Genomic DNA, 69,197 nt, shown 5'->3' with positions numbered 1-69,197 from the left:
CTTAAGGATCAAGAAAATAAGAAGCGACAACGGGACGGAGTTCAAGAACTCTCAAATCGAAGGCTTTCTTGAGGAGGAGGGCATCAAGCATGAGTTTTCTTCTCCCTACACCCCACAACAAAATGGTGTAGTGGAAAGGAAGAATCGAACTCTATTGGACATGGCAAGAACCATGCTTGATGAGTACAAGACACCGGACCGGTTTTGGGCCGAAGCGGTCAACACCGCCTGCTACGCCATCAACCGGTTATATCTTCACCGAATCCTCAAGAAAACATCCTATGAACTCCTAACCGGTAAAAAGCCCAACATTTCATACTTTAGAGTTTTTGGTAGCAAATGCTTTATTCTTGTTAAAAGAGGTAGAAAATCTAAATTTGCTCCTAAAACTGTAGAAGGCTTTTTACTTGGTTATGACTCAAACACAAGGGCATATAGGGTCTTTAACAAGTCCACTGGACTAGTTGAAGTCTCATGTGACGTTGTGTTTGATGAAACTAACGGCTCTCAAGTAGAGCAAGTTGATCTTGATGAGATAGGTAATGAAGAGGCTCCGTGCATCGCGCTAAGAAACATGTCCATTGGGGATGTGTGTCCTAAGGAATCCGAAGAGCCTCCAAATGCACAAGATCAACCGTCCTCCTCCACGCAAGCATCTCCACCAACTCAAAATGAGGATGAGGCTCAAGTTGATGAAGGACAAAATCAAGAAGATGAGCCACCTCAAGATAATGGCAATGATCAAGGGGGAGATACAAATGATCAAGAAAAGGAGGATGAGGAAGAACCAAGACCGCCACACCCAAGAGTCCACCAAGCAATCCAACGAGATCACCCCATCGACACCATCCTCGGCGACATCCATAAGGGGGTAACTACTCGATCTCGTGTTGCACATTTTTGTGAACATTACTCTTTTGTTTCCTCTATTGAGCCACACAGGGTAGAGGAAGCACTCCAAGATTCGGATTGGGTGGTGGCGATGCAAGAGGAGCTCAACAACTTCACGAGAAATGAGGTATGGCATTTAGTTCCACGTCCTAACCAAAATGTTGTAGGAACCAAATGGGTCTTCCGCAACAAGCAAGACGAGCATGGTGTGGTGACAAGGAACAAAGCTCGACTTGTGGCCAAAGGATACTCCCAAGTCGAAGGTTTGGATTTTGGTGAAACCTATGCACCCGTAGCTAGGCTTGAGTCAATTCGCATATTATTGGCCTATGCTACTTACCATGGCTTTAAGCTTTATCAAATGGACGTGAAAAGTGCTTTCCTCAATGGACCAATCAAGGAAGAGGTCTATGTTGAGCAACCTCCCGGCTTTGAAGACAGTGAGTATCCTAACCATGTCTATAAGCTCTCTAAGGCGCTTTATGGGCTCAAGCAAGCCCCAAGAGCATGGTATGTGATAGTCGCCTAGAGGGGGGGTGAATAGGGCGAAACTGAAATTTACAAATATAAACACAACTACAAGCCGGGGTTAGCGTTAGTAATAATAAACGAGTCCGCAAGAGAGGGCGCAAAACAAATCCCAAGCGAATAAGCAAGTGAGACACGGAGATTTGTTTTACCGAGGTTCGGTTCTTGCAAACCTACTCCCCGTTGAGGAGGCCACAAAGGCCGGGTCTCTTTCAACCCTTCCCTCTCTCAAACGGTCCCTCGGACCGAGTGAGCTTCTCTTCCAAATCAAAACCGGGAACAAAACTTCCCCGCAAGGGCCACCACACAATTGGTGCCTCTTGCCTTGATTACAATGGAGTTTTGATCACAAGAACAAGTGAGAAAGAAAAGAAGCAATCCAAGCGCAAGAGCTCAAATGAACACGGCAAATCACTCTCACTAGTCACTAGGGTTTTGTGTGGAATTGGAGAGGATTTGATCTCTTTGATTGTGTCTAGAATTGAATGCCTAGCTCTTGTAAGTGGTTGAGAAGTGGAAAACTTGGATGCAATGAATGGTGGGGTGGTTGGGGTATTTATAGCTCCAACCACCAAACTTGACCGTTGGCTGGAGGCTTCTGCTCGATGGCGCACCGGACAGTCCGGTGCACACCGGACAGTCCGGTGCCCCTGCCACGTCATCACTGCCGTTGGATTCTAGCCGTTGGAGCTTCTGACTTGTGGGCCCGCCTGGGTGTCCGGTGCACACCGGACATGTACTGTTTGATGTCCGGTGCACCGGTATGGGCAAGTCTGACGTCTGCGCGCGCTGCGCGCGCAATTAATGCACCGCAGGGAGCCGTTGGCGCCGCAGGGAGCCGTTGCTCCGCTGGCACACCGGACAGTCCGGTGCACACCGGACAGTCCGGTGAATTTTAGCGGAGCGGCTGCCGCGCGAACCCGAGGCTGGCGAGTTCAGGAGGCCGAGCTTCCTTGGAGCACCGGACATGTCCGGTGCACACCGGACAGTCCGGTGAATTATAGCGCGCCGGCTTCCAAGAATTCCTGAGAGTGAAGAGTTTGAGTCTGAGTCCCCTGGTGCACCGGACAGGTACTGTTTACTGTCCGGTGGCACACCGGACAGTCCGGTGCGCCAGACCAGGGGTGCCCTCGGTTGCCCCTTTGCTCCTTTATTGAATCCAAAACTTGGTCTTTTTATTGGCTGAGTGTGAACCTTTTACACCTGTATAATCTATACACTTGGGCAAGCTAGTTAGTCCAAAGATTTGTGTTGGGCAATTCAACCACCAAAATTATTTAGGAACTAGGTGTAAGCCTAATTCCCTTTCAATCTCCCCCTTTTTGGTGATTGATGCCAACACAAACCAAAGCAAATAGAGATGTGCATAATTGAACTAGTTTGCATAATGTAAGTGTAAAGGTTGCTTGGAATTGAGCCAATATAACTACTTACAAGATATGCATGGAATGTTTCTTTCTTATGTAACATTTTGGACCACGTTTGCACCACGAGTTTTGTTTTTGCAAATTCTTTTGTAAATCCTTTTCAAAGTTCTTTTGCAAATAGTCAAAGGTAAATGAATAAGAGTTTGTAGAGCATTTTCAAGATTTGAAATTTTCTCCCCCTGTTTCAAATGCTTTTCCTTTGACTAAACAAAACTCCCCCTAAAAGAGATCCACCTCTTAGTGTTCAAGAGGGTTTTGATATACCATTTTTGAAATACTACTTTCTCCCCCTTTTGAACACAATAGGATACCAAATGATAAATACTTTTGGAAAGCACTAAGTTTTTGAATTTGGTGGTGGTGGTGCGGTCCTTTTGCTTTGGGCTCCTTTCTCCCCCTTTTTGGCATGAATCGCCAAAAACGGAATCATTAGAGCCCTCGGAGTAGGTTCTTCCTCTTTGGTCATAAATGAATGAGTTAAGATTATACCAAAGACGAAGTTCGGTCCTTTTGCTTTTGAGCTTTTACTCTCTCCCCCAAGGATGAAGTCCTTTTCTTTGATGCTCATTTCTCCCCCAAAGAAGAGAGAGTTGCTCGGAGTGATGGCGAAGTATGAGTTACGGAGTGGAAGCCTTTTTCTTCGCCGAAGACTCCAATTCCCTTTCAATATACCTATGACTTGGTTTGAAATAGACTTGAAAACACATTAGTCATAGCATACAAAAGAGATATGATCAAAGGTATTCAAGTGAGCTATGTGTGCAAGCTAGCAAAAGAAATTTCTAGAATCAAGAATATTGAGCTCATGCCTAAGTCTGGTAAAAGATTGTTCATCAAGTGGCTTGGTAAAAATATCGGCTAATTGATCTTTAGTGTTAATGTAAGAAATCTCGATATCTCCCTTTTGTTGGTGATCCCTAAGAAAATGATACCGAATGGCTATGTGCTTAGTGCGGCTATGCTCGACGGGATTGTCGGCCATTTTGATTGCACTCTCATTATCACATAGCAAAGGGACTTTGGTTAATTTGTAACCGTAGTCCCGCAGGGTTTGCCTCATCCAAAGCAATTGCGCGCAACAATGTCCTGCGGCAATGTACTCGGCTTCGGCGGTGGAAAGAGCGACCGAATTTTGCTTCTTTGAAGCCCAAGACACCAAGGATCTTCCCAAGAACTGGCAAGTCCCCGATGTGCTCTTCCTATTAATTTTGCACCCCGCCCAATCGGCATCCGAATAACCAATCAAATCAAATGTGGATCCCCGAGGGTACCAAAGCCCAAACTTAGGTGTATAAGCCAAATATCTCAAGATTCGTTTTACGGCCGTAAGGTGTGATTCCTTAGGGTCGGATTGGAATCTTGCACACATGCATACGGAAAGCATAATGTCCGGTCGAGATGCACATAAATAAAGCAATGAACCAATCATCGACCGATATACCTTTTGATCTACGGACTTACCTCCCGTGTCGAGGTCGAGATGCCCATTAGTTCCCATGGGTGTCTTGATGGGTTTGGCATCCTTCATCCCAAACTTGGTTAGAATGTCTTGAGTGTACTTAGTTTGGCTAATGAAGGTGCCCTCTTGGAGTTGCTTGACTTGGAATCCCAGAAAATACTTCAACTCCCCCATCATTGACATCTCGAATTTCTGTGTCATGATCCTACTAAACTCTTCACATGTAGACTCGTTAGTAGACCCAAATATAATATCATCAACATAAATTTGGCATACAAACAAGTCATTTTTAAGAATTTTAGTAAAGAGTGTAGGATCGGCTTTTCCGACTTTGAAGCCATTAGCAATAAGGAAATCTCTAAGGCATTCATACCATGCTCTTGGGGCTTGCTTGAGCCCATAAAGCGCCTTAGAGAGCCTATAAACATGGTTAGGATACTCACTGTCTTCAAAGCCGGGAGGTTGCTCAACATAGACCTCTTCCTTGATCGGTCCGTTGAGGAAGGCACTTTTCACGTCCATTTGATAAAGCTTAAAGCCATGGTAAGTAGCATAGGCTAATAATATGCGAATTGACTCAAGCCTAGCTACGGGTGCATAGGTTTCACCGAAATCCAAACCTTCGACTTGTGAATACCCTTTGGCCATGAGTCGAGCTTTGTTCCTTGTCACCACACCATGCTCATCTTGCTTGTTGCGGAAGACCCATTTGGTTCCTACAACATTTTGATTAGGACGTGGAACTAAATGCCATACCTCATTTCTAGTGAAGTTGTTGAGCTCCTCTTGCATCGCCACCACCCAATCCGAATCTTGAAGTGCTTCCTCTACCCTATGTGGCTCAATAGAGGAAACAAACGAGTAATGTTCACAAAAATGAGCAACACGAGATCTAGTGGTTACCCCCTTATGAATGTCGCCGAGGATGGTGTTGACGGGGTGATCTCGTTGGATTGCTTGGTGGACTCTTGGGTGTGGCGGTCTTGGTTCTTCCTCATCCTCCTTTTCTTGGTTATTTTCATCTCCCCCTTGATCATTGCCATTGTCTTGAGGTGGCTCATCTTCTTGATTTTGCCCTTCATCATCTTGAGCCTCATCCTCATTTTGGGTTGGTGGAGATGCTTGCATGGAGGAGGATGGTTGATCTTGTGCATTTGGAGGCTCTTCGGATTCCTTAGGACACACATCCCCAATGGACATGTTCCTTAGCGCTATGCATGGAGCCTGTTCATCACCTATCTCATCAAGATCAACTTGCTCTTCTTGAGAGCCGTTAGTTTCATCAAACACAACGTCACATGAGACTTCAACTAGTCCAGTGGACTTGTTAAAGACCCTATATGCCCTTGTGTTTGAGTCATAACCAAGTAAAAAGCCTTCTACAGTTTTAGGAGCAAATTTAGATTTTCTACCTCTTTTAACAAGAATAAAGCATTTGCTACCAAAAACTCTAAAGTATGAAATGTTGGGCTTTTTACCGATTAGGAGTTCATAGGATGTCTTCTTGAGGATTCGGTGGAGATATAACCGATTGATGGCGTAGCAGGCGGTGTTGACCGCTTCGGCCCAAAACCGGTCCGGTGTCTTGTACTCATCAAGCATGGTTCTTGCCATGTCCAAAAGAGTTCGATTCTTCCTCTCCACTACACCATTTTGTTGAGGTGTGTAGGGAGAAGAGAACTCATGCTTGATGCCCTCCTCCTCAAGGAAACCTTCAATTTGAGAGTTCTTGAACTCCGTCCCATTGTCGCTTCTTATTTTCTTGATCCTTAAGCCGAACTCATTTTGAGCCCGTCTCAAGAATCCTTTTAAAGTCTCTTGGGTTTGAGATTTTTCCTGTAAAAAGAATACCCAAGTGAAGCGAGAATAATCATCCACTATTACAAGACAGTACTTACTCCCGCCGATGCTTATGTAAGCAATCGGGCCGAATAGATCCATGTGGAGTAGCTCAAGCGGCCTGTCGGTCGTCATGATGTTCTTGTGTGGATGATGGACTCCAACTTGCTTCCCTGCCTGGCATGCGCTACAAATCCTGTCTTTCTCAAAATGAACATTTGTTAATCCTAAAATGTGCTCTCCCTTTAAAAGCTTATGAAGATTCTTCATCCCGACATGGGCTAGTCGGCGATGCCAGAGCCAACCCATGTTAGTCTTAGCAATTAAGCAAGTGTCGAGTTCAGCTCTATCAAAATCTACCAAGTATAGCTGACCTTCTAACACTCCCTTAAATGCTATTGAATCATCACTTCTTCTAAAGACAGTGACACCTATATCAGTGAATAGACAGTTGTAGCCCATTTGACATAATTGGGAAACAGAAAGCAAGTTGTAATCTAATGAATCAACAAGGAAAACATTAGAAATGGAATGGTCAGGAGATATAACAATTTTACCCAATCCTTTGACCAAACCTTGATTTCCATCCCCGAATGTGATAGCTCGTTGGGGATCTTTGTTTTTCTTATATGAGGAGAACATCCTTTTCTCCCCGGTCATGTGGTTTGTGCACCCGCTGTCGAGTATCCAACTTGAGCCTCCGGATGCATAAACCTACAAAACAATTTTAGTTCTTGACTTTAGGTACCCAAACGGTTTTGGGTCCTTTGGCATTAGAAACAAGAACTTTGGGTACCCAAACACAAGTCCTTGACCCCTTGTGCTTGCCCCCAACATATTTGGCAACTACTTTGCCGGATTTGTTAGTCAACACATAAGAAGCATCAAAAGTTTTAAATGAAATAGCATGATCATTTGATGCATTAGGAGTTTTCTTTTTAGGCAACTTGGCACGGGTTGGTTGCTTAGAGCTAGATGTCTCACCCCTATACATAAAAGCATGGTTAGAGCCAGAGTGAGACTTCCTAGAGTGAATTCTCCTAATTTTGCTCTCGGGATAACCGGCAGGGTACAAAATGTAACCCTCGTTATCCTGAGGCATGGGAGCCTTGCCCTTAACAAAGTTAGACAAATTTTTAGGAGGGGCATTAAGTTTGACATTGTCTCCCTTTTGGAAGCCAATGCCATCCTTAATGCCAGGGCGTCTCCCATTATAAAGCATGCTACGAGCAAATTTAAATTTCTCATTCTCTAGGTTGTGCTCGGCAATTTTAGCATCTAGTTTTGCTATATGATCATTTTGTTGTTTAATTAAGGCCATATGATCATGAATAGCATCAATATCAACATTTCTACATCTAGTACAAATAGATACATGCTCAACAATAGATGTAGAGGGTTTGCAAGATTTAAGTTCTACAACCTTAGCATGCAACATTTCATTCTTAGTTCTAAGGTCGGAAATGGTAGTATTGCAAACATCAAAATCTTTAGCCTTAGCAATTAAATTTTCATTCTTTAATCTAAGGCTAGCAAGAGATGCATTCAATTCATCAATCTTAGCAAGCAAGTCAATGTTATTATCTCTAAGATTGGGAATTGAAACATTACAAACATGTGAATCAACCTTAGCATTTAAAATAGCATTTTCATTTCTAAGGTTGTCAATCATCTCACGACAAGTGCTTAGCTCACTAGACAATTTTTCACATTTTTCTACTTCTAGAGCATAAGCCTTTTTAACCTTAACATGTTTCTTGTTTTCTTTAATTAGACAATCCTCTTGGGAGTCCAAAAGGTCGTCCTTTTCATGAATAGCACTAACTAATTCATTTAACTTTTCTTTTTGAGCTATGTTAAGGTTGGCAAAAAGGGAACGCAAATTATCCTCCTCATCACTAGCATTATCATCACTAGAAGATTCATATTTAGTGGAGGAGTTAGATTTAACCTTCTTCTTTTTGCCGTCCTTTGCCATGAGGCACTTGTGGCCGACGTTTGGGAAGAGGAGTCCCTTGGTGACGGCGATGTTGGCGGCGTCCTCGTCGTCGGAGGAGTCGCTAGAGCTTTCGTCGGAATCCCATTCCCGACAAACATGGGCATCGCCGCCCTTCTTCTTGTAGTACCTTTTCTTCTCCTTTCTTCTCCCCTTCTTGTCGTCGCCTCGGTCACTGTCACTAGACATAGGACATTTAGCAATGAAATGACCGGGCTTACCACATTTGTAGCAAATCTTCTTGGAGCGGGACTTGTAGTCTTTCCCCCTCCTTTGTTTGAGGATTTGGCGGAAGCTCTTGATGACGAGCGCCATCTCCTCATTGTCAAGCTTGGAGGCGTCTATTGGTTGTCGGCTTGGTGTAGACTCCTCCTTCTTTTCTTCCGTCGCCTTGAATGCAACGGGTTGAGCTTCGGATGGCTCGCCAAGCTCGTTGATTTTCCTCGAGCCTTCTATCATGCACTCAAAACTTACAAAATGCCCGATAACTTCCTCGGGGGTCATTTTAGTATATCTAGGATTACCACGAATCAATTGAACTTGAGTGGGATTTAGAAAAATGAGAGATCTTAAAATAACATTTACCACTTCGTGGTCGTCCCACTTCTTGCTCCCGAGGTTGCGTACTTGGTTCACCAAGGTCTTGAGCCGGTTGTACATGTGTTGTGGCTCCTCCCCTTTTTGAAGCCGGAACCGACCGAGCTCCCCCTCGATCGTTTCCCGCTTGGTGATCTTGGTGAGCTCATCTCCCTCGTGCGCAGTTTTGAGCACATCCCAAACCTCCTTGGCGCTCTTCAATCCTTGCACTTTGTTATACTCTTCTTTGCTTAAAGAGGCGAGGAGTATCGTCGTTGCTTGAGAGTTGAAGTGCTCGATTTGGGCCACCTCATCCTCATCATAGTTTTCATCCCCTACGGATGGTACCTGCGCACCAAACTCAACAACATCCCATATGCTTTTGTGGAGCGAGATTAGATGAAATCGCATTAAATCGCTCCACCTAGCGTAATCTTCACCATCAAAAGTTGGTGGTTTGCCTAGTGGGACGGAAAGTAAAGGTGTATGTTTGGAAATGCGAGGGTAGCGTAGGGGGATCTTACTATACTTCTTGCGCTCTTGGCGCTTAGAAGTGACGGAGGGCGCATCGGAGTCGGAGGTAGAAGTTGATGAAGTGTCGGTCTCGTAGTAGACCACCTTCCTCATCCTCTTGTGCTTGTCGCCTTTCCGATGCGGCTTGTGGGAAGAAGATTTTTCCTTCTTCTCTTTGTGGTGAGAAGAAGATTTCTTCTCCTTCCCTTTGTTGGAGGAGCTCTTCTTCTTCTCCCTCCTTTTGGTGCGGGACTCTTCCGATGAAGTGCTCCCGTAGCTTGTAGTGGGCTTTTCGCCGGTCTCCATCTCCTTCTTGGCGTGATCTCCCGACATCACTTCGAGCGGTTAGGCTCTAATGAAGCACCGGGCTCTGATACCAATTGATAGTCGCCTAGAGGGGGGGTGAATAGGGCGAAACTGAAATTTACAAATATAAACACAACTACAAGCCGGGGTTAGCGTTAGTAATAATAAACGAGTCCGCAAGAGAGGGCGCAAAACAAATCCCAAGCGAATAAGCAAGTGAGACACGGAGATTTGTTTTACCGAGGTTCGGTTCTTGCAAACCTACTCCCCGTTGAGGAGGCCACAAAGGCCGGGTCTCTTTCAACCCTTCCCTCTCTCAAACGGTCCCTCGGACCGAGTGAGCTTCTCTTCCAAATCAAAACCGGGAACAAAACTTCCCCGCAAGGGCCACCACACAATTGGTGCCTCTTGCCTTGATTACAATGGAGTTTTGATCACAAGAACAAGTGAGAAAGAAAAGAAGCAATCCAAGCGCAAGAGCTCAAATGAACACGGCAAATCACTCTCACTAGTCACTAGGGTTTTGTGTGGAATTGGAGAGGATTTGATCTCTTTGATTGTGTCTAGAATTGAATGCCTAGCTCTTGTAAGTGGTTGAGAAGTGGAAAACTTGGATGCAATGAATGGTGGGGTGGTTGGGGTATTTATAGCTCCAACCACCAAACTTGACCGTTGGCTGGAGGCTTCTGCTCGATGGCGCACCGGACAGTCCGGTGCACACCGGACAGTCCGGTGCCCCTGCCACGTCATCACTGCCGTTGGATTCTAGCCGTTGGAGCTTCTGACTTGTGGGCCCGCCTGGGTGTCCGGTGCACACCGGACATGTACTGTTTGATGTCCGGTGCACCGGTATGGGCAAGTCTGACGTCTGCGCGCGCTGCGCGCGCAATTAATGCACCGCAGGGAGCCGTTGGCGCCGCAGGGAGCCGTTGCTCCGCTGGCACACCGGACAGTCCGGTGCACACCGGACAGTCCGGTGAATTTTAGCGGAGCGGCTGCCGCGCGAACCCGAGGCTGGCGAGTTCAGGAGGCCGAGCTTCCTTGGAGCACCGGACATGTCCGGTGCACACCGGACAGTCCGGTGAATTATAGCGCGCCGGCTTCCAAGAATTCCTGAGAGTGAAGAGTTTGAGTCTGAGTCCCCTGGTGCACCGGACAGGTACTGTTTACTGTCCGGTGGCACACCGGACAGTCCGGTGCGCCAGACCAGGGGTGCCCTCGGTTGCCCCTTTGCTCCTTTATTGAATCCAAAACTTGGTCTTTTTATTGGCTGAGTGTGAACCTTTTACACCTGTATAATCTATACACTTGGGCAAGCTAGTTAGTCCAAAGATTTGTGTTGGGCAATTCAACCACCAAAATTATTTAGGAACTAGGTGTAAGCCTAATTCCCTTTCAGTATGAATGCCTTAGAGATTTCCTTATTGCTAATGGCTTCAAAGTCGGTAAAGCCGATCCTACACTCTTTACTAAAACTCTTGAAAATGACTTGTTTGTATGCCAAATTTATGTTGATGATATTATATTTGGGTCTACTAACGAGTCTACTTGTGAAGAGTTTAGTAGGATTATGACACAGAAATTCGAGATGTCTATGATGGGGGAGTTGAAATATTTTCTAGGATTCCAAGTCAAGCAACTCCAAGAGGGCACTTTCATTAGCCAAACGAAGTATACTCAAGATATTCTAAGCAAGTTTGGAATGAAGGATGCCAAGCCTATCAAGACACCCATGGGAACAAATGGGCATCTCGACCTCGACACGGGAGGTAAGTCCGTGGATCAAAAGGTATACCGGTCGATGATTGGTTCATTGCTTTATTTATGTGCATCTCGACCGGACATTATGCTTTCCGTTTGCATGTGTGCAAGATTCCAATCCGACCCTAAGGAATCCCACCTTACGGCCGTAAAACGAATCTTGAGATATTTGGCTTATACACCTAAGTTTGGGCTTTGGTACCCTCGGGGATCCACTTTTGATTTGATTGGTTATTCGGATGCTGATTGGGCGGGGTGTAAGATTAATAGGAAGAGCACATCGGGGACTTGCCAATTCTTGGGAAGATCCTTGGTGTCATGGGCTTCAAAGAAGCAAAATTCGGTCGCTCTTTCCACCGCCGAAGCCGAGTACATTGCCGCAGGCCATTGTTGCGCGCAATTGCTTTGGATGAGGCAAACCCTGCGGGACTACGGTTACAAATTAACCAAAGTCCCCTTGCTATGTGATAATGAGAGTGCAATCAAAATGGCTGACAATCCCGTCGAGCATAGCCGCACTAAGCACATAGCCATTCGGTATCATTTTCTTAGGGATCACCAACAAAAGGGAGATATCGAGATTTCTTATATTAACACTAAAGATCAATTAGCCGATATCTTTACCAAGCCTCTTGATGAACAAACTTTTACCAAACTTAGGCATGAGCTCAATATTCTTGATTCTAGAAATTTCTTTTGCTAGATTGCACACGTAGCTCATGTATATACCTTTGATCATATCTCTTTCATATGCTATGACTAATGTGTTTTTTTCAAGTGTATTTCAAACCAAGTCATAGGTGTATTGAAAGGAAATTGGAGTCTTCGGCGAAGACAAAGGCTTCCACTCCGTAACTCATCCTTCGCCATCGCTCCAAGAAAAGGACCTTGTCTTTGGGGGAGAGAGTAAGAGCCCAAAGCAAAAGGACCGGACTTCGTCTTTGGTATAATCTTAACTTATTTACTTATGACCAAAGGGGAAGATAGTACTTCGAAGGGCTCTAATGATTCCGTTTTTGGCGATTCATGCCAAAGGGGGAGAAATTATGAGCTATGAGCCCAAAGCAAAAGGACCGCACCACCACCAATTTCAAAAACTTAGTTTTTCAAAGAGTATTTTCAATTGGTATTCTATTATGTTCAAGAAGGGGGAGAAAGTAGTATTTCAAAAATGATATATCAAAACCCTCTTGAACACTAAGAGGTGGATCTCTTTTAGAGGGAGTTTTGTTTAGTCAAAGAAAAAGCATTTGTAACAGGGGGAGAAAATTTCAAATCTTGAAAATGCTTTGCAAACTCTTATTCATTTACCTTTGACCATTTGCAAAAGATCTTTGAAATGGATTTACAAAAGAATTTGCAAAAACAAAACATGTGGTGCAAAAGTGGTCCAAAATGTTAAAAATGAAAGAAACAATCCATGCATATCTTGTAAGTATTTATATTGGCTCAATTCCAAGCAACCTTTACACTTACATTATGCAAACTAGTTTAATTATGCACTTCTATATTTGCTTTGGTTTGTGTTGGCATCAATCACCAAAAAGGGGGAGATTGAAAGGGAATTAGGCTTACACCTAGTCCCTAATTAATTTTGGTGGTTGAATTGCCCAACACAAATAATTGGACTAACTAGTTTGCCCAAGTGTATAGATTATACAGGTGTAAAAGGTTCACACTCAGCCAATAAAAAGACCAAAGTTTTGGATTCAATAAAGGAGCAAAGGGGCAACCGAAGGCACCTCTGGTTTGGCGCACCGGACTGTCCGGTGCACCAGAGGACTCCAACGCGAACTCGCCACCTTCGGGAATCTCCAGAGGCACTCGCGCTATAATTCACCGGACTGTCCGGTGTACACCGGACAGTGTCCGGTGCGCCAAGGGAGGTCGGCCTCAGGAACTCGCCAGCTTCGGGAAACTCCAACGACTAGTCCACTATAATTCACCGGACTGTCCGGTGTGCACCGGACTGTCCGGTGCGACTCCGGAGCAACGGCTAACTCCGCGCCAACGGCTACCTGCAGAGCAATAAATGCGCGCGCAGCGCGCGCAGTTGTCAGGAGCGCCCATGCTGGCACACCGGACAGCAAACAGTACCTGTCCGGTGTGCACCGGACACCCAGGCGGGCCCACAAGTCAGAAGCTCCAACGGTCAGAATCCAACGGCAGTGATGACGTGGCAGGGGGCACCGGACTGTCCGGTGTGCACCGGACTGTCCGGTGCGCCATCGAGCAGACAGCCTCCCAACGGCCACATTTGGTGGTTGGGGCTATAAATACCCCAACCACCCCACCATTCATTCCATCCAAGTTTTCCACTTCTCAACTACTACAAGAGCTCTAGCATTCAATTCTAGACACACCAAAAGAGATCAAATCCTCTCCAATTCCACAAAAGGCTTTAGTGATTAGAGAGAGAGATTTGTCGTGTTATTTTTGAGCTCTTGCGCTTGGTTTTGCTTCTTTTCTTTCTCACTTGTTCTTGTGATCAAAACTCCATTGTAATCAAGGCAAGAGGCACCAATTGTGTGGTGGCCCTTGCGGGGAAGTTTTGTTCCCGGCTTTGATTTGAGAAGAGAAGCTCACTCGGTCCGAGGGACCGTTTGAGAGAGGGAAGGGTTGAAAGAGACCCGGCCTTTGTGGCCTCCTCAACGGGGAGTAGGTTTGCAAGAACCGAACCTCGGTAAAACAAATCTCCGTGTCTCACTTGTTCATTCGCTTGGGATTTGTTTTGCGGCCTCTCTCGCGGACTCGTTTTTATTTCTAACGCTAACCCGGCTTGTAGTTGTGTTTATATTTGAAAATTTCAGTTTCGCCCTATTCACCCCCCTCTAGGCGACTATCACATGTGCTTATGATGCTTTCAGCAACGTTACGCTCTTGGTGCATCAAGTCTATGTTGTGTGGCATGATCAAGGCTTTTGCATACGGAAGCTCCCATATTGATGAAATATGGGTCCAGTTATGGTCCTCCCCGTAGCCTTGGAACCTATCATTTTCTCCTTGCTTCAGACAAGCATGCCATGCCATTATCTGCGGTGCAGTTTGCCTCTTTGGTGGCCCATTTCTGATTTTGGCTCCACCTCTGAATGCAGTAAGCGAATTCCTGAAATCATGCTTGAATGGAGTCCAACGTCGATGAGCATCAAAGAATGAAACTTTCCCACCATGCTTCAATCTGAATGCATCTGTATCATTCATACATATGGGACAGCACAACCGACCATGGACACACCATCCAGACCAATCTCCATACGCCAACAGATCATGCACTGACCACAAATAAGCAGCGCGCATGGTAAACTCCTTTTCAGTATGGCTGTCATAAGCCTTCACACCTCTCCACAATTGTTTCAGCTCTTCAATTAAAGGGCGAACAAACATATTCAGCTTTGGCCCTGGATGCTCGGGGCCTGGGATGACTAGTGCAAGGAACATGAACTCTTCTTTATTGACCAACTCAGGAGGAAGATTATATGGCACAATGAAGACAAGCCAACACGAGTAAGGGCTTGCACTGGTATTGAAAGGTGTGAATCCGTCCGTCGATAGACCAAGCCGTACACTCCTAGGGTCGTTTGCAAATTCGGGATCAAACTCGTCAAATGCCTTCCACGCATCACCGTCCGACGGATGGACCATTATGTCTGGATCAGTGACGAGACGTACACCATTCTTTGGCCACGTCATATGCAGAGCTATTTCCTTGTTGAGGAACAACCTTGAAAGCCGAGGAATGATGGGCAACCGACGAAGTTGCTTAGCTGCGACCTTCGTAACTACCAATTCACCCTCATCATTTGTCACCTCGACATATCTAGAAGCTTCGCAATGCTTACAACGGTCCAGCTTGTCATCCTCCTCAAAGAATAGCATGCAACTGTTGGGACACACGTCGATCTTCTCATATGTCATCCCAAGACCAGCCAACATCTTCTTTGCGAAGTACATATTCTTTGGCAACTTATGATTCTCCGGGAGAACCTCGCCCATAAGTTGGACGATGTCGTTGTAAGCACTGTTTGAAATGTTGTGCTTCGACTTTATCGCCATTAGTCTTGTGAGAGTCCCAAGAACTGACATCTGAGTGTGCTCGTGCAGTCTCTCTTCTCCCGCGGCGAGTAGCCGGAAGAATTCTTGAGCATCGCGTGGAAGCTGCCCCGGCTCCTCAGCGTTCATTTCAACCTCCCTACCAAGATCATGCAACATATCGTCCATCCTATCATGATCGTCATCAAGCTCCACCTCCGCGTCAACGTGTCTAATAGACTCTCCATGCCGGTACCATACAAGGTAGTTCGGCATGAACCCACTTTTGCAAAGGTGTTTCTCCATTTCTTCCTTCTTCTGAGGCCACTTGTTCTCGCAGCGATTGCAAGGACACTTCACTAGACGACCAGTTGCATCTTTGAAAGCGTGCTCAAGAAAAGCCTTTGTTACACCCATCCATTCATTCGAATGTGCCCCATCCTTTCTCCACCCGTCATACATCACCCTCCGATCACCGTCCATTTCAAAGGCTAAACAAAAGTCAAAGAACATCAACGATCGTCCGTGGCTTAATTAGGTGAACTCCCTATTAGGTAAAGGCCCTAAACCCACCCAAGAGTGTAGGCTGATGCTTGTGATTTATGACGTGTAGCCTACGATTGCCGCGAAATTTCGGCAGCATAACCCCGCTGCTCTCCAAGCACACGCCTGAACATGGTGTGTTGGAGAACAACTGGGTTACACAACCGAAATTCTGCATCAATCGTAAGGCACATGTCACAAATCACAAGCATCGGCTTACACTCTCAGGCTGTCCAAAATACGTGGACAATTCCGGAACGACGAACCTCACAAGCCAATGTGACGTTCGTCGTTCCCGAACGGGTGACGCATACGGTTCGCTACGGTTAACGATTAAAACTGAGAATAATGTATACATGACAAATTACAAAAACAATGTATACCTGAGAATAATGTACGAGTCTAGCTAACGGTGGAGAAGGTCAAGTCGGAAGAACACCTATGTACAAAAAATATTATTGTTAATAAAAAATTCGGCAGCACCTCCCCTATAAAGTGATGTTTCTAAAACCTGCAAATAAACGACAACACGATGGTTGCCAACACAGAAAACTACACGATAGCTACATAATAAACAATATGCTGACCAGTATATGCTAAACAATATGTTGACCAGTATATGCTAAACAATATGCTACAAGTATATGCTAAACAATATGCTACAAGTATATGCTAACTATATACTCACTGACTTTCCTTCATCCAATATACTAACAATTTCCTAACTATATAATCACTATATAGTTAGTTTAACATAATGCTATATTAAACAATATACTTTACCATGTGCTAAGTAACTAAAAAAATTTAAAATTTTACCTGTCGGACTAGGAGGCGAGGCGGAGCTCGGTGCGGCTGCGGCGGGGGACGGCGGTGGAGAGAGCCGGTGCCCGAGGCTCTCGGGCCGAGGGCGGTGGTGGGGGCGAGGCTGCCGAGCAGTGGGGGCGCGTGTCGCCGGAGCTGCACGGGCAAGGCGGGCGCGCGGCGGGCGCGCAGCGGGCGCGATGGGGCAGAGGCGGTGATCGCCGGTGGGCAGAGGCGGGCGCGCGGAGGTGGGCTCGCAGCGGAGGGCGCGCAGCGGCGGGCGGGCGCGCAGCGGAGGGCGCGCAGCGGCGGCGCGGCAGGCGCTGCAGCGGCGAGGGAGGACGGGCGGGCGGGCGGCGTTGCAGCGGCGAGGGAGGACCCGACGGCGGCGCGGAGACGGAGAGCGGGCGGGCGGCGGCGCAAAGAAGAAGTGCGAGACGAGCGAGAGAGAGAAAGTGGGCTGAGGCCGATTAACGGACCACTATTTTCGTCGGCCTCACTGAGGCTGACGAAAATAGTGGTCAGTTAATGCCTTATTTTCGTCGGCCGGGAGAAGGCCGACGAAAATAATTGACTTATTTTCGTCGGTCTAGCTATGACCGACGAAAATACAGCTTATTTTCGTCGGCCCCGGGGCCCACGAAAATATATTTCCTATTTTCGTGGGTCGGCCGACGAAAATATGTACTGGCCCACGAAAATAAGCCAAATTTTCGTCGGTCCCGAGGGCCGACGAAAATAACTATGTAATTTCGTGGGCCGACCGACGAAAATAGCTAGGCCCACGAAACTGTAGTGTTTCCTCTTTCCGGCTGACAAAGATGTAAACGTCAATGCGATTTGGCTGATATGTGTGGAAATGCTATCATCGAACAAGATGCCATTTAGGACAATGTAACACGCAGCCCTATATGTAAAGAATTTTTTTTCCCCTATATAGCTACGTATAGGATATGCATTACGGTTACACCTGCTTGATTTGATTCTCCTACTGTCTGTAACTAGTGCTATTCGATTCCATTTCCAAGCACAGAGTAACTAGCTTCGACTGCAGTACTGTTATATATATATATCTGATCCCATTATCTCCCCTTTGTGTTTCCACCGAAGGCATGCTCGTTTAATCTCAATCTATGTGGTGGAGGATCGGAGGGGATTGAGCGGGTTCAGATCGATCTATAGCAAGTCAAAATCTCTTCTAATCGTATTCAATTGAACCACAGACGCCGTCTAGTTCCAAATTAAGGAAGGCTCATGTATGTGGCCAACTGGCCATGCATATATATATATGTGCGGCCATTGCACATATATCCAAGTGGCAGCTCTCTCTAGCATGGGAGATAATGCAAGGGCGCGGCATACACACATACACATATCTGCAAGATATTTGGAAGGCTCATGTGCTGTTGACCCGGCGACGAACTGACAGATCAGGTGGCCTGTACATGTCCGAAGCAAGAATTGACGGAATTGGCCGCTTTGTCTGAAGCATGGCACCGCTAGATCAATCGATGCTGACAGTTAACTGTTAGACTTTTTGTACCCAGCAATGTCGAATTTCAGGCTCATTCAGAACTCTAGAAGTTTAAGGCTCATTCAGAACTCTAGAAATCTCAGGCTCATTCAGGACTCGAAAAATTACAGGCTCATTGCAGTTTCTAACAGACGAGGCCTGAATGCCTGATGTGCACCTGTTGTAGCCTGCGACTGCAGTTGGGTGTCCAAGCTTCTTCTCCCTTCTCATTTTTTTTGGCCATGGATTGTGTTTTCTAACCTATGAATGGAAGTGTTAACGAACGTCATGTGCCTGATTTGTCTCTGCCACTTGCCGACAGCCGTACATGTCTTGTACAGCGACAGCGAGTCAGTGACGCGCGAGGCGGCCGAGAGATAAGGCCGGCGTTGCTGAGCCTGAGCGAGCCAAGCCCGGCCTATGGGCTAAAAGATGGCTGAGGTAAGCATCGCCCGGGCAGCCGGCAAGGCCCATACGGCCCGACGGCGCGTACCGTGTGTGCTACAGCCTGCCGGCCTTGGAGTCGAGTCGACTGGTCAGCGATCGGCTTCGATAGTAGCTGGATCTGGATGTCGTGGCCTCGTGGACAACCGATTTTTTTGTATTTGGATCTTTTTGATTTTTTTTTTCAAAATTGTTTCCGGTTATTTATAAAAATATATACCTGAAGACCGATCACAGAAGCCGTCATGGCAGTGGCCCCATATAGTTCGGTGCTTTGTTTAGTTAACGCCAAGCCAACTAACCTCTTTGACCTGATTTGACGCTGAGGTCTAGGCATTTAAACCCTAAACCCTAAATCAGTGTGCCACTAGTTATGTGACCAAATCGTTTTATTTTCTATTCGGAGGCCTCCGCTGGCCTAGGCCTATCACTGTGCACACTTTCTCGAGGTTCTTTCCCTTCTCTGTTTTATCTAGGTAGATTCCCCTCGTTCGTTCTATCCAGATAACGTCTTGTTCGGTTAATCCCGTTACTCATAGATTGGATGAGATTGAAAAAATTAAGAAAAAATTTAACTTGTTTGGGATTTAAATCCACCCAACCCCACTCAATCCACATGGATTGTGAGCTAAACAAACAAGCCCTAATTTAGGTTTTTATGGCGGTATGATATGTTTTTAGATGAAATTTTGAAATGTATGAATTAGTTTGATTTGGTTGCATGTTATGTGATATGCTATTTAGGTTTGATTTGTTAAGTTATGGTTAGTTTGCCGACGAGTTGGCAGTTGGGCATTTGGATTCATTTTTTAATGTTGGACAAAATATAATTGTTGCTTATTTGGTGTTATGTATAATGTTAACTGTCATCTACGTGTTGGTTATGATTTAGAGGCAATCTCAGTTGAAGGTTATTGGTCGAAGGGTTTATATTATTTTTGTAGATATGTTAGAAACCAAATATCTTCTTGATCCATACGACTTATACTGCTTCTACAATATTTTATCTATGTATTACACTTACATCTGTCTAAATAACTGGCTTTAATCCAAAGAAGCGAACAAACCCCACATTGACACATGGAGCTTGTGTTACGTGCAATGTGAACAGAGTGGTCCCACGATCAATCTCCACGTCATGTATGTATTCCATTATTTTTTATTTGTCGTGTTTTAGTTTAAAAACGGACTAGTGGATGAAAAATATTTCAGAACGGAGTTAGTACTTAGATTAGGCTCAACAACCACACAGGTGTCTTCTTTTGTTAGTCAGTAACCACCCCCATTATATTATGTTAGATATTTTAATCTTGATGACGCCCTTCCCTTTAGACTACGACCACCTCGGCTTCACATGTGCCTCCGGGTTTGTGGGTCGACGGACATGGTATACATGCGGAATGTTTGGATCCAAATCCGAAACAGAGCTGGGTGATCTTGCTTTTGCAGTTCAGATCCGCCTTTTTGCACCACCACCCGAGCTCCATGTGGATCCATCTTGGTTTCGATGCTTGTGCATCACGCACGCCATGGCCATTGGCACTCAGACTCAGATCCGTTTGCGCAAGTCACGTTCGGCATTCTTGTCTCCGTCTCAAGCCTGCACTGGGTTCGATGATCAGGAATCACGAGAGATCTATAGAGGGTAATATTTTTACTATTTAAAATTGAATAAAAAAGAAATTCATCTACTATGGATCTCTCGTGATCACCGGTCACCTAATCCGTCCTAATGCTTATATATAATCTAGATTTACGACTTATATTTGTAATAATAGTTAGAATAACTTATATCTAGTGATTATACACATTTTGATTATCACGCACCATTAAGTTTGCTAGTATTGGTGGACTCGGTTCGATTCCTCAGTGCTAATAATGCCTTTTGTTTTTTTAGTGACTTCTTTTCCAGTTGAGATCAGAGGCAGGTACAGGTATGTTTCTATTTATACATGTTGTCTTTAGATCAAAATATACTAGAAGAACATTAGATTTAATAAGCTGGCTTAGAGCGTGATCCGATTCACACCCCTGCAGCTGATGATATTTTTTTTCACGTGAGATTCCCGCTTTTGAAAACACAAAGTTTTTAATAAGGTGGTTTATAAAAACTATCAGCTTGTTCGTTATGTCTTGTTGTATATGGTTTCTATAATATTTTGTCTTTATAGATTATACCTGCAGCAGTCTAAATAGTTACAGCAACAACGACGTAGGGCAGTCGAACAAGTTTATGACTCAAATTATGGAAACTAGATTCTCAGTTTCTTAAAAACCAAGAAAATAACTTCACCTAGTTAACAACAGTTTATAAAAACTGAAATGGTTCTAAACACCATTCATCAATTTTTTTTATAAATTAGTTGATAGAAACTAGAGATAAAAGCTAGATTCCTAAAACTAGGTTGCTTCTAAATATGGCCTAAGTTAATTTATCACCTATGTTTACATTCGTGTTTGACTTTGTTATATCGCCTACGTATCTTTTAACGAAGTAGCTTCGACATCATTTTGTCTACGTGAGAGCTACACGTTGTTAACCATCTGATCTTAATGATGATGTGAGCACAGAACATCACATGGAGGGGTGTTAGTGCAAACATCCTCGGATATAGCTGCTGCCGCATTTCATGCTTGCATGCACACCACTTTGAGAAAAGAAAAATACTATATTCGTTCCGATTTATAATTCGTTTGGCTTTTTTATCTTAAATTTAACTGATATATCTTATTTATTTTTTTCATAATTATTATTAATTTTTGATGTGATATTGTTTAGCATAAACCGATCAAACATGACATAAGAATTTCAAACGACGGAGGGAGTACAAAAGATTAAATAAAGATAACCATTGCTCAGTCCTCTGGCCTCTCTTGCTGTCATGCACCACCGGTCAGCAGACCATCACCACAATTCACATCACATGATGTCCCACTACACCTCAAAAACCCTCCCATTTCACTGCTGGGCAACAGGGATGTAGGCGGCCCCGGCCCGGCCCGGCAGCGCGGCAGGCGGCGTGCGCGTGCCGCGTGCGCCCCACAAACACAAAGCCACCACCAACCCACCAGCCGAGCCGAGGCGCCCAACCGGGCGCGGGCGCGGGCGCGGGCGCGTCCATCCGCCCCCCGACTTCCCATTCCCACCGCGCGCACCCGCCAAATCAACCACCCCTTCGTCGCCCCCGTTCCGTCCCGTCCCGTTCCGGCAGGCAGCCACTCGCGAAGGCGAAGACGCAGGCGCCGAGCCGCCGACCCCACGGGCCCCCACCCCACTCCCGCCGCGCCTCTCCCTCCGCGTTTCCAGATCCCCCCGCTCGCCCGTGCCGCGGCATTGGCACCGGCACCCCGCCGAGCGCCCGCAATGCGAGCCTTCTAGCTTCCCGTAGCACGGACGGAATCGCGAGAGGCATGCATCCCAAGCCCGAGGGCGGCGAAGCCAACGGGGCCGCCGCGGAGGCGGGCTCCCCGCGGTCCGGCAACTTCCGGCAGCGGAGCATGCACGCCGCCCCCGCGGATCCGGAGGCGGCGCGCCGGGCGTTCGATGTCGAGAACCCCCCGCCTTGCTCCGCCGCCGCGGGCGGCGGGCTCCGGCCCAGCGAGTCCGTCACCAAGCTGGAGTCGCTGGAGCGCGCGGAGCGCGCCGCGCTGGCGCCCGCCGTCGTGCTCAGGACCGGGTTCTACATCCTGGTGTGGTACGCGTTCAGCACCTGCCTCACCCTGTGAGTGGCCTGGATCCCCACACTACTGCTTCTCCCGCTCCCGCCGCGGAGATGGCGGCTTGACTGCTTCGTTGCTGCGTGGTGGTGGTGGTGGCAGATATAACAAGACGCTGCTGGGGGACAAGCTCGGCAAGTTCCCGGCGCCGCTGCTGATGAACACCGTGCACTTCGCGCTGCAGGCGGGGCTCTCCAAGCTCATAATCTTCTTACAGTCCAAGGGGCCGGAGGCCGCCGTCGAGATGGGGTGGAAAGACTACTTCATCAGAGGTGCGGATCTCGCTCGGTCCACGAGAGACTGCAGCTACGTCTTGCGCCTGCTTGTTTATCACGGACGAGTAGCGATTCTTACTAGCCGTTCTGTATGCAGTCGTGCCAACTGCTCTCGGGACGGCCTTGGACATAAACCTGAGCAACGCATCTCTTGTGTTCATCTCGGTGACGTTTGCTACTATGGTGTGTCCACCAAAGGATTTAATTCAGCCCCTCTTCTTTAGTTAGAATCCTCAATTTGTTCAGTGACTAGATTTCATGAGATTGATCTTTTGCAGTGTAAATCAGCCTCCCCGATATTCCTTTTGCTTTTTGCGTTTGCATTTAGGTGAGTGCTGGTCTTCATCCCATCCCCCCCCCCCCCCCCCCAAATTGTTTTTCCTACTTGGAAATTAGTTGTAAATTGCATTATGTCCACATTAGCACCACAAGCACAATGTTTCAATTCTCTAACAATTGTTACAAACTTGCCACATATTTGATTGATACAGTTCTATGTTTTACCCTTCTTTTGAAAAAAACATTTAGTTGAAGCAGCCAACGTCGTGCACTAATGAGTTATGGTGGTCTTAAGCTACAATTGAAGTGTTACTAAAGTTTACAGAAAAGCAAAAAAAAAAATTGTGGTTCAAATGTAAAGCAGTGATAAACCCACAGTTAACCCACTTGAGGATCTGGTGTGAACTTTAAATGGACACAGCCACAGTAATTGCCTAGTATCTCAACATGTCAAGCAGTACATTGTAACTTTTTCTAATAAGAGAAGTTGTAAGTAAGCTAATTTCGAATCAGCGTGCTTCTTTTATCATGACTTGTCATATGAAATATTTTCTCAAGTTACTGCTTCCTTCTTTAATTATTATTATTTTGGTCTTTTCCTCTCCTTTAATTATAGCTTGTGAAATGTTCTTTAAGTACAGAGATGAGCATTAAGTATTCTTTTCAACATCCATTTATTATTTCCTTGTGATAAGTTTATTACAGCGTCTGTTTGGGCGTTTTTGTACTCGAGTAGGGTATAACCACACTAGTGTATTTTATTTCTAGCCTCTAGCGAAAGGGCCTCTAGCCGAGTTAGTTAGGTGGTCTGAGTAGCACTCCTTAGGCCCTGAGTTCGAATCCCAGTGAGAGCGAATTTCAGGCTGAGGTTAAAAAGGTCACTCGCTGGTTCCTTTGGTTGTGTGCACACGAGATGGACTGATCTATAGGGGGCAGAGCCTCGTGTATGAGATGGGAGGGCTCAAAGCACGAGTAAAGATCTGGCCTACGGGTGGACCCTCATGTTGCACGGGGTGACGGGGGACCAACTTTCGTGACCTTTCTCGGTCGGGGCTCTCGATTGAGCTTCTTTTTTAATATAATACCGTGTGGGCGGTTTTTCCCTTACCGTCCGAGTTTTTTTAATGAAATGACACGCAACCCTCTTGTGTAGTTCCAGAAAAAAGTTTATTACAATGTCATAATATTAATTTGTTTTCTTAAGAAAGGGGTCACTGTCGCTCCCTAACTAAAATGCATGTCTAAGTGTTTCCTTTTTTATTTTCCATTGTTTTCGATGATATGGGCCTCTAAAAGTTTATTCCTATTTTCAAGGTTGGAGAATGCTAGCATCAAGCTTCTAGGAATTATAGTTGTTATTTCTACTGGAGTTCTGTTGACAGGTATTTGTGGTGATTGAGTAAAGAATTTGTAAAATGGCATTATGTTTCTAAGATTTAACTGTTTGCCTGTCATTGTAAGATTTTATGTTTCATTTGCTGTTTGGAAATTGGAACATAAATCTATAGGTGACGAACAAAAGCTTTACCTATAGAAAGGTGTTAGTAGGATAAACATAGATATCCCATATATATATATATATATTAGTTTTTTTAGAGTTCCAGGGACAAAGCCCCAGTCCATTGCATTGCATCAGGACCAGTAAATTTAGCGTTATTACAGCATAATGGAAGTGCATGTCGTCTAGCTGAACATCCAGTACAAAACGTTGAGCAATGTCACAGTTACGTATCAGCTAGTTTCAGACTGTCTTTTATTTTCCTCGCAACACACAGTATTGCAGGAACCCACATCCTCTGTTGATGTTGTATTCTTATTTTTACTGGAGGAATTGATCTTATTTCTAGTTTTAGTCGTAGCTATCGAATCTGACATCCAGAGCTGTCTTACTAAGTCATTAGGTCGTGGGTTCGAAGCAGCCTCTCCATATTTGCGGAGGAAAGGCTTGCCTAAGTTTATGTCTTCCCCAGATCTCACTCATGTGGGAGCCTCTGGGTCTGCCCCTTTTTTATCGAATATGGCTTCCAGCCTTTCGCTATATTCTCTTGGGAGTATTCCTTTTATTTTTCTTTTTTGCTTGTTTTTCTTTGGGCTGTGTGTACTTCTGGGTGTGTTTGGCCCTGCTCTGGTAGTTTTCTTGTATGTTTTTTCTTCTTAATGTCACGACAGGTGCTCTCCCGCCTGTTTGAGAAAAGAACTAAATCCTCTTGGACAAAGCATGTCACAATAAAAGCATGTGATATCATTTGACTATATTGATTCAAATTTACTTCAGCGACTTGTGAAGTCAACAAACTTTGCTTTGACTGGCCAAAATGTAATTGATGCATTTCATAAAAATAATAGAAATGCATGTCAAATCACTGTTATCATTCATAATTAAATGGATATATGTTGATTTCTGGATGTTATTCAGTTTCATCACTCTGATGTAGTTTTTCGGAGAATGTCTTGTTAAAAATAGTCAGCTCCACATCATGTTAAGTTCACCAATGTTCAATAACTAAGTTGCAGTAAACTTGAATATAGTAACTAAATGTTTTCCTTATCTTAGTCACCAACTCACCATGTTAACTGTAACATGCTGATCTGTAGTTCTTGTATCAGTGCTAAAAAAAATCTGGACTTATCTTTTCTGATTTGGCAATATTATTTTCATCAGTTTCCAAGGAGACGGAGTTTGACTTCTTGGGCTTCATTTTTGTGACGCTTGCTGCTGTTATGTCGGGATTCCGTTGGTCCATGACTCAGATTCTACTGCAGGTGAGTGTATTGATGAATTTTATACCTTTTCTTGTATAGCTATAGTTAATCCCATGTTTCACTCTTTTGTTTCTTTGATGCTCCTAAGCTAATGGTTTCTTTCTTTATATGCATGTGAACCTTGATGTTTCAAGAAAGACACTTACGGTACGTAAGCTGCAATTTATTCTTGAATATCACATTATCAATTCTGATAATAGGAAAGTAGTGCAGGTGTTTTAATTCTACATATCTGATTATTCAACCAACCATACTTGTTAAGGCGTAAGGCGAGGGTCAGACGTAAAGCGTCCAGGTCGCCTTACTTGTTAGCCTAAGGCGTCCGCTTCATCTGCTAAGGCGTCGCCCTGGTGCCTTGAACACAGTTAAGGCGTCGCTCTGTGGACGCCTTGACCTAATGTCAGTGCGTTGGACATCCAGTTAGGGAGAGAGGAGGAGCTGCGGGGAGGGAGCAAGAAGGAGCTGTGGGAGGGAGAGAGAAGGAGCTGGGGGGGGGGGGAGCAGCAGCTGGCGGCTGCATGGGATGGGAAGGAGAGCTGTGGCTGGAGTAGGTTTTAACCTAGAACTGTTGGGCTGGGCTATTGGGTCTTGTTGTGGGCTTTTTTCTTTTTTCCTATTTCTCCCTTCTACTATGTTGAAATAGGCTTACTTGGCCTTATAATTGTGCTAGCTTATTATTTTTGAATTAATGTTATATAAATAATATTTAGTCTAATCTTTTATATTACTATATAATAAGGCCTCGCCTCACCTTACGATTTACCGCTTAAAAGTTAAAAATGGGTCGGTCGCCTTACCTCGCCTTACCGCTTTAATAACTATGCAACCAACTTTTTTATGCTTACCAATCAAACCGTTTTCTTAATTAAAATAAGGCATGGCCTGGTTCTTTACAAGCCCATCTCTACCAAATGAGGGGTGGTAAGCAGTTAGGAGCCATTCCCTTAATTAACTGGGCCCGGCTATTGCAAGTCTATAGGGGTGTTTGGCATGGCTCCATAGCAGAACTCCAAGGAGGAGCTGGCTAGAGCAGCTAAACACCCTAACTTCAGAGTTGCAAACTCTAGAGTTTTGGGAGCTGCAATATAAATTTTTAAAGTACCTCTTTGCTGCTCCAAAATCTTTACAAAAATAACCTAGACATGGAGTTTGAAGTTATTTACTTGCCACTGGTTATGAGAAAGCAATATAGACTCCAGAGCAGAGCTGCTCCACCTGGAGTTTTGGAATAGAGACGCTCTGGGGTGGAGCATATCTCTACCAAACGTGGGGTGGTGTTCAAAAGTTACGAACCTAAGAATTAGAGAACTCAACCCTCTCTTTTCTGAAGCCACTGTTTAGCCATTCAATAGTGAATCAAGTGGCAGAGCAGAATAGTTAATATAATTGATCCCAAATTGTATACAACATCAGATGTTGTTGATCTGCTTCTAAAGCATCAGAAAGAACACTCACAAATGTGGGCCTCTAGTTTCTGCTTAAGCCATTCTATTTGGTATATCTGACTCCAGCTTGGATACAAGTGGGACCAATACTATTTAGTTAAAAAATATTAATTGACTATCAGGGGTTCATGAACTATCTTCCTTTTGCAGGCCTGAAGAATCCAATTACCTTGATGAGCCATGTTACGCCAGTGATGGCCATAGCCACTATGATACTATCTCTATTACTGGACCCTTGGAGTGAATTTAAAAAAAATTCATATTTCGATAACCCTTGGCATGTCATGCGCAGTTGCCTACTTATGCTTATAGGAGGAACTTTAGCTTTTTTCATGGTAATGACTAATGAGTTTTACATGATCTGGGGCATATACTTTCAGTAACAATCTGATATTTCATGCTCATTGCTCTATTGATTCTAACTGCAGGTGTTAACAGAGTATATACTTATTTCAGCAACAAGTGCCATAACCGTCACAATAGCTGGAGTAGTAAAAGAATCTGTAACCATTTTGGTAATATTTGAAATTGATCCTTTCTAAAGTTGTGCTTCTATTTATGTCTTGCTTTGTTGGGGAATCTGGATTTTGTGAACTCCTTCAACCAACCATGAACTACACTTTATCTGAAACAAACATCAGTCTGATACAGATGGTTGATTGAGTGGCTCATGGTAGAAAAGATAACAAGTCTTGAACACTAAAAACTGGAAGCGGTTCATTGTTTGTTCATACAAAGCATCCAAAGAAAGAAAGAAAACCCAAGAAGCACCTTAGATTTTTGGTAGACGATGTTAGAGGGAACTATGAAGTATCAACAGAGTTACGCCATGGCTAAATGCATTAGCTGTCTGCTACACTAGCATGAAAAAGTTTGATAACCCCAAACAATAGGAATTAGGAAATAGGTTGTATGTAATTCCTAGGCTCCATATAATTTGTAATAACATGAATTTAGTTTCTAATGCCTCTTAGGGCATGTACAACCCAATTAAATGAGGGGTCTCTTGAAGGGTCTCTAGGGCGCTAAGTGAAAAAAAAGAGACGGTCTCTTCGCGACCGTCTCTACACGAGTCTCTGTACATATTGTGTCTTGTATTATGCAGTCTCGTACTCTCGTAGTTGTCTCTTATATTTGGAAAACTGTTCCAAGGGCTCAAGTTTGTACATGCCCTTATGAAGAATCTCTTTACCTTGGTATTTCAGGTTGCGGTATTTTATTTCCATGATGAATTTACTTGGTTGAAAGGGGTTGGTCTTTTCACCATTATGGTTGGTGTTAGCTTATTCAATTGGTACAAGTAAGTACTCCTTTTCAAGATCAAGTCATGCTACTCTGTTTATCTATGTGCTCTGTGAGCTTGTATGCTCTGTTAGCGAAGTGTTTTGGTTGGTGGTTTGAATTTTGGCTGTAATAAAAGAAATGCTGTAAACTGCTTCTGGCATCAAGCTTTTTGGTCGTGATGCTTGGGGAATGAAAAGCCCTTAAACTCTAAAAAAACTCCTGTACAACACAATGAGATTAAGAAGTCCTTAATTTCTACGACCTAAAATTTTGTTCAGCCCAGGCTGAGGGAAATGCCAAACAGCTAAACTGAAACATCTTCCATTCATTTGGTCAGGTTATAACCAGCATTTTTTTCTTGTGGGGATTTATACCTGTATTTTAGTCTCGGGGAGTAATAGCAGGGATGTTTATTTGTTCAGAATTAACATTGTAACAATCAAGAATAGCTTAGCATGAATTTATTGACCGATATATGTCTGGTGACAAAAGTTAAAATGTCAAACAATTGCATGTCTTCCTTGGCTAACCGCAGCACCTGGTGAACACTAGGTGATGCACCGTTGAAGACAATCGTTTCAATGCTTCCAAATAATGAAATAATCACTGCCCCTGTCATGGGTAGTCAGCTAGGCCTACTGGAATGGGTTTGGCAGTGTGGCCCATTAGTGTTATGGATGTTGATCTGATCTGGATGGCTCTAACCCAAGAAGCCTGACATCAGCTAGCCAATAGGCGGCAGTCAGAACACAAGGGCAGAGATAGAAGGGACTAGGATAATAGATCTAATCTTTTTGCTTGATTAGATGGATACAAGGGGCTTTGCTTTCTTGCAGCAGCCCCTGTCCCTGCCATACCCTGAGGTGGTTATGGTATTAGTTTGATAGATGGATCACTTTATGTACATTAGATTTTGGCCGCCGTAAGGTGGTTCTCCGTATCTCGGTCTATGTAAGGCCTGTAATTTCTTCTTATTAATATAATGATACGCAGCTCTCCTGCGTGTTCGAGAAAAAATAGATGGATACATTTCCCCTCTTTATATATAGAGGCTTATTTGATCCCTAAAGAGACCCTTATCTCTAATTAACCCTAACACTAATGGGCCACACTGCCAAACCCAGTCCAGTAGGCCTAGCTGACTACCCATGACAGCCCCAAGAATGAACAAATAATCCATGTTCTTCTTGAATGATTGGGCTACAGGACTGACAACTCTAATCAACCATTCACTGAACATGGCGTCCTCAACAGTAGGTCACAAATTTGAAAGGCCAACTTGCTGAAATAAATAAGACAAACCGGCCTAGAGAAGATGCAATTGGTGAGGACCTGTTAGATATTTTCATTATTTTGGACTTTCGGTCATGTAATAGACATTTTTATCGGCTGTGGCATGCCGACAGCAAGCCAACAGAAGAATTGGCTCTTCTTTGGTGCCCAAGACTTCTAGATCAGCCACCAAGGTTCAAAGGATGTGGATCCTATAAATAAATCCTCATAATCCGAAATGTTTTGGGATGAGGGCACTGTAAGCTTGTTAGTCTACTGTTTTGGGATGAGGGCACTGTAAGCTTGTTAGTCTACTGTTTTGGGATGAGGGCAAAAAGGTGACGGGCAAGATTAGCAATCAAGTTGTTATGCAGTTAATTGTCTTTCCAAAATAAAGTATTAGCTCCATTACCCAGTGGTCACAAATGCCGTCACATTAGTGATTCTGTACCAATAGTTGCATGCACACAAATTTACAGGTTCATTTACATCAAGAATTTTCATCTACGATACCCCCTTTCCCAAAAGAAAGGTTACCCAAAATTGAGGAACTTTTTGATGCATTGTGAACATATTAACATATTACTCCCTCTGATCATAACACTCATTGGATGCTGTATCTTGATGTTACCTTGTCATGGTGTAAGAACATTTGTCTCTACTCACAGGTATGAGAAATTCAAAAGGGGTCATATAGATGAGGATGATGCCAACTCTCCTTCATGTACTGGTGACGTCAAGTACATTATTCTAGACGACTTGGAGTATCAGGATGAATTTGAGGAGGAAGATACATAATTTTGTAGTACAGCGACTTTCAACTGCCACAGGTAAAGAAAAGATGCCCCCTACCACCAAAAAAATGTGTGAAAGTTCAAAAATAACAATTTTAAAATATCTGATTATGGCTCCCCTAGCGTTTGGTTTCACAGTGCTTCAGGTCTGAACATTTTCACTTCCTACCCTATCTGTCGTTATGATAGAGATGAAAGTTAAAAGGTAGAAAATAAAATAGACATGTATCATATATGATCAATTTTGAAATAAAATTGATTCGTTTTTCCTATTGTATTATACTTTCTCTGTTCTAAAATTATAAGATGTTTAGGTTTCTCTAGATACATTGTTTTAACTATGTGTCTAGACATAGGGATAGGGGGTTGTTGAGCACCGAATTGAGCCTTGAGGCCGGACGGTCCGCGGTCCGGACAGTCCGCGCCTGTGGGCCGGACGGTCCGCGCATGCGTAGAGCAGTTTAGGATTCCGAGTTTTGTGCTATGTTTGTTGGCTAGATTTGCGGGATTAACTCGAAATCCAGTCGTGTAAAGGGTCCAGTCCCCCTCCTCTATAAAAAGAGAGGTCTACGACCGATTTGTAACAATCAATCGAATCAATACAACTTTTATTCGCATTTATTTCCAGTACAATTAGGAGTAGTTCTAGTCTAGTTCTAGTTTAGCCTTCCGATCCCCAAATTCTTCGCCTCTCTTCGACTCTACGCCGATTAGAGGAGTCTAGGTCGGCCGGCCCGAGCCTAGACAACCCCTAGGATCTCTCCTCCCCGACGGGGTCCCTCCCGGGAGCGAGATCCAGGCGCCGCTGGCGATCTTCCGCCGCCCCTGTGCACGCGCGGACCGTCCGGCCCCAGGGCGCGGACCATCCGGCCGTCAGGCAGTAAACCCTTGCCCCTGCGCTAGGTCGCGGACCGTCCGGCCCCAGGCCGCGGACCGTCCGTGCCTGACCAGAGAGCACCGCCGCCGGTTCTTCTTGAGTATTTGGCGCTCCGAAAAAGCGTCAACATACTTTTTGGCGACTCCGCTGGGGAAAACACATATAGACCTATCAAATCGGCTCTCAATGGCCGGTTCAAAGGATAGCTCTGAAGTTTCCACCAGCAATATCATCACACCGACATGGGAAACCTTGCCGGCTGAAGAACAACTCCTGTTCGAGGAGCGTCAGGAGCAGTTGATCCAAGAAGCAAAGGCGAAGTTCTTGGTCGACTTCAAAGTGGACAGGAACAACAAAGTCGTTCGGCAACGGGCGACGGATCTGGCTTCGCTCCGATCTACTACGATTACCCCCAATGTAAGTAACACCAACGAACTCCAATCTCTTAAAGCTTACATAGACGGGCAGCGAGAACAGTTGCAACGTATCGTAGGGGAGATACAAAATGATCATAAAAGGCTAGTGCGTGTGCTTGATAAGTCTACTATGACAAATCTTCCTTCGCACGAGGTTGAATTGAGGGAATACACACATAATTCATCGACTACAGGTTGTCACGACCAGTCACAACCCCTTTATGGGATGCCGATGGACATGAACCCTGGGCAACGACAGCCTCCCACGCACATCGGCGATAAATTTGCCGATCTGCACATGTCCGGACCGTCCGTACGTGGGCACGGACCGTCCGGGCCAGCGGCGACCGATCCCATTTTTAGAAGCGAATTACCGAGACCTGCACCCAAGCCTCCACATGTCGTGCAAACCCTAGATAACCCATTCGGACCATCTGCGTATGGCGTCAGACAGTCCGAATACAATGTCGGACGGTCCGGCCACATGGCCGGACGGTCCGCGCACGGAGCCGGACGGTCCGCGTATTTAACCGGACGGTCCGGCACAGAGTTTTTTAAGGAGGATGGATATCCAACTCCGTATCCGTCCCAGCTAGACTCCCCATCTCACCATACGACACACCAGCACCATAATATAATCTATCAAACCCGTGGGAGTGAGTACTTTCCGGTCCCTAGAAGGCCAGAAAGGAATGGCCAGTCCTATGAGCCTCATAGGGCATGCATTAACGCGCCACAAAACCCAAACCAATGGGGAGGAAAACAATATGCCAACATCCAAACAAACTCACCCATATTGGATCAAAGAGCCGGTGGTCTCCCACCGGCTGCCATCGATATAGTAAGGGAGGAAATAGCTGGGGCGTTCCGAGATAAGCTCGAAGTTAGTATAGTCCCTGGGGGGCAGTCATATCGGAGACCTTATGATAGCCAGTTTGACCGGCTCCCATACCCACAGGGGACCAGAATACCCGAATTCGTAAAGTTTTCAGGTGACCAAGAAAAGAGCACGCGTGAGCACATAGACCAGTTCTTAGCACAGTTAGGAGAATTGGCCGACACCGAATCATTCCGTGTACGTTTATTTTCATTATCTTTAACAGGGACTGCATTCACATGGTATGCCATGCTCCCTCCTAATTCCATTTTGTCGTGGGGAGATTTAGAACAAAAATTTCATGAACATTTCTTCTCTGGCAATTATGAGCTAGATTTAGTAGACTTAGTGGCCCTACGACAAGAAAAGGATGAATCGGTTAGTGATTACATCCGGAGATTCCGGGATACGAGAAATCGATGCTTTCAAATTCATTTAACAGATAAACAACTGGCGGGAATAGCTTTTGATGGATTGCACTATTATTTAAAAGAGAAATTAGAAGGCATCCAGTTCTTTACGCTAGCACAATTACATCAGAGAGCTTCGGCTTGTGAAAGCCGAAGCAAAGAACTAGTCAAAATGGTTCATCATAATGACCATATAGTAGAACATAATCAAAGTAGTTCGGACGGTGAACCAAAGGAAATTTACACTGCCGAAATAGTTTGGCCTGAGCAGGCCAAATCCTCGGCTTGCTCCTCCTTGCAGCCAGTTCAAAAGAAACAGCAGGAGGAGATTAAGTTTACATTTAATGTTGGCAAATGTGATAAGATATTCGATGAATTACTAAAAAATGGTAACATTAAAATTGATTATATCGTTCCACCTGCCGACGAACTAAAGCGTCGCGCATACTGCAAGTGGCACAACTCATTTTTCCATGCCACTAATGATTGTAATGTGTTCCGACGACAAATCCAATCGGCCATTAACGAAGGACGATTGAAATTTCAGGAGGACACGGAGCCCTTTCCAATGAATATGATCGACTTCAAGGGCAAAAGGGTCCTAATTCAGCCCAACACAGCCGATAAGGGCAAAGACAAAGAAGTCATCATCGGCAACTCACGGGAGGCCGATGGAAACAACAAAATTTCTTGCAGGAAAGTGGTGGCCGAGAAGATTCCTGATGGAGGAGAGACACTGAAAGTAACCATCACAAACTCCAGCACTGGGGGGCAAGCGCAGACAAGGGAATACGCGCGAGGACCCATACTACGCATCGCGGACGGTCCGGTATCCAGGCGCGGACGGTCCGTAGCATCACCGGACGGTCCGGAGCGTTCCAGCGGACGGTCCGGCAACGCCGAGGAGCCACGGCGACCACGTACCTTCAAACCACGACGACCAGAAATAGGTACGTGGAAAACTAACACGTTCAAGGCAACTGGCCGGTTGGTAAAATCTAGCCCGACCTTTGATCAATTATTGTCTAAATATGTGAAAAAGAAGGCTGGCCCCAACAACCGGCCACCAAAGGGACCTCGCTTACTCACCCAGGTGCGACGGCAGGTTAAGCCGATTGGACCACCACACCAATCGGAAAGGACGGGAGGTCATAATGTTCAATTAAGACCTAACGTGCCTGCATGGACACCTCCACCACCATATCCACCTATGCCATATCCATACACATACATACCTCCACCATATGTCCCAAATCAAATGTGAGGCATGCCACCATACCCATTTGGGATGCCACAGTACCCCGCTTGGGGGGCACCCCAAACATCTGTATTCAATAGGTTGACACCTCCAGTACAAGACCGATTGAGAGCCCCTCAATCTGGTCCACGAGCACAGGCCCAACAAGATTGCCGAACAACTCGGCCCCAAAGGCTGACTAATCCGGCAGGGGGGCATACAGCTACAACCTCCAACAGTACGAAAAAGGGAGACATCATTAAAATAGGAACGACAGATGTCGTCGTACAACAAAATAACGAAGGGCCGATGATTTTTGGTGAATCGGCCAACACAAACAAAAAGGAAAGTACGACTGTCAATAAAATAGCCGATCCAAAATACTCCATGTCCCGATGGTGCCCATCGGGATTGACACGATCGCAAAAGCGAAAATTACAGCGCCTTAGAGCAAAGGAGAATCAGGAGAAGGAGGCGGAAAAAATATTCAATGACACACATCCGCAGTATCCGCCACCACAAAAGAGATGGAGACCAAAGGCTGTTGAGGAAAATCAAACGGCCATAAAGACAGAAAATAAAACAACAAATGTGCAGCTCTTTGCAGGTATAGCAGACAGTCCGGCTATAAAGAACAGACCAACCGTACAGGGCGCGGACCGTCCGACCCCTGAGGCCGACTCATCCGCAATACACCATGACATCTGCAACGACGTACCAACACCCATGGAGGAAGACGACCTGCAAGGAGAAGACCTGGTCGACTACAAAGCTACGCCAGAACACTTAGAAAATTAGGAAAGCAAGGTGACGAATTGGTCAGGACCAGTATGGCGCTCGGCGGTATTGGGAATAACAGTTCGATTAAAGCTAAAGGGGTCAAGTCCGTTGAGTCAACCATCGGGACTAAGGCCACTGCGTGTCATCCTAGTAAGTGTTAAGATGCCTAAGAAAACTGATGTGATCACATCGAGTTAGTTGCTTTTGGTTCGCTCAGCTCCACCAAAAGGCAGGGGGGCATATGTTGAGCACCGAATTGAGCCTTGCGGACGGTCCGGCCCTGAGGCCGGACGGTCCGCGGTCCGGACAGTCCGCGCCTGTGGGCCGGACGGTCCGCGCATGCGCAAAGCAGTTTAGGGTTCCGAGTTTTGTGCTATGTTTGTTGGCTAGATTTGCGGGATTAACTCGGAATCCAGTCGTGTAAAGGGTCCAGCCCCCCTCCTCTATAAAAAGAGAGGTCTACGGCCGATTTGTAACAATCAATCGAATCAATACAACTTCTATTCGCATTTATTTCCAGTACAATTAGGAGTAGTTCTAGTCTAGTTCTAGTTTAGCCTCCCGATCCCCAAATTCTAAGCCTCTCTTCGACTCTACGCCGATTAGAGGAGTCTAGGTCGGCCGGCCCGAGCCTAGACAACCCCTAGGATCTCTCCTCCCCGACAGGGTCCCTCCCGGGAGCGAGATCCAGATGCCGCCGGCGATCTTCCGCCGCCCCTGCGCACGCGCGGACCGTCCGGCCCCAGGGCGCGGACCGTCCGGCCGTCAGACAGGAAACCCTTGCCCCTGCGCCAGGTCGCGGACCGTCCGGCCCCAGGCCGCGGACCGTCCGCGCCTGACCAGAGAGCACCGCCGCCGGTTCTTCTTGAGTATTTGGCGCTCCGAAAAAGCGTCAACAGGGGTGTTTGTTTGGGATTATAATCTTCCCAGATTATATAATCCAACACTAGATTATATAATCTCGAGATTATAATCCCAAACAAACACCCCAATAGTGTATATCTAAGTGCGTGTGCGTATCAAAAGCTATACATCTAAAAAAATTTCAAAACGTCTTATAATTTAAACTGTAGTATATCTGAATTCTGAAAGCCCGTTGTCTTTGTGCATTCTTCTACTGGATATTTGGAACTCCGATTGCGCTCTGACTTGGGAATATCATGTGGATATATGACAGTGATATTTTAAAAGATTAACTCCTTATGCCATTTTTTCTCAACATTTATGTATTATTCCATATGTACTGATGATTCAACCTTTCTTATTTTGGCAGGCTTGTTCATGCCTGACCCATTGATACCTGCCCATTGAAATATTACTTATGGAGGTTTTCTCTGGAAAACATACATGAACACACCTAAGGCTAGGTGTGATTATACTATGCTCGCCAAAATCTGATGCGATCTGTGTGAGCTATGTTTGTCACGATGGATGTTGAATTCTCATCTTGATTGAACAGTCAGGCTAACTACACTGTCAAGCACTCCATCGGATCAGAATTCCCATTTTGCGAAGATTAGCAGCGGTTACAGAATGACATGCATGCTATAGCAGGAACTGCTGAGAATGCTCGGGATCTGTATATTTGTTGTTGTCTTTGCGTTAGTGCGCTTGCACATATTCATTCTTGAACCTCCACATTTTTGGTGACGAGGTGTACTCATTCTCTATATAGGCCTGTTTGTAAAACTGACCAGATGATACCCCACACGTGCTGTTTTCCCTTAAAACCTAGGGAGCGGCATTTGGTTTTCGCTGTATACTGTTTCGGGGCACCGAATATGTTGTGGCTTGATTGGGAACTGGTTATAAGAAAAGCATGATAGATTGGGAACTGAATTTCTGTTATGCCGCCAAGTAAAGGCACCTAGTTCGAATAATTGCCAAAATATCTCTTCGGAGGGGAAAAAACTTTGGTTAGCTTTTATGTTTGGGATTTTTCTCTGCTCTTGCTTTTCACAATCGCCATGACTTCAGAATTCTAATGTTTGAGCGAAGGAATGGGACTTCTGGGCATTACGAACAGTGTCTAAGGACCCGAAAGTTTTCCTTTACTAAACTTGTTCGGATGCTAATTAGAAGTATATATTAAATCTAGTGTAAATATAAAACTAATTATATATAAGGTCTAAGCGATAAGACGAATATATTATACTAATTAGTTCATGATTCGATTTTGCAATGCTACAATAAAACATTAGCTAATTATACATTAATTAGGTTTAATAAGTCTGTCTCTCTTTAGACTTCAACTATATAATTAGACTATATTTAATACTCATAATAACTATTCAAACATCCAATCCAATATGACACGTACTAAACTTTATTCCCTAGAACCAACACTAAACTTTAGTCCCTGGTACCAACACCGAAGATGTAAACAAGCACATTGTATAACTGAGATGACTTAGATCCTGATTGTTTCTTTCCAGAATTGTATAATCTAACTTGATTACATAAACATTTAATGGTTTGCTTATGAATTATCATAGTTTAGATATCTACATTATATAATCCACTAATTAAATCTCTATTTTCCTATACTTTAATGAATTTTACGCACATTAAAAAACTTATCCAACACCAGTGGAGTAGATAGTTTAAACATGTGTAAAGGCATGCATATAGCCATGTAACACTATATTTTAGAAGAGATGTTAGAGATAGCTTAAGAAAACCAGCCTGTAGTGAGAGAAGAGAAAGACTGAAATTGGTATTAAAAAAGCGTTGAAGACTTAAAAATTTAGCCTCAAAAAGAAGTGCATGAATTCTACTGTCCACGTACGGAGAACGAGATCTGATTGCAGACAGCTGGAGTCAACATAGCACAGATCTAAAAAAATCTCAAAAGGACTGTTGCGCAAATTTAAGATATCAATCAACAGAACACAAAGAGTGATCTAACGATGTGAGACAAACATGTCCAAGTTCGTTCATAAACATGGCGCTTCTACAATTCATGGTTCATGGATACATGCGGCTCCGCTCAAGGTCTTCTCAGCAACAGGTTTAAGCAGAAGCAGTAGGCGCATCGGCCATCTCCTGTTCAACCGGAGTTTTCTGAACCGGGTAGTAGTGGTAGTGCAGCTCCCCGACATCATCCCCAGAAAGCTTCGTCCAACCATCAGGGCCAACGTGGTAAACTGCAATTCAAATAGATATAATGTCAGCCAAAGCCCCAATGGTTTACAAATTAACACAATGGATTTCATTTGACAAAAATCATTGAGCAATTAATGTGCCACTAGCACACTCAACCGGCAACACCAGATGGAGGGTACTGACTACTGAGCACAAAAGCATTTTATCATTTCGACGAACCATAAATAAACAAGGTGTTTAGAACAACATAATCGGATTCAGATTTACTTCAAGATATGTAGTTGAAGCATAAGACCCAAATACACATTATCAAAAGGACATCTTGGCATTATGTCCATATTCTTAAGAACGTTTATTTTTGTTACTGGTCAAATAGAAAAATTAGATATATCTAATACCAGTAGCGAGATTAACTATGGTGACATAATAAATAAAACAGAAATAAACATAACAAAGCATACTGAAACATACCACTAACACAACCACCACTTGCTGCATCACGGAATGTTGCCCCATAAATAGCCCGTCGCGCTAATTCGGCGGCTTCCTCAACTGACATGCTGAAGCGGTAACTGAAAAGTGGAGGGAAGTTCATTGTGCAACTCAAACTTAATAAGCGGACAACACATCAACACATCATCAGATGTTAAAAAGAGCCTACCCATCATCCAAGATACCATAAGCATACAGTGAACCAGAGCCAACAGAGAACCTGTTCCCCACGAGCCGCGCACCCTCACTGTCAACATAGTACAAGCCAGGACCCTAGATCAAGAGAACAATCATTAAAGTTCAAAAAAGAAAAGAAAGCCATTATGCATAGATCATGCAACTTAGAGAAAAATGAAGGTGTAATAACCAAAACAAACGAGTCACCTTCTCATCCCATCCAGCGATCATTGTACCAATCGACAGTCCCATCCCACGATATGAATAAAGGATGTTAGCCAACAGTTTGGAAGCACCAGCAATAGAGATCCTTCGCTTGTTTGAAAGCTCATGGAGACGACACTGAAAAGAACCTATGTTAGCCCCACCCTGCAAAGGGGCAACATAAGAGATAATTATTGAAAGGAAGCCGACTTCTGACCTTGGTTCCTAGGTTCCTATGCCAAAATTGGCAATCAGCAGCACCTCCAGCCATTGTCCCCAGCATGTAAGGATTTATTTCAATAATTTTCCTCACGGTTTGTGAGGCTGCGAAATATAAAAAGAACAGTGAGATCATATGAAACAGTATACAATCTCATGTCACAAATGAACATCAGTCCCGATTTTCTTAACTAAGAGAACCCAGGTCTTTCTTGGAACATAATAATTGCATTCAATCCATCACACGCCTAGGGCCTCAGAGAAACATAAACCCAACAGGTAAATCTAAGCAAAAAGTAACCTAAAAAGTTCATATCTACTCCCTCCATTCCAAATCATAAGGCGTTTTAGCTTTCTAAATTACATAAAAATTGGAACAGAGGGAGTACATTATCTTGATTCATTCACTGTTGTCATAATCCTCACCATTCCATATACAATATTCCATTGAGTATTTCTATTCCTACAACTAAAAAGCGCCAGCACATAATCAGCATTTCTGAAGAGACGTTGCTGTGTTTATTTGAGGTAATAGCCATAAGCCACCACAGTGAATCACACAGGATATGAAAACATCCATTCCATACTACACCAGCAGATACCACAAATCTCGCATAAACATCACTTCTTCTCCCAATCCCGCAGACCAAAAGCAACGCATCACTAACCGGCTGTCAAAGCCTCCAAATTCCGCACAAAGATCTAATCTTGCCTACAGATCCAACCGAACAGAAAACCCTAACCGGACCTAATCTCCCATGTCTGAGAAGAAGGCAAGGTACTCACATATATAACCGCCCATGCTGGCCCTGGAATCAGCGGCGACGATGACGCCCTTGTCGAAGATGAAGGCAAGCGTGGTCGTCCCCTTCTTATTCTTCACCATATCCTTGGTGGCCGCCTGGAAGCCGTCGAACTGCGCGGGAGACAAGAGGCAAACCGAGGTTCAGAACGAACGAATCCGGTAGATCGCGGACCCCTTCGCGAAGGAGACGGAAGATTTAGTGGGGGAGAGGGGATGGGGGGCCCGGAGCGCTCACGTCGTCGCAGATGGGGAGCACCATGGACGGCACGTCGGGGGCCTCGGCGGAGAAGTACGTGTCGTCGCCGGCGGAGGCGGTCAGGTTGGCGAAGTTGGTCTCGAGCGCGGACATGTCCAGCTTCATGGCCATGGCGCCGCCGGCCTCGTGTGTGCTGCGGCGAGGCGATGGATCGAGTGAGGCTCGATTTCTTCCTGCCCCTTTTCTTTCTTTCTTTCTTGCGTTAAAAGAAGAACCAGAGCTTTGCCGTGCGGCTGCGCCGGAACTTGTAGAGGGGGTTGTGTTTCGAGGGTCTTTGGGCCGGTGTCCGTGTTGAATGGGCTCTGATTGGATGACAGGAATCCGAACCGGTCCGGTTCGCTTTTGGCCTTTCATGCCCAATTAGACGATCGCTTATGTTGCCCAGAGAGAGAGAGAGAAGGACGATCGCTTGCAAAATCTGATATTAACAACACATTAGTTTTGCATTGAAAATGGAATACCAACATGGACAAACTTCGAAGAGTGTCCTAGAAGAAGTGGTCAAAATAACCGAGAGCCAATCCTAACGCTTTGAACTGGAACTTGTTCAGAACACTAAACACCTGAACACGAGATCATTGAGCTCAGTTTTTTTTGTTACTCGAATATAAGCAGCCTGTGTACATACACAGTAAAAAAGAGAGTACAACACCCTAAACACCCACACTCTATCCTAAAAACACTCGGCTACAATTAAGGGTTGTTTCGATTCCAAGAGCTAAAGCAAAATTGATTAAAGTTTAGTTACTTAAAAGCTAAAGATCCAAATAGGAAGAACTCAAAGTGACTAAATTGGTATGACCTCAACCGAAGACAAACGTTTCCCAAGCAGCACCTGCCTCCAAATGCACTAAACCCCAAAGTTTTTTCCCCTGGAACTGATAAGGTAGTCAGATTAAAAGTCCATGTTCAGCTGGCATACCCTTACCCTTTTCATTCTTTTTCATGTTTGAAGTGCTAGGAACTGCATTTCTGTTTCGAAACCAAGGATTATAATTCCAGTACATTGAGGTCGAGCATCCTAGTCATGCTTCTTGGGCTTGGGCAGTATGCATACATGTTTCAGGAAGTCTCATCAGACACAAAAAGCAAGTCTAAAATGCTGATGTAGGTCTAATAAATGTAAGAAGTTGATCCTTCCATATATTCTTTTTTTCCCGTAACACATGTTTTTCATCAAGAGAAGAGAAAAGAAGGTCAAATGGTATTAGTAAGCACAAGGCTTACCAAAACCAGCACAATCCATGCAAAACTACTCGATCAAACAGAATTCATAATTAAGCAATTACATCCAAACAATTCACGACTGAACCATATTAAAAGCAATGAATGTAGTGGCACAGGTACTCAGGTAGCCACTAAAGGCGACACCTCTAGGCAACTGAGATCTCTATGCATCTCCCCAATTGAAGCTAGAATTTCATTGACGACTAAAGGTGACGGAGCAGGAGCACCGAAGTATCCGATAATTGAGGCAGCTACATGGTCTATTCTTCTTTTATTTCTTTGTTTAGGAAAATACCACTGCTTTCTCTCACAGAGATGATTGGTGTGCGCATCTCTTCCACCGCCCAATTTTCTCACATCCCTAAGAACGGTTTAAATAATAAGGTAAGTGATCATAGTTGCAGGTATAGATGCCGGTTGAGTAGCTGATCAACGCTCATGCATTAAGAATGCGATAATGTGGCGAAGCCATGACGACAGAAACTGTGGGCAACATGAGGTGGCTTTGTACTATATAAGATATTATAATGGGAAAACGATGTGTACCTTCCGTGGTTTAATGGCTAGCTCATTGTCTTCCATAAGAACAGACTTCAAACCCAGTGGTTCCAGTACCTTCTGATAGCTGATGTTTCGGAGGACAGTTATCAGACAACAGTAAAAAAATGAGAGAAAATAACGCAGCATTTTTTTTTGTTTAACAATGCAGAAACGGACAGGTCTTTTCTTTTGTCAGAAATAAAGCAGCCATGTTACCAAGAACAATACAGATTGTAAATAAATTATTACATGATGGCAAGGGGATGAATACTCTTACTCAGCAACTGTATTATTGTACGGTGGTCCTCCCTCTTGATCACTTATCTGTAATATGAAGCTGTGTAAGAAATTCCCGTCATGGTGAACAAAGCAATGGAATACCATTCAAAGAAGCTAATGGTTTCAAGACCATGCTTAGAGATTAATTTTGTTGTCCAGTGTTGTACTGCTGTAATACTTGTGTTCAACTTCTCCATGTCTCTGCTTTGTCTTTCCTATTAGAGTAATGACACCGAATGGACAAAACATATCGAATAGGAAGTATTAACACTTTTATCACGTTTTTGTCCAATGGCAATCACGTGACCTGATGCTCACAAAATACAACATGTTCATTCATAACTTTCAGGACTGAAATCTCTGAAACACACAGGCACATGAGGATGGGACCAATGGAGAATTCATAGGTGCCTGGCTGCTCTTGAGTACTTGTGAACTGTTAAGCACTAAGGTCAGACTAAGGAAAATCCCAGATCTCAATCTTTTACACCAATCTATCAACAATGCACCCACTTTTCTCACTTTCCTCATGGCCCAATGGTACAGATTCTACAACATGTCCTATATTATATCCATTGCCTTCAGATTATCCTATCAACATAACTTTCAGTGGAGTACTTGGTCCGAAAATAAGTCTCCATTTTGCATTTCGAGGAGTCAAACAATATCAACTTTGACCATATATACATACAAATACTAATATTTGTAATACCATCATTAGATTAATCACATCATATATTTTCAAAGAAAACCTATTTGGAAATAAATAAAAAAATGTTGATATAATTTTCTGTAAATCTAGTCAAAGTTAAGATTAGTTGACTCAAATTACAAGATGAGAACTTATTTTGGGACAGAGGGAATACAGAATACATCATCTTGTAGTCCCTCAGTTTGAAGAAGAGGGCACCATATGATTGTACAATGAGTGGGAGCTTCATGCGCGCCCACACCCACACACACACACACACACACACACACACACACACACACACAGAGAGAGAGAGAGAGAGAGAGAGAGAGAGAGAGAGAGAGAGATCAAAGATTACATCCTCACCAGATAAATCAAGGTAAGAAGCTCTCCATCTGGTTTTAGAAGCCGATTAACTGTCTCTGCCCAAGCCACCCTTAAGCTCGGGTCAAGTGCACAAAAGAACCTGCGCACATCGATACATGTAATTTGATCTGCTATATAATAATAAAGTGATAATATGTGTGACACCTACGTGTAATCAAATATAAGGTCGAATTGTTCACTTGGTATCCACTTGAAGAAATCTTCAGCCAGAAAAGTAAAATAATCTGCATTGGGCAAAGAGGATGACCACTGTACACCAATGGGGAAGACAATCAGACACAGTTATCCTAAAATCAGAAGACAGTTTTTAAGAAAAAAAAGGTATAGTACATAAGTTGTATTCCAGTTGTGATGGTTGGAATAATCTATATTTTATTTGCAGATGGGCTCAAAACCAATTATCTGTAAAGTGGGTTCAATCAAGCCCATGCAATCAACATTGATAAAAGAATACAGTTTCATTTGATTGGGGGGAGGGGGGGTCCTTATCGATAGAGAACAGAAAAACTGTAAAGTTGGCAAGTTGCCATATATGGTTTTCTTTTTGTGATTAACATTATTTTGGAATACATTCTATGACATATATCAAGAGCACCACTAGGAAAACAAGAAGAAATTAGTTAACATATCAAGCAGGTCAATTCTCAAAACAGCTTCTCTTAACTGATAATCAACATCTTGCTCAGCTACTAGTCATAACCATACCTGCTTAGCCTTCTTAACAGCCATATCAGAAATATCCAAGCCAACAACAAAACGTTCAGGGCTTGCAAGAGCGACCACATCGTATCCCTGTTATACAGAAGCAACTCAATCTGGTAATAAAAGCTAAAATCTAAGTTCCAGTTTGTAATATATTATTATAATGCCAGCAAAGTGGGGTCCTGCTTACAGTACTGTCATGCACTGTAAAATGGTGTGTAGTATAGTACAGTTAGGGGTCGTAATGAGCTCTAAATTTTACACTATAAAATCTAAGGATCGAATCGGATTAAGATTATGCTCTATTTCTATTCATTTTTGAACTAAAATTTATTAAGGTCCCTAACTTTTTGTGAAGAAACATTTGAATCGTGATCCCTTATCACCCCTAAGTACAGTTTACCATTACACATAAAATCTCAATCAAAAGGCTGATATTGCTAATGTCTTGTACTATGGCAAGTTGGGTACTGTTATTGTCAAGGCACATCACATCGGCTCTCAATGACTACAAAGGATATATGGAGAAAACTAGGCACATTATAATTTATACTGACTGGTGTCCTAAGGTGAAAGTAATAGTCATATTTTAGTCAGACTTGGTTACTGGAGAGAAACTAGGAGGGAAACAGTAGTATCTGGTGGAACCATCTGCCAGAAGAATGAAATAATTTACCATTCCACATCCAGGAACCAAAGCTCTCCCTTTTGGGAGTGTTCCTGATCTAGCAAGATGTTCAATGACAGGTGTTGGCTTTCCCAAATCCCATGGGGTCACACCAAACTCCCAGGACTTCTCCCACCCATCTGATGAGCAATAATTTAGAAGAGCAATTCAGAATCAGCAAACTCACATGCAATACAAATACAAAGCATGAACAAAGTTGAAGTGGAAATGTGGAATTTATCAAGAAACTAGACGCTATGATGCGTCCGGCTTGTGATTTTTTCTGCTGACAACCACTCTAATTTGAGACTGCAACTGTGTAGTATACTCATCACAATGTCGACCATTGCTCTGCAGGAAATATTATTCTCTGCATGATCAGCAATGGTTTCTGTTTTTCAGAATACAACATTTGCCTTATAAATACATACAGCATCTTCAAGCGCCCCAACTGTGTTTTCTATTTTGTCTTCTTTCCGGAACAATTGCCGGGGTTCAACTTCAACTGAGGTATCTCAGCTCCTCCATTTCTGTAGCAGCTCTGGAGAAGCACGATTGCATGAACAGCTCAACCACAGTGATTCGTTGCCATGGTTAGGTCATTGCTTCGTCCAAGCTCCAACTAACCCAACGAGAACCCCCCGGCTACTCGCCGCTCCACCGATCAGGAACCCACGCACAACGGCACGTGCATACCCACCCCTCGTACAGACAACCAAACCAAACTCTAGCGACAACTCCTTCGAATTCGTCTCCCCAACCCGCAACAACGACCAGAAACGAGAGTGACGACTCATTGACCACCCTCACCTGCCGCGTCGCCTGTGAAGAGCTCCCGCAGCCTCCCCACCGCCGGGTTCTCGCCGGGATCCCTTGTGCCTCCCGCCGCCCTCACCGGCGCCGACGACCCCATCGCCCGCCGCGGCCGCGTCCGGGAGGCCAACCAGCGCACGGGCTCGCCTAGGCGCATACGCAGAGGCCAGAGAGCATAGGAGAGCGACGGAAAGAGAAAGGGGGGATTATTTATATTTCCAATCCAAAAGGGAAAAAAAATAGGTCGATGCGGATAGGATAAGATAATTATTCATCATTATATATACAGACAAAAATAAAAAGGAAAAAAAGATAGAGCTGTCGACTAGTATATCACTTCGCTGTGCAGCTTCCCGTCCCCACTCCGCCCGCCCCTTCACCCGCAGGCCACATCCCCCTCCCTTCCTCCCTCTCCTCTCCCCCAACTGCCCCCCCGCCCGCGCAAGGGAAAGGAAAAAAGGGGTAGACGACTTTGCCGGACGCGGCGGTGCATCCCCCATCCCATCCCGTCCCACCCCCACCCCTCATCGCCGCGCCGCGTCGCATCGCATGGCTGAGGAAGACGCGGCGGCCGCGGCGGGCTCTCCCATCCTAGACCTGCCAGAGCCTCTGCTGCTCCACATCCTGGGCTTCCTCGACGACGCGCGGTCCCGGCACCGCGCCGCGCTGGCGTGCCACCGGCTCCTCGCGGCGGAGCGGGCCACGCGCGCCGCGCTCTCGCTGCGCGGGGACCCACGGTCGAACGCGTTTCTCTTCCTCAGGCCGACTTTCTGCTTCCCGGCGCTGGAGCGGCTCGACCTCTCGCTGGTGTCGCCGTGGGGCCACCCGTTCCTCTCCTCCGCGGCGCCGTCCGCCGACGCCGTCGCACCGTCCGTGACGGCGGAGGAGGTCGCAGAGCAGAACGCCTTCATCGCGGCGCGCCTCGCCTACTGCTTCCCCGCCGTGTCCTCGCTCGCCGTCTATTGCCGCGACCCCACCACGCTCGCCAGCCTCACCCCGCACTGGAGGTCCGGCCTCCGCAGTGTCAAGCTCGTGCGCTGGCACCAGCGCCCGCCCGGCCTCGACGCAGGCGCGGATCTCGAGCCTCTCCTCGAGGACTGCCCCGCGCTCAGGACGCTCGACCTCTCCGAGTTCTACTGCTGGACGGAGGACATCGAGCCGGCGCTTGCAGCGCACCCGGCAGCCGCCGCGGCGCTCACGGAGCTCGACCTCGGCCTCGCGGGCGCCACGGACGGGTTCCACGCCGCCGAGCTGGAGGCCATCGCCGGATCCTGCCCCAGTCTCCAGAAGCTCGTGGCGCCCTGTGTGTTCAACCCTCGGTATATTGACTTCGTCAGCGACGACGCGCTTCTCACCATCGCCGCCAGGTGCCCCAAGCTGGCGATCCTGCGGCTCCGGGAACCTTTCGAGCCGGCGGCCACCGGCCAACGAGAGGACGCGGCAATCACCGTCGCAGGGCTGGTTTCCTTCTTCGCTGCACTACCGGCGCTGGAGGATTTCACGCTTGACATGCGGCATAATGTGCTTGAGACAGCGCCGGCGATGGAGGCGCTTGCCCGCAGGTGCCCACGGATCAAGTTCTTGACGCTGGGGGGCTTCCAGGGCTTGTGCAAGGCATCTTGGCTGCACCTCGACGGAGTTGCTGTGTGCGGTTCGCTGGAGTCGCTATGCATCAAGGGCTGTTTGGATCTCACTGACGCCAGCCTTGCTGCCATAGGCCGTGGGTGCGGGAGGCTTGCTAAGTTTGCCATCCATGGCTGTGATCTTGTCACACCAGCTGGGATCAGGAGACTAGCAACTGCTCTTCGGCCCACAATCAAAGAAGTCAGTATCTTAAACTGCCGGCTTCTGGACACGGCAGCATGCCTCACTGCTCTAAGTCCGATCCGTGATCGCATTGAGAGTCTTGAGATCAGCTGTGTCTGGAAGGAAGTTGAACAGCCTGAGAGTGTGGCCAACGGCATAGCCGGATGCAATCATGAAGATGACGATCTCGGTGGTGAAGTATCATATGAGTCTGCTTCGAAGAAATGTAGGTACATGGAATTGGATGATCTAGTCAGCTGGGAGATGCTGCGTTCACTCTCCCTCTGGTTCCCTGCCGGTGAGGTACTCTCCCCACTCATCTCTGCTGGGCTTGATAGCTGCCCTGTTCTAGAGGAGATCTCAATTAAAGTGGAGGGTGATTGCCGGACATGTGCACGCCCTGGCCCATTATTTGGCCTGAGTGATCTTGCAGGTTTCCCAGTGCTGGCCAAGATGAAGTTGGATCTGAGTGAGGCAGTTGGCTATGCTCTTACTGCACCAGCAGGTCAAATGGATCTCTCTCTGTGGGAGCGATTTTATTTGCAGGGTATAGATTCACTAATGACTTTGTATGAGCTGGATTATTGGCCTCCCCAAGACAAGGAAGTGAACCAGCGTAGCCTAACACTGCCCGCCGTGGGGCTGCTCCAGGGCTGCGTTGGACTCAGGAAGCTCTTCGTCCATGGCACCACGCATGAGCATTTCCTGACCTTTTTCTTGAAGGTGCCAAATCTGAGGGACATGCAGTTACGGGAGGACTACTATCCCGCACCAGAGAGTGATATGATGAACACAGAAATGCGAGCCGAGTCTTGGCTCCGGTTCGAGGTGCAGCTGAACAACAGGCTAATTGAGGATTAACGGTGAATTTGGTGAGCTGTGGGAGCATCAGATGAATACAGAGAGGTGCTGATTTACTTGAACAAAGTGGAGTTGATGCCGGGGTGGTGCTGTGCGATGGATGATCACGGAAGTAGCAAGGGTAGCTGCCGTGCTTGTGTATCCGACAATTATCGGTGATCTTTACTAGTTGCTTTTCCTTTTAAAAATAAGAGTGTATGATAAGGGAGTTGATGCAGAATTCAGATATTTGCATGAGTTTGGACGATAAACTAGAATCGAGAGAATTTTGCAGGGATGTTTTTTTCCCTCCCATTTTTGAGCTGAGTCCAGTTGAACACCGACCGGATTAAGTGGCAATTAATGAATGGTCCTGTGCGCTGTAACAATCTACGTGGTTCTGTAAAAACAAATTAAAAAATGTCATTTTTGTGGTCTATTTTCCCAGTGCTGCCATAACATAGTGATGATGGTCACGTCCAAAAAATAAAAGATAGTTTGATCACATCTAAAATTGATGAATGATCATTACGCAAGAAATATGGCAGCCTGATCATCAGGCAAGAAGCACAGCAAACTCCTGCTCCAGAATGGCCAGAATCCTTGTTTCATTTGACAGAATGCTATTTTTTTTCCCTTCTATGCAGGCATCAAGAACAAGCTTTGCCCCGGCCCTTTGCCTCCCCTCACTGGCCGCATGGATATTTGACGAGACCGACGTGCCGAACAAGACCGGCATCCAACGCGGAGAGAAGATCTCGCCACTACCACAAGCTGTCTACGGCTGCGCCCGGCGCCGTGCTGAAGATGATGCCGCGCGATCGTGGCAGGGGTTTCGTCTTTCCGAGGGGCAAATCCGGGCGATTCTTAGTGCCCCTCTACTCTTGTTCTGATCCATAAACAGGTGGCGCCCGCCGCTAGTGCCTTTCAGTCCAGCTGCAGCTGGAGGCCTGACGAGTTAAAAGGCAGTTGCCCGCCCCTCTGGCCCCTCTAGAGCAGATCCAATTTATAATTCATTTGATTTTTTTATCACCGACTTGTCTTATTTAATTTATTAAAAAAACTAAATTGTATTTAAAGTATATTATATATATGCTAAATGATATCACTGTTAAAGTTGGTAATAATTACATTTTTGTGATTAAGATGGGCTGGTTAAATTTAGAGTAAAAAAAGTCAAACAGAGAAAGTACTAGTCAGTACACCAGACCAGTCCCTTTCCTTCATTGTAGGATAGTTTTTCTAGTAGATTAACTTATATATTAAGGCCCTATTTTAATATTAAGAGATAAACTTTAGCAGTTTTTTAGCTGTTTTTAGCCATTTGGTGATCTAAACATGAGAGCTAATAGTGGTGTGATATAATTTAGCACATATTATCTAATAAGCTGCTCAAGGGGTGCTAAAAGGAGCTAAACGTGGGTCACGAAACCCTATTTTCCACCCATACCCTCTAACCTCATTCTCTATCTGCATTAGGGCACGTGTGTCTTTTTATTCCAATATACTAAACTTTATTAGAGTGTCCAAACACTCAAAGAAGCTAAACTTTAACACTTTAATTCATATGGCTGTAGGAAGCTAAAATTTATCCCATGAGATTGAAACGGAGCCTAATTTTATGACTACCTGTATTAATTTGGAAGGTATAGTTGTATATTTTATCATGTAAAGGCTTGAATTTTACATATAAATATGTTGGGTCTCTAATTCTTTATGTGGTAAATAGAGCTGTTAATTAGACTAAAAATCTAGTCACCACGCTTCTATGGCTAACCTTAGCTACAATTTCTTTTGTCGGTCATACTATTACCGAGAAACTTAGCAAGATGAAATATCTCATATGAAAGGCATATGTTTTGAACATGGCACGATGGTGCTCGTAGAAGACCACCTCATCGATGCGCCTTTGGTGTCCTAAGCTACGATAAAAATACAACATGATGATAAGAAAGTCTTCATTGCCAACTCTAAATATGGAGATGCATACCTTCTCTTATCCATAACAAAAGATGTCATAACAAATGTGACACCACGTCATAACACAGGTGACGCCATCGTGACAACACTATGAAAAAAGGTGCTAAATCCGTCACCTAATATATGACAAAAGCCTAAACGTTTGCTGCTGAGATGATCTTCATCACTAAACCAGTTGAAAATTAAGAGCTGGACATAAAAAATCCTTCTAACGTATCTAACTTTTAGAAATAATATAAATGTGATTTGATTCAAATTGCTTTTAGGCCTCATCTAAGCTACCTAGAGCTAAATACTAGTGTGCACCACACTAAACTCCTTAGGCTTACCTAGATGGAGCTACTAGTTCATACCCCAATTATAGTACATCCAAAGATAAAACATCTTAAACTATATGAGTGTGTCTCAACTTCTAATGGCCATTAAAACAAGTTCATTCTTAACCTTGTCGTCTATCCTTTGAAAACCAAAACAAATCCGCAATCAAGGGCATGAGAACCATAGATTGATCAAACAATCTTCCCTAGTATGACCTCACTTCAATCTGTCTCTTCAAAACACACATTAGTCACAATAATCTGTTGTTGTCATTAATCGAAACCATATAGGGCTAGATGCTTTCAATGTTGGTTATTGATAGGTCCCCAAGAACAGGTACCCAAACTAGACCCATTACTCGTGGCGGTCCAACTGGCAAATAACCATGGAGTAAAGTTGACCAACTTCTGTCGAGCAACTGTGTGAGGCGAACGGCTTGACCAAGTCCCATCGAAAAAACTGGGTGAGGCGAACAAAGTCGACCAACCAAGTCTCGTCGAGCAACTAGGCGAGGCGGACGAACCAATCAAGTCCCGCTGAGCAATTGGGCGAGACAAAGACGAGAAAGACTCAAAATAGGGGGGGGCCAATACATTTGTGGACCCCAGTTCCACAAACCCCCGTGATACGCGTGGCAGGCACACAAATGTACCTGCTTAGCGTGAAAACGAGGCGGACACTGTTGCCCCCACGTCAGCCATGATAATGCACGTCGCCACCAAACATCGTCTTGACTGACACCACGGCACGTCGAGGGAACGTCGGAGAGTCTCATGAAAATATAGCAACCTTTATCGCTTTTGGGCTCTGCACCAAATATTCATTGTTACATGCTCTCAACCCATGCTAGCAAGAGTCGGACTCCATAGGTACAAGTGAGGCCCAACCATGCAGGCAGCCAATTGGAGACCCTAATTTTGTAACAATCTGTATGAACTTAGGAGTTCATAAACTAAAGGTCTGTAGCCTAATTTTGTAACAATCTGTGGCAGGATGGATGACCATCGACCATCGACGATCGAAAGGAGCCCTCGGCTTGCGTAGCCGCCAAGACGTGGTCGGGACTCGGGATAATAGGCTGTTCATTTTAGCTGTTCGGACTGTAACTCTAGTTTACAGAGATAAAACACTGCAAAAAACAAACAGCAGAAATCGGTACAGATTAAATCAGGCTGGATTATTAAAAAAAACCCAAATCCAAAGACCATACTGCACCTCAATCACGGAAGTAAACTTTTGTGTACCGTGCACGAAAGCGAAACTGCTGACGATGAGCAGCGCTGGAGTCCAGCGGGCCCAGTACTGCTGACGAGAGCAATCGGACAAGCAGCGGTGGCCGGTGGGGCCTCGCCCAACGGGTAGTAGTAATAGTTTACAGACGCTAGCTAGATGCAACAAGACAAAACGATCGAGTGGGGGAAGGGAAGTGAAAGAAGGAACGAACGAAACGGAAGGCCAGCAGTGCGCGGCTGGGTGGTTCTTGGGGGGCGGGGCCCACGAGTGCGGCGGGCTGAGGTGGCCCGCCCGACGCTGGACCGCGTGGTCCGGGCGATGCTGATCGAGCCCGACGACGCGCTGTTTAAGCGACGGTGCTGTCGAGGCAGGAGGCCACGGCTGCTGCTGCTGTTCTTGGTCCGTGGCGAGATTCCCGCGCTGCGAAGGAGTAGATCGCGCTGTTCACTGCGCGCATCAGCTGGGCAAGACGCAAGAGAAGAGCGCAAGAGTGCCATGCGCAGGCGCGCGTCGCCTTCGGTGACGGTGCGTCACCTTTCTTGACTCTGCAATCTGCAGACAAAAGCATGGCCCTTGTATTTTTCTCCGAGACAGGCAGCGGCGCATGTGTAGGTGGGGCCCAAACAAACTGGCGGACCCACTCCCACACCACACGTGATGCCAACAGCTACTACAGTAGTAGTAGGAGCACTGTTACCATACCATCCGCTTTTAAACAACTGCAGCGATGTCCTCATCCTCTCGTCCACGAGGCCGCCGGGGACACAGACACAGTGGGCGGAACACGTACGTACGTCTCCCTCCACGCCACCCGTCCGTATCCGTCGCCCCCACGGCCCATCCACCCGGCCCCAATTGGTATGCGCCAAATGCTAACACACACCGTCTCATCATCTATCCGCAAACGGATAGGCGGCACATCTCAATCAAGATAATATGCAAATTAAATATATATAAAAAACAGCAGCAGAAAAAAGCACAGTGAATGCATGCAGCAGTACTGGCAGATTAGTACGTATCGATCAGCATGTTCATTACGGACCAATCCACCCACCCGCCCGGGCCGGCTCGACCGCGCTGCTGCCCTCCGTCAGGTCGCCGTCGCGCCGAGGACAAGATTGGGGTGAGGCGAAGGCGACGGCTACCGATGGCGCCCCCCGGCCCGGCCCGTCGCAATCCCAAGCCTAGCTGCTAGCTACGCATGCTATGCTACCCCGTCCGTCCGTCCGCCTCACCTTCTCGCACCTATTAGTACGGAGGAGTATTGGAGCCGGATCTTATCGGCCTTGCCATTGGCACAGCTTTGGGGGAGCTGCTGGCGCCTTCGCGTGCGTGCGTGCATGCAGTGCGCCTTTGCTTTTGCCAAGGGTTGCCAAAGCTATAGGGGGGCCAACCCAACGTACGAGAGGAGCGCGCGCACGGCCGAGTCGGCGGAATAACGGCGGTACGAGGGGACGAGGGTCACGATAACCTTCTAGTACTTGGGAGTTGGGAATCGGGAATAGGCATATGCATGGGAATATAAGTTTTTTTTTTTTTGCGCGCCAGGTTTTGGTTGTTCTTGTGCTATATGCATAGCATATGCATGCGTCACTGTCCGTTCCGTTCCATAGCGTCTTTTCTGGTTATTGCTTTCATCCAGTTTGGTAACACTGTTTGAGATAACACGAACACGATGGATCGGTGGTGGTGGAGTATCCGCGGTCGGCTTATCCGGAGCGAGCGTGGGCTGGGCCGCCGGACCCCTACGGATAGAGATGCATGCGCATGCATGTGACCCACACCACGGCACGTTGGAAAAACGAGCGCACCGACTGGAGGGGACCTGGCTGGAGACGCGCCCGGCCCGCGACGAGCTAGCTAGACGACGTTGGTTGCGTTGCGTGTGGCGCTTGCTGCTTCTTTGCTTCGTCACGAAATCAAATCACGAGCCGACGAGTGGCGGGGGCGAAGGTCGGCGGCAGGACTGCAGCTGCTGCAGGTGTGTCAAGTCGCCACTCGCCAGCCACCCAACCCCGCGCAGGCCCACCCAGGCAAGGCCCCTGCTGTTTCTATTGTTCAGGATAGCGCTGCGCCGTGCGCGTCCTTTCGTCTCGTGGACTGGACATGGACACGGACATGCATGATCATGCGCGCGCACTCGCTCGTGTCCCCCCCGCGGCCGTACGCATGCCCGCGGCGCGGCGCGGCGTCGCGGTGGCGGTGGCATGGCAGCAGGCAGGACTGCAGGAGCACAGGCGGTGGCGCTGGCGCTGGCGCATTGGCATGTGCCGGTGGGCCTATCGCCAGGTCACGTCACGCGTGCGTCCCATGGCATCGGGAACGCTGCGCGCTGAGAATGATGGAAGCGTGCCACAGCCGTTTCTTTAAGCCCTAGCCAGCTGTAGCGTCTAGCAAGCTAGTACATTCTAGTGATAACTAGGCTTATAAGACATCATTGTCTGCCGAGCTTATCCGGAGCATGGGCACGGGCCATGGACTCACCCTACTAGAAAACGAAGCCGAGATGGGGTACGGTAACCGGGTGCGTCGCATGATTGGTCGGAGGGACGGCGCGCCGGATGGGGTCGTCGTTGCGTTGCGTGTGGCTGTGGCATGCGGTGCGCTCTTCCGGGGTAGGGTAGGAGAACACGAGGCTGGGGCGCTCGGCCCGCATGGTCACGTGGTGCCTTTGGCTTTGGTGTGCTTGGGTTGGGGATCGGGGTCGCGAGCCTGCGATCTGTTTTGTGTGCTTGGGTTGGGGATCGGGGTTGCGAGCCTGCGATCTGTTTTGTCCCCGGGTGACATGCATTCACATGCGTATCCAGATACTCGAATTTCAGCAAACAATAGTAAAACTTTGACTGCAACCGACGATGCTGTCCTGTCCTTCGCCTGCGTGGCGGGCGGGCGGCCCAGGCCGGAAAACTGACCAGGCTCACGGACCGGACTCGGCCCACACGCTGCGCACGACGGCATGGCCCAAGCGGCCCGACCCTCCCGATCAGCATTCCCAATTCCCATCCGGGGACCGAGAGATACCCCCGCCGAATAATCAAATCAATCCCCCATGGCTGCCGTGCCGCCGACGCCACGCCACGCCTACGGCTACCTCATCCGGCATTCCGGCCAAACCTATCCGCCACTCGGTCGGCCCATGCCGCGCCCCTGGACCCGTCAATAATCAGCACCGCGCCGGCGCTGATCCCGGCGCGGGGTTTTTTTTTTTTTTTTGTCCCGTCCCGTCCCGTGCCGTGCCGCCGCACTATTCGACGCCGCCGCGGCCCGCGAGAGGGGATGGCGTCCACGGCTCGCCCGCTCCGCTCTTATAACAGCCGCTTCCTACGTCTCTCGCGCATCCCTTCCGAGCGGAAGCGGCAGCCCGTCAGGTTATAGCTCACTCTTGATCGCTTCCTGGTTTGCTAAGCGATTTGCCTCTCGTGGTTCGGTGACGGATCGGAGGCGCTGCGAATTCGAAGCTGGTTTCTCTGGGCTAAGTCGATTCGGACTTACTTGTTCAGTAGGTGTAGTGTAGGCGTGTAGCTCGATAGACGAGAAGAATATTTGGCGTCGAAGTTTCAGCTAAGCAACGAGATCAGGAAGTTTCAGCAAAGCTCCTGGATTAAATATTTGGCATCATAGAGGTTCGCAAACCGTTTGGAATCTAGCTAGCTAAGAACAATGCATCCTCGGTTGATCTAGGAATGTAAACCCAATTTATGAGTCTGAATAGGACCAGGCATCAGGATCCTATATGTGGGCTTCGGTTAAAACAACGAGGCGACTTCATTTTTTTATCCAGATTCCAATAACAGTCCGAATTCGAGACAAACATGCGTGCATGCAGTTCGAAGTTGCCTTGTTATTATATTTTTCACACGCTTTCAGTGAGATATACTAGAACTCGTCACTACAGCATTACATGAATTTTTGCAGGATTCAAATCTGCCGGAAACCTGTATCTTCATCCAGTATCAAGGGGAAGTTCTGTTGTTGTGTGTTCGGTGATGGATACATCCAAAAGCAAGCAAGGACCAGAACATCTCCTTGTTCTTGTCCATGGTATCATGGCTAGGTAACTGCTTAGATCCTAGTTCTCTGTGTCTGTGACCATACATTTGAAAGCGGCATAAGGTCCACACACATCAGTCTTCTTTAACCAAGCCGTACCTTTCTGCATTTTTTTTCTTGAATCTTACTGAAAACTTTACTTTATTATACTATGGTCGCAGCCCCAAAGACTGGACATATGGGGAAGCAGTGCTGAAGAGGCGGTTGGGTGATGATTTTTTCATATATGGTAAAGCATGCTAGCATTTGAATTCTTCATTCACTAGGTTCAATACTAGTCATTATCTAACCATTTGTTCTAGCTTCTACAGTGCCGGTTTATGAACTAAATGGATGTTAAAAAAAGTGTATGCAAACATCTTTGTCTACAGCTAGTTCAACGAACAGCTACACCAAAACCTTTGATGGGATTGATGTTGCTGGAAGAAGGTTAGCAAATGAAGTACGTCCTTTGAAGTTTGTCCTAGAAAAAAGGTTTCAAACATTCTCCTTGTTGGAGACTGATATCTCCTGTTCCTGGATCCTAATGAACTGCTTAGAAGCTCTGATAATTGTGCCTATGGAAACAGGTCTTGGAAGTGGTTAACAAGATGCCCAGCTTGAGAAAGATTTCCTTCCTAGCGCATTCTCTGGGTGGTTTGTTTGCTAGATATGTTATTGCAATACTCCACTCAGTCTCAGTGGAAACAAAGAATGCAGGACAGAGTAGTGCACTTATTGTTCCTACAACAAGAGGGCCAGCAAAATCGAGATGTGCTTCAGGATTAGGTTCTATTGCTGGATTGCGGCCAATTAATTTTATTACCTTAGCAACCCCACACCTTGGGGTTAGAGGGAGAAATCAGGTGCATCACCAAAATGTTTCGGATTACGTTTACAAAATATACTGCACATTATCCAGCAAAGGCTCGATTCCTGGGAAAACGAACTCTCTATTTGTTATTTTGTTCATTCATGTAGATTTTGAAGTTGCATGGTATGATTTTTACAAGCTTGGATTATATCATTGCTGAAGTGGTCAATACCAACTAGCATCTATAACTTTTGAGGAAAAAACGACGAACTTATTGGGACCTGTTCCTGTTAGTGCTGATCAATTTCTTTGACACATGCTTATATGTTTTTCCCCCGAATTACCAGCTTCCGTTTCTTCAAGGCCTATCAATCCTAGAAAAGCTTGCTGCGCCTTTGGCTCCTTTAATTGTTGGGCGCACCGGTGCTCAACTCTTCCTCACTGATGGTGATCCTAGCAAGGCACCTCTCCTGTTACAGATGGCATCCGACTGTGATGACAAAAACTACATGTAAGTGAAGAACAGAACCATTTAGAGGCTAAGTTCATCATCTTACTGAAGCATAATGTTCCTTTTTCATTGTTTGACAGATCAGCCTTGGCAGCTTTTAAGAACCGTGTCCTGTATGCCAACGTCTCGTACGACCGTATCCTTCCCTGCAAAAATCGTTTCTTTAATTACTGGTTATCTCCCCTCAAACTGTCTCTGCTTCTGTTCCTGTTCTTTGTTTTCTTGATCTTTCTTGTCCCAGACATGGTCGGCTGGCGAACGTCTTCACTAAGGAGAGAGAAGAATCTTATAAAGGTAGCAGTACCTCCAGAGCTGATTCCACTGACAGCTTACTTGTCACACTAAACTGAACGGCATTTGAATAGATCATCTTGTTGCATTTCCTCTGCCTGCATGCAGCCCTCACATCGTTCACTGGATGGCTATAAGCACATTGTGAATGTGGAATACTGTTCGCCCGTGTCATCGGAGGGCCCACATTTCCCTTCCAAGGCTGCCAGAGCTAAAGAAGCTGCACAGCGATCGCCAAACCGAGAAAATACCGAGGAGTACCACCAAATGATGGAGGGTAAGTACCAGTTTTGCAGTCCACACCGGATTTGCTTCTTTTTTTTGAACGAATTGTGTGTCACTGATTCTTGAAACAGAGGAGATGCTCCATGGCTTGCAGAAGGTTGGCTGGAAGAAGGTGGACGTCAACTTCCATTCGTCATTCTGGCCTTACTCTGCTCACAACAACATACACGTATGTCTTGTTCTTCTGGAGTGATGTATTTTTCTCTCTAGTTTGATCCAAATTCTTCTGTATTAAAGAAGAGCCATCCAAATTCGTGGCATCTATGCAGGTCAAGAACGAGTGGCTTCACAATGCTGGCGCTGGTGTTATCGCGCACGTTGCGGACAGCATCAAGCAGCAGGAGTCACGGCCATGTCTTCCTGCCAATCTATAGCAGTAGCATTCAGCAATCCATTTGTTCAAATTATCTGTCGCTAGCAAATAAACCCATGACCAAACTCTGTTCGTCAGCATCCACTGAGCGGCGAAATATTTGGGACTGGGACACACAATAAGCTGTGTATCATTATCGGCCGCCTAGGTTTTACATTGTTTGATGTCAATTGTCAAATGGCATGTGTTTCCTCATGGAACAGACGAAGCATTCGAAGTTGATATAAAGACAACCTAAATTGTCATATATGCTACCGATGGTTCGTACCCAATCCAGCGACGACGTCGATGAGATTTGGGTTAGATTGTTTGGGAGCCACAAGCCCCTTGCAAATCGCCGGCTAGGTATCCCGCGTGCACAAGCTGAAACCTGGTAGCTCAAGCCATCGCTCTCGCTGTCTCGGAGGCGACGTTGGATTTTTTTTTTAAAAAAAAAACAAGCAAGAAGCCACGAAGTCTTAATCTTAAGTTGACCAGAAATGTTAACTTTGATGACAACCACTGAATTCAGGCAGCCATCGTTCACGAACTACCTCTCACAGACAACATCGAGACGTTTTTGACAAGAAAAAGGAAGGAAAGTCCGATTGAAAACAACATATTGTAAGCACAGAAATCCATGGCTTCGCAGAAATTTGACCTTCACAAGCTCGTTCTTTTCTACCCTTAATGACACCGTCACCAGCTTTTAATCAGAGGAATGGAGTATCTTCAGGTAAGGCAGTTATTTACAGCTAGCAATCGGAGTTGGTGACTTTTTGCACTGACATCAGGTGGGGAAAAAATCTCCATGTCAATGAAGCCAATCACCGGCTGAAATTGAACTTTGGCTACTGATAATCAGGGTTGAATGCAAGAGCCTCTTGGTAGATAAGATCCTTCATTTGTTCTTCAGACAATGCATGCTGCTCGAAGTCAAAGCTGAAGGGCATTGAGCAGCCTGGCTCATCACTTATGTCATGAAGTGATGCCAAGTAAGGGTGTGCAAGTGCGCCTTCAACTGATAAAAGGGAAAGGAGAAAAGAAAACAGAGCATTCAGCAACTACAAATCAGCAAATTAGGAAGAATAGTGTGTTAATCAAAGGCATGCGTTTTCAGACCATGCTATATGTGCACTTGCTACTTTCAAAGTGGAATCATGACTATTTATGGCAAAAATAATGTTTTGAATGAAGAAAACTTAAAAATCTATAGAAACAAAAGATGGACAAGCCTTCAAGGGATTACCAGTTATTCTCTGTCTAGGATCAAAAGTCAGCATCTTTTCCACCAGGTCAATTGCTAAGGGTTGTACATGTGGAAATTTTTCAGGTAAGGACTGTCTAGGGTGACGAGGAAGTTGGCGGATATATCTTCTTGCATTTTCATTTACAAAATCAAGATCACCCTCATTTGGCGTGCCAATGAGCTGCATGAAAGAAATCCGGTGAGAAATCAAACATGAAACAATGTGCGCAATTAAAAAAGATATTAAATCCTCTACGGACTACTGAGCCATGGATTAATATGAACTACTACTTATGGATCTGAATCAGCATAAGTGACTGGCTAGATTTACTTGACAGCTGGTATACAGAAAACAGCAAGTATCTAAGGGGTTCTATTATGTTTATTATTTTTTTACATTCTCCTATGATTTAACATATGGTCAATAACGACAACTCATATGATGTTTATTCTTTAAGACAACACAAAACCACTTAGGGCTAGAGTTTGGGAACTCCATTTTTCCAATGGATTCCTATTTTCCTGAGGAAAAATGAACTAATTTCTCTTGGAAAAATGAAAATCCCTTGGGGAAATGAGGTTCCCAAACTAGCCCTTAGTGTATAATTTGGAACCAGCAGAGGAACAAATAGAAAATGAATAGATGTAGCACACTCATTGTCCAGGCTAAAATATTTCCCAACTCTGTTTCATCTTTTTTAAAACACAAAACTTGAGGTCGTTACTTAGTGTATAATTTGGAACCAGCAAAGGGACAGATAGAAAATGAATAGATGTAGCACACTCATTGCCCAGGCTAAAATATTTCCCAACTCTGTTTCATCTTTTTTAAAACACAAAACTTGAGGTCGTTATGATATAAGCATATAGATCATTAATGAGATGATTTCTGCATGTTACTTTTTTTCTCTATGATCAATACCAGCCTTTCAACAACCAAACCGTTACTGTATTTGCACATGAATAATAGATAAATAAGCAAGTCTTAATATGAGTGAAGATGCGTGGGTGGATGGCTTAGAGTGAGTGGATTGATGTAGCCAGTATCCACAACAATCTAGCTCATTACTAGCTCACTACTATCACGAAGCAACAATGATGCAAAAAAAATGGTAATATGATATCATCACTATGAACTCACCTCCATTAGAAGACGTAGCTGATGGACATGGTCTCTTCCAGGAAACAAGGGTTTGCGGTCCATCAGTTCCATAAATATACAGCCCACAGACCACACATCGATGGCAGCAGTATATTCTGAGGAGTTCAACAAAAGCTCTGGTGCTCTATACCATCTTGTGACAACATATTCAGTCATAAAATCAGTTTCTGAGGTGGTGCGAGCAAGCCCAAAATCACATATCTTGAGGTCACAGTTTGCATTCAAAAGAAGATTGCTAGGCTTCAAGTCACGGTGAAGAACATTTGCTGAATGTATATACTTCAAGCCACGAAGAATTTGATAAAGAAAATACTGCAAAGCAAAAAAAAAAAAACAAACAGTTTCACAAAACATGTATAATTTCCGAGAACAAAATCAACATTAACAAATAGAATGGGGAGTTGCGATCTGATAACTTGGGCAAGAAAATATGTTAACATGCTGCAATCCCACTCAAAATACAGAAATGTATCATTTAGCACAGATAACAAAAGCTAGGAAGGACACAGCGTGAGTTCTCAGGCACAGCCCCAACCCTTTTCCATGCAAGGACGTCACATGTATATGGTTGGCAAAAAGGCACATGTATATAGTGTCAAATAAGGAAGACTTCGCTAGTATGAAACAAGAGACATAATAAGCAAGAAACAAAATCATAATACAAGGGCATCAGAAATACACTTGTGCTCAAGGATTTGTAATTTCATATCATCTTAGCAACACCAATGCATCTGTAACTTACAAGCATGAGAAAGACATGGTTACGCCATCTTCCAACAATTATTAGCTTTAACACATTTGTTTAACAGGTAGTTAATTGTATAATTAAAAGGGCAGACTCGGTGCCGAAGGCTCCCATATGAGTGGGGTTTGGGGAGGGATTGACCAAGGCAAGCCTTCCCTCCACAAATGCGGAGAGGCTGCTTCTAACCCTCGACCTGGTGACTCGGTGAGATAGCTCTCACCAGTGTTCTTAAGGCGTCGCCTAGGCGTCGCCTAGGCGACGCCTAGGCGTCCAGGCGCTCGGGCAAAACTGGTCGCCTTGCTCGCCATTCCCGCCTAGGCGTCGCCTAGGCGCCGCCTAGGCGCTAAGGCGCCTGTCTGGTCCACTTGCTCGCCTAGGCGCCTTAAGAACACTGGCTCTCACCAGTCACCAATGCACCAGGCCTGTCCTTCTCTAGGTTAATTGTATAACTGTGATGCATATTATGCCATCTCCGAATGGGCTACAAAAGATTCTCTTGAGATCACAAATAAAATGACCCTTGATCTATTGCATATAAGCATATATGGGTTTCAACAAGGCTGCCTTACTTGTAGTACAGTGAAAGCACTGGGCACTGGGCAGTGAGCAATAGGAGACTCCAACTAAAACAGTGAAAAAATCAAATTGCCAATAATACTTGACAACCCCAAAATATGTATCAACAGTGGTTGATACTTTCTAGGTCAATATTCAAATATCCTGACACCCCAGAAGATTAAATTTGAACACATACCAGATAAACAAGGAATTTATAGAAACAGAAGAACATAACAGATTTTGAGCTAATCTCACACCACAGCTAAAAGAAATATCAAGAGAAAGAACGACAGTAATAGTGCATTTCTTAGATTGAACGAAACAAGTACCTGACAGTGCTCCTCTGACAAAGCTTGATTTGAACGAATAATTTGATGCAGATCAGTATCCATCAATTCATATGCAATATACACATCATTGAATGCAGCCCTCTGCGCAGGAGGTATGATATCCCTTATTGCAACAATCTGCACCAAAAAATGAAATCACTTCAGAAACAGCATTCTAACAGCTAGAGCCTAGAAGTCATACTTAAAACTGTTCCAACAAAATATAACTATGGCAGCAAGATGCAATGATTCGAATACTTCTATTTTTGGTGCAGAATGAAACCATAGCATAAAAATGTTCAAAGAGACACTGAGCTTCATTCCATGTCCCAAAGGTATCTCACCTCGAGCTCAAGTTACTTGAACTTAAAACTTAAATCAACAGTTCAGGGCAAGTTTAAAAGCACACACTTTATTTGAGCCACCCCGTAGTAGCCAAAGACATACAGCTGAATGAAGTGGGCACTTCTGCAACATGGTAAACGCTTATATAGAGCAAAAACAAAAGTGTTTTATCCTTGATTTTTAACTTGTGCTGTACGTTACTCGTTACTATAGATGTTACTATAGATGAGGTAGAGAAAAATGTGCAGCCCTTTTCTATGCAGTTTTAGCAAGTTTGTACTGTCATTCACAAGAGTATATAGTTTTTTTTACCTTTTGCAGGAAATCTGCATGCCAGGTTGCATATTTCTCCACATGCCATGTAATGCTTTTTTGGAGAACTCGGCCGATAGGGAAAAGACTGCCCCCACGGTATTATATTAAGAAGCTCAATCGGAGCCCCGACCGAGAAAGGCCACAAAAGTTAGCCCCCCGTGCAGCATGAGAGTCCGCCCCCTATAGGCCAGACCTTTACTCATGCTTTGAGCCCTCCCAGTCCCTACACGAGGATCCGCCCCCCATAGGTCAGTCCATCTCGTACGCACACAACCAGGGGAACCAGCGAGTGACCTTTTTTAACCTCAACCTAAAATTCGCTCCCACGGGTATTCGAACTCAGGACCTAAGGGTGCTACTCAGACCACCTAACCAACTCAGCTAGAGGCCCTTTCACGCTTTTCGGAGAACTGGTATGCAGAAGAGCACAAATAGTATGACTTAAACGACCGTTAAGGAAGTCGAGGCATAAGTAGCTGACCAAGAATGCACACGGTCTCAATCAAGTTCATTAATTAACTACTAACCGTACCTTGCCTAATCTGAACTCCAAAGATTTGCTTCTATATCCATAACCGTCGAACAACAGAAAGGAACATGGAGACACAACATTCGTGCATGTGGCTCATGCCATGTTACTTATTAGTTTAACAAGATAGTGATCTAGTCGCTACAAATCTACTAACCATATTCGAACCTGGTGCAGCTTTCCAACAGGTTACAAGCTGTAACGGCAGGTTATTCGTGTAACCGTCTTTTGCCTTCCGACACAGATCATGAAAAACTGTCTCTTCTGACAAGCTAAAATGATTCTTCAGCCATATGTAAATACCGGTCAAATCCAATAAAATTGGGAATCCTGTGACTTAGTCTTTCGCATTAAAGGTCCGAGGTCAGCATACATACAAAAAAGTCTAAACAGGTCTTCCCAATACTACTAACATAAGATCCTAGTCTCCTACCAACCGAGTATTCACTCCACTACATTCCCATCGGATTGGAACGATCTAGCAAAAAGGCCAGCACTAGGTTGGTCCTCAAGTGACTCACTCACTTCTGACATCAGCAGGCAAGAGCAACATGCACCGCACTGCTGCTCCATGTTCTCTCGTCATTTCTGCCCTCAAGTTCTTCAAGAACACAATGAATAGCATCTCAAAAGGTGGTCGGGTCCCTTAAAAGGCATGGCTACGATTGCTATTCCTGAACTTCACCCTCCCCGTCCCAGCCAAGACGAGGGAGGGCTAGGCGACCTGTCGCGAACGAACTCAATCATTGAAGTAACTAACACCAACCTCCCCAAAATTTAATGCGACCAACAGGCGGGCATTTAACGAGAATCCCCGATATGCTCTCCTCGCTAGAGAACAGGAAAAACGAAAAGAAAAAAAGAGAGAGGAAATTCTAGGATCGTTGGACAGGAGAGGTGGATGGATCGGAGTTGCTCGGGCGACTGACATTCTCGTGGTCCATGTGGCGGAGCAGCTTGATCTCGCGGAGCGTGCGCTTGGCATCGATCTTGTTGTCGAAGGCGTTGGCGATCTTCTTGATGGCCACCTGCTCCGCCGTCTCGGAGTTGAGCGCCGAGCTGGGCAGTGGGCATACCATGAAATCACAAATCAGAGATGCCAGTCAGAAGCGGCCCCAAACGACGCGAATCGGAGGCGAGGGGAGCGGGCGGACCAGACGATGCCGTAGGCGCCCTTGCCGATGGGGAGGACGGGGGGCTTGTACTTGGCGGTGACCTCGAACACGTTGCCGAAGATGTTGTACTGGATGAAGCGGCCGCCGTGGCTGAGCGTCGCCTGGATGTTGTCCAACATCACGCCCCCGCCCACCGGCGGCAGTGGCTGCTGCGGCGGCTGCCCTCCGCCGCCCGCGCCGGCCTCCGACATCTCGGTGTCCGGGGGCTGCCCCCCGCCGTCCATGGCCGCGGATTTGGATCGCGACGAGGAGAAGGGGACGGAAGGGAAAGTGGGGGTGGAGGTGGGGGAAATGCGAATTCGTTGCTGCGAGATTTGGGTCTATTTTAGCAGAAGAGAGGCTCCTCTCTCTCTCTCTGTATATATATTCCCACTCTCTCTTTCTCCTCCTAGGCTGCCTCGCCTCGCTCCTAGCCGAGTTGCCGGCGTGGAGATATGGGTAAAAAAATGTTTGTGTGGAATAGGCTACGAGTAACGAGTACCAAACCTGCGAGAAGCGAGGCGGTGTGCCGGCGTTGGAGAGGCCTGAGATGCTTCAGTCGACGTGTTGCGTTGCATCTTGCATGATTTGGCATGTTTGATATCATTTTTCTGGACTTTCAACTTTAGAGGCCGTTTGAGAGAGTTTTAGCTTTAATTTCTTTAAGGCGCCGTTTGTTTGGTTGGAATTGATTTCCATTTTAATAATTATAATTTAGATTATTTATATATGTAATATATTTGTATATTATCCTAAATTATATGAGAGATATAGTTATATACTATATTTATATTATAGTGAAGCAAGTAGAAGAGTGTGCTATAAATTGTACATCGAAAAAATAGCATGTAAATCTATAAAATCAATTTTCATCTCTCACCCCATGAATTTGAGATATGCTTACATGTTAACTTTGGAAAGTGGTGGAATATCACATTCTAAAAAATAGTCTATTCTATTAGTAAGATTCCAAATTCCTCAAAATGAAAGAAACAAACGGGACCTAAAGAAAATCACTCTCAGCCAAAACACTTAGAGCGTTTGGCAGAGCTCCCACAGCTTCACTCCCGGCGAAAATCATTCTCACGCAGCCAAACAGCAAAAAAGTAAACTGCCCCCATAGTGAGAGTGGAGTAAATCTAGTCACCGTTTTTGTCGGCGTTTCGACCCCGGGGTCCCTGGACCGACGAGTAAATTGTCGATGCGTGTCCTAGCCCAGATGGGTCGGCGCGAGACGGAACACAAGGGGGAACAATAAGGGGAACCGCGGCCTCTTGTTTATCCTGCGCCTAGGGCGGATGCGCTTGCAGGGGTTACAAGCGTTCGCGAGGGAGAGAGAGACTTGTTCGTCAGCCCGTCCTCCCGCGCGGCCGCCTTTTGTACGAGGGCCCTGGACCTTCCTTTTATAGACGTAAGGAGAAGGCCCAGGTGTACAATGGGGAGCGTAGCAATGTGCTAACGTGTCTAGCAGAGAGGAGCCAGAGTCCTATGTACATGCCGACGTGGCTGTTGGAGAGGTGTTGGTGCCCTGTTCATGTGATGTCGTGGCCGTCGGAGGAGCGCTTGAGCCCTGTAGGAGCACAGCTGTCGGAGCTGTCGGGTCCTTGCTGACGTCTCCTTGCTTCCGTAGGGGGCTGAGAACCGCTGTCATCATGGAGCACGCGGGGTGCCATCATTACTTATTTACCGTGGCGAGCCAGATGGGACGCCGGTCTTGTTCCCCGTAGTCTGAGCTAGCTAGGGGTAGGGTAATGATGTACCCCCCTGCGGCGTGGTCGGTTCGAGCCCAAGGTCGGGCGAGGCGGAGGCTCCTCCGAGGTCGAGGCTGAGTCCGAGCCCTGGGGTCGGGCGAGGTGGAGACCGTCGTCCGAGGTCGAGGTTGAGTCCGAGCCCTGGGGTCGGGCAAGGCGAAGACCGTCGTCCGAGGTCGAGGTTGAGTCCGAGCCCTGGGGTCGGGCGAGGCGGAGTCCGTCGTTCGAGGTCGAGGTTGAGTCCGAGCCCCGAGGGTCGGGCGAGGCGGAGACCGTCGTCCGAGGTCGAGGTTGAGTCCGAGCCCTGGGGTCGGGCGAGGCGGAGACCGTCGTCCGAGGTCGAGGTTGAGTCCGAGCCCTGGGGTCGGGCGAGGCGGAGCTTCCTATGGCGCCTGAGGCCGGACTTGGCGGCTGTCAGCCTCACCCTGACGGGTGGCACAGCAGTCGGAGCAGCGCAGGCGGCGCTGTTTTCTTGTCAGGTCAGCTAGTGGAGGGGCGAAGTGACTGCGGTCACTTCGGCTCTATCGACTGAAGAGCGCACGTCAGGATAAGGTGTCAGGCGATCCTTGCATTGAATGCTCCTGCGATCCGATCGGCTGGCGAGGTGATCTTGGCCAAGGTTGCTTCTCCGCGAAGCCTGCCCGAGCTGGGCCTCGGGCGAGTCGGAGGTGCGCCCGTTGCTTGAGGAGGCCCTCGGGCGAGGCGTGAATCTGCCTGGGTCTGATGTTCCTGCCCGAGGCTAGGCTCGGGCGAGGCGAGATCGTGTCCCTTGAGCGGATAGAGCTTTGTCCTGTGTTGCGTCCATCAGGCATTTGCAGCTTTGTGCTGATGGTGTTTACCAGCCGAGTTTAAGAGTCTTGGGGGTACCCCTAATTATTGTCCCCGACAGTAGCCCCCGAGCCTCAAAGGGAGTGTGGGTACTCGCTTGGAGGCTTTGTCGCACTTTTTTGCAAGGGGACCGGCCTCTCTCGGTTGCATTTTGTTTCAGTGGGTGCGCGCGAGCGCACCCGCCGGGTGTAGCCCCCGAGGCCTCGGAGGAGTGGTTTTGACTCCTTCGAGGTCTTAATGCCTTTTGTGATGCCTCGGCCGGTCTGATTGTTCCCTCATGCGAACTGGTCGTAGCCCGGGTGCATAGTTAGGTTCCGAGTTCTCGGGCTGGTATGTTGACGCCGTCAACGGTTTGGCCGGAGCCGGGTTTGCGAGAGCAGCCCTCGAGCCTCCGCACAGAGCGAGAGGACGATCAAGGACTGACTCGGCTTTTTTCATACGCCCCTTCGTCGCCTTTCCGCAAGGAGGGGGAAGTGCCATGTTGCCCTCGGAGGGCGCCGAACATGGTGTCTCCAGTGAGTTGCTAACGGGTGATCCGAGTGGACGCCCGTGCCCCGTTCGATAAGGGTCGGCTAGTGGCCCAGAGGCGCGCTCCAAAAGTACCTGCAGGTGATTTGTCGGACTCGGTCCCATTTGATAGGGTCTGAGGGCTCGATGTCTCCTTCTGATGGGATTCCGTTACAGAATCGCTCCTGCTGGTCTTGGAAATGTCCTAGGGTACCTCGAGAGCGTAGCCCGAGCCTCGGCCATGTATCGGACGTACCCAGAGTCATCCCTCGCTCTGCGTGTTCTGAGGCGGCTGTCGAACCCTTCGGGGGGCCAGCCTTCGAACCCCTGATCAGTAGTGGGCGTGGAGCCCGGGTGGCCTGAGGCGGCTGTCGAACCCTTCCGAGGGGCCAGCCTTCGAACCTCTGACCAGTAGTGGGCGCGGAGCCCGAGTGCTCTGAGGCGGCTGTCGAACCCTTCCGAGGGGCTAGCCTTCGAACCTCTGATCAGTAGGAGGGCTCGGGGCCCGCTTCCTTCGCGGAGAGGGATCCCTTTCGGAGTATCCCCTTTCCCGGTCCCTATAGCAAGAGAGAGAAAGGGGAAGAGGAAAAGGATACGAAATTGAACGACGTGGCACACCTTTTTTGACACGGTCATCATGGCGCAGGTGAAGCGTCGCCCGCCTCGCCTGCCAAAGGCGTCGCCTGCCTTGCCGCGGAGTTAATGCGACGGGACGAGTGGTTCGCGGGGCAGCCGTTGCGCGAGCCGTTTGAGGAACGGGCGTTTCGCCTTCGAGTTTTGAATTTCGCGGCGGGTTCGGGCGAAGCGTTGAACGGGTCTCGCCTGGGCCTTTATATATTCGGAAGAGGGACCGGTGGTGGTTCTTTACTCTGCTGCTCGCCTCCCGCTTAGGTTTCCGCAACCTGAGGGAATAGCCAGAGAAAGAAAACTGCGCACCTTGTTCGCTCCGCCGCCACCTCCTTCGCTTGGTGATGGCCGACCGGGTAACCGTCGTTCCGCCGCGCGACCCGTGGCCTTTCTCCACCGTCACGGCGGACGATATGGAGGCCCTTGTTGCCGATGGTTTGCTTCGTCCCCTCTCCGGTGACCCGCAGCCGGAGTGGATGGCCCCTCCGAGCGGAGCCGCCCCGTCCCCGCCGTCGGGGTATGTGCTGAGTTTCGTCTCTTTCCATGAGTGGGGGTTCGGAGTGCCAGCAAGTCGTTTCATGCGGGCGATTCTGCATTTCTACGGGGTGGAGCTGCACAATCTCAGCCCCAACTCCATCGCGCAAGCAGCCATCTTCGTGGCGGTTTGCGAAGGGTTTTTGGGGATTGACCCCCACTGGGATCTGTGGACCCATCTCTTCTCCGCGGAGCCCTTTGCCTTGACGACGGGGAAAAGGAGAGTTCGCATGGCGGTGCGGGCCGGTGGCTGCATCCTCCAGTTGAGGCAGGCGCGTGAGCAACAGTACATCCCCGCCATCCTTGTGTCTTCGAACAAGGGGTGGCAGCGCCGGTGGTTTTTCCTTTGGAACGACGATGGGAGGATCCCGTCGTTTTCTCAACGAGTGGTGACCGCCGCCGGCAGCAATTGGCGCTATGGGGCCCCGCGCGACGGACAGAAAAATCTCCAGTCTCTTCTGGAGGCCTTGCAGGAGCTGCGAGACG

At 46.4% G+C, this 69,197-nt stretch overlaps 6 protein-coding genes across 25 annotated transcripts; 3 read left to right on the top strand and 3 right to left on the bottom strand.

Moving 5' to 3' along the window:
• Window positions 1-21,709: 21,709 nt before the first annotated feature.
• LOC103638070 (probable sugar phosphate/phosphate translocator At1g06470) lies at window positions 21,710-36,903 on the top strand. The gene is made up of 12 exons (XM_008661058.3): window positions 21,710-22,351; window positions 22,449-22,618; window positions 22,719-22,804; window positions 22,900-22,949; window positions 24,215-24,282; window positions 25,563-25,663; window positions 25,798-25,810; window positions 27,259-27,443; window positions 27,537-27,623; window positions 28,314-28,408; window positions 30,333-30,494; window positions 36,329-36,903. Exons 1-11 carry the CDS (start codon window positions 22,041-22,043, stop codon window positions 30,460-30,462), a joined length of 1,296 nt encoding a protein of 431 aa, XP_008659280.1. The 5' UTR covers window positions 21,710-22,040; the 3' UTR covers window positions 30,463-30,494; window positions 36,329-36,903.
• Window positions 36,904-37,751: 848 nt separating this feature from the next.
• Window positions 37,752-40,506, bottom strand: LOC100194311 (uncharacterized). Its single transcript, NM_001139349.1, has 7 exons — window positions 40,293-40,506; window positions 40,039-40,168; window positions 39,251-39,357; window positions 39,037-39,171; window positions 38,822-38,925; window positions 38,632-38,732; window positions 37,752-38,201 (listed from the first exon to the last, which is right to left on the bottom strand). Exons 1-7 carry the CDS (start codon window positions 40,422-40,424, stop codon window positions 38,068-38,070), a joined length of 843 nt encoding a protein of 280 aa, NP_001132821.1. The 5' UTR covers window positions 40,425-40,506; the 3' UTR covers window positions 37,752-38,067.
• Window positions 40,507-41,430: 924 nt separating this feature from the next.
• On the bottom strand, window positions 41,431-45,925 carry LOC100281381 (S-adenosylmethionine-dependent methyltransferase/ methyltransferase/ thiopurine S-methyltransferase). Of its 2 annotated transcripts, none has more exons than XR_004852460.1 (8): window positions 45,617-45,925; window positions 44,816-44,946; window positions 44,143-44,229; window positions 43,586-43,686; window positions 43,417-43,516; window positions 42,330-42,404; window positions 42,087-42,165; window positions 41,431-41,901 (listed from the first exon to the last, which is right to left on the bottom strand). XR_004852460.1 is itself a non-coding variant. In NM_001154299.2 (8 exons), the coding sequence occupies exons 1-8, from the start codon at window positions 45,774-45,776 to the stop codon at window positions 41,848-41,850; spliced, it is 759 nt and encodes a 252-aa protein (NP_001147771.2). In that variant the 5' UTR covers window positions 45,777-45,796; the 3' UTR covers window positions 41,648-41,847. The 2 variants fall into 2 exon arrangements, 1 of the variants encoding a protein (NP_001147771.2); NM_001154299.2 differs by having other exon boundaries at window positions 41,648-41,901; window positions 42,358-42,404; window positions 45,617-45,796.
• Window positions 45,926-46,261: 336 nt separating this feature from the next.
• Window positions 46,262-48,534, top strand: LOC100381787 (uncharacterized). The gene has a single exon (NM_001174586.1). It carries the CDS (start codon window positions 47,129-47,131, stop codon window positions 48,284-48,286), a length of 1,158 nt encoding a protein of 385 aa, NP_001168057.1. The 5' UTR covers window positions 46,262-47,128; the 3' UTR covers window positions 48,287-48,534.
• A 6,303-nt stretch (window positions 48,535-54,837) lies between these two features.
• Window positions 54,838-58,346, top strand: LOC100381992 (Hydrolase-like protein family). 19 transcript variants are annotated; one of them, XM_035962342.1, is made up of 11 exons: window positions 54,838-55,164; window positions 55,712-55,850; window positions 56,008-56,075; window positions 56,218-56,275; window positions 56,416-56,691; window positions 56,987-57,150; window positions 57,231-57,286; window positions 57,392-57,444; window positions 57,550-57,718; window positions 57,821-57,895; window positions 57,996-58,346. In XM_035962342.1, exons 5-11 carry the CDS (start codon window positions 56,437-56,439, stop codon window positions 58,142-58,144), a joined length of 921 nt encoding a protein of 306 aa, XP_035818235.1. In that variant the 5' UTR covers window positions 54,838-55,164; window positions 55,712-55,850; window positions 56,008-56,075; window positions 56,218-56,275; window positions 56,416-56,436; the 3' UTR covers window positions 58,145-58,346. The 19 variants fall into 19 exon arrangements, with proteins under 19 accessions (XP_035818235.1, XP_008658809.1, XP_035818226.1 ...); XM_008660587.4 differs by having other exon boundaries at window positions 56,218-56,288; XM_035962333.1 differs by having other exon boundaries at window positions 56,218-56,288; window positions 57,798-57,895.
• A 199-nt stretch (window positions 58,347-58,545) lies between these two features.
• Window positions 58,546-64,788, bottom strand: LOC541618 (MAP kinase 2). The gene is made up of 6 exons (NM_001111373.2): window positions 64,465-64,788; window positions 64,240-64,369; window positions 62,122-62,259; window positions 60,469-60,801; window positions 59,328-59,508; window positions 58,546-59,099 (listed from the first exon to the last, which is right to left on the bottom strand). The coding sequence occupies exons 1-6, from the start codon at window positions 64,707-64,709 to the stop codon at window positions 58,930-58,932; spliced, it is 1,197 nt and encodes a 398-aa protein (NP_001104843.2). The 5' UTR covers window positions 64,710-64,788; the 3' UTR covers window positions 58,546-58,929.
• Window positions 64,789-69,197: the final 4,409 nt, after the last annotated feature.

The sequence above is a fragment of the Zea mays genome, chromosome 9 (genome assembly GCF_902167145.1).
Source record: "Zea mays cultivar B73 chromosome 9, Zm-B73-REFERENCE-NAM-5.0, whole genome shotgun sequence".
Lineage (NCBI taxonomy): Eukaryota > Viridiplantae > Streptophyta > Magnoliopsida > Poales > Poaceae > Zea > Zea mays.
Note: the sequence above shows the minus strand (reverse complement) of the source record. Positions and strands in the feature narration are given on the sequence as shown.

Bases quoted from the DNA above. Each gene is read 5' to 3' on its own strand.
- LOC100381992 (XM_008660587.4), top strand. From the start codon at position 55,783: ATGGATACATCCAAAAGCAAGCAAGGACCAGAACATCTCCTTGTTCTT. The intron at 56,076-56,217 runs GTAAAGCATGCT...CTTTGTCTACAG, and splicing joins TGATGATTTTTTCATATATG to CTAGTTCAACGAACAGCTAC. The intron at 57,445-57,549 runs GTAGCAGTACCT...GCCTGCATGCAG, and splicing joins GAGAGAAGAATCTTATAAAG to CCCTCACATCGTTCACTGGA.
- LOC100381787 (NM_001174586.1), top strand. From the start codon at position 47,129: ATGCGGCATAATGTGCTTGAGACAGCGCCGGCGATGGAGGCGCTTGCC.
- LOC100281381 (NM_001154299.2), bottom strand. From the start codon at position 45,776: ATGCGCCTAGGCGAGCCCGTGCGCTGGTTGGCCTCCCGGACGCGGCCG. The intron at 44,230-44,815 runs GTAAATTATTTC...TCTGTATAACAG, and splicing joins TGGTTCCTGGATGTGGAATG to GGATACGATGTGGTCGCTCT. The intron at 41,902-42,086 runs GTACACATCGTT...AACCGTTCTTAG, and splicing joins TAGCCATTAAACCACGGAAG to GGATGTGAGAAAATTGGGCG.
- LOC103638070 (XM_008661058.3), top strand. From the start codon at position 22,041: ATGCATCCCAAGCCCGAGGGCGGCGAAGCCAACGGGGCCGCCGCGGAG. The intron at 22,619-22,718 runs GTGCGGATCTCG...TTCTGTATGCAG, and splicing joins GAAAGACTACTTCATCAGAG to TCGTGCCAACTGCTCTCGGG. The intron at 24,283-25,562 runs GTATTTGTGGTG...TATTTTCATCAG, and splicing joins TACTGGAGTTCTGTTGACAG to TTTCCAAGGAGACGGAGTTT.
- LOC541618 (NM_001111373.2), bottom strand. From the start codon at position 64,709: ATGGACGGCGGGGGGCAGCCCCCGGACACCGAGATGTCGGAGGCCGGC. The intron at 62,260-64,239 runs GTCAGTCGCCCG...TTTTTGGTGCAG, and splicing joins GCCACATGGACCACGAGAAT to ATTGTTGCAATAAGGGATAT. The intron at 60,802-62,121 runs GTACTTGTTTCG...TTTGCTTTGCAG, and splicing joins TGTCAGAGGAGCACTGTCAG to TATTTTCTTTATCAAATTCT.
- LOC100194311 (NM_001139349.1), bottom strand. From the start codon at position 40,424: ATGGCCATGAAGCTGGACATGTCCGCGCTCGAGACCAACTTCGCCAAC. The intron at 39,172-39,250 runs GTCAGAAGTCGG...GGTTCTTTTCAG, and splicing joins ATAGGAACCTAGGAACCAAG to TGTCGTCTCCATGAGCTTTC. The intron at 38,926-39,036 runs GTGACTCGTTTG...CTCTTGATCTAG, and splicing joins TCGCTGGATGGGATGAGAAG to GGTCCTGGCTTGTACTATGT.